The following is a 72,089-nucleotide window of genomic DNA, read 5'->3' on the forward strand; positions in this document are numbered from 1 at the left end:
ATATATATGCCATGTGCAGTTTAATGGTTAAACACCAGCCTACTGAAGCGTGTACGTATAGACTTAGTCTGTGTTCGTACAGTATGCATTCAGTGCCCTTAGCTTTGTCTGCAATTGACGTACAGTATTTATCCGCCAGTGGAAGAATAATTATGGAATTGACCATTTTTTACTACAGCTCTTTGGTTATAAAACAAAATGTCTCAGGGGCTTACTAATAGTGCCTTATTAATGCCAAAAATGAAGCAATATTTTGCAAGAACTAATAGCAGAAAATCAACCAGCACAAGAACAGCCGTACCCAGCACGAGAACAGCCGTACCCAGCACGAGAACAGCTGTACCCAGCAAGAGAACAGCCAAACCAAGCACGAGAACAGCCGTACCCAGCACGAGAACAGCCGTACCCAGCACGAGAACAGCCGTACCCAGCAAGAGAACAGCCGTACCAAGAACGAGAACAGCCGAACCTAGCACGAGAACAGCCGAACCCAGCACGAGAACAGCCGAACCCAGCACGAGAACAGCCGAACCCAGCACGAGAACAGCTGTACCCAGCACGAGAACAGCTGTACCCAGCACGAGAACAGCTGTACCCAGCACGAGAACAGCTGTACCCAGCACGAGAACAGCCGTACCCAGCATGAGAACAGCCGTACCCAGCACAAGAACAGCCGTACCCAGCACGAGAACAGCCGTTCCCAGCACAAGCACAGATGTACCCAGCACTGGTACAACAGCCGTACCCAGCACGAGCATAGTTGTACCCAGCACTGGTACAACAGCAGCCAGCACCAGCTCAGATGCAGCTGAACCCACAGCAGCAGTGAGCATCAGCAAAGCTGATGCAAACATCTAAAAACATTGTGTGTGGCGTGAACAGTTAGAACAAGTGTTAAATTTAAGTGTGTACACAGTGTTAAAATTAAAGTTGCAGTAATTTTAGTGTACAATAGTTTTCATGAACTGTATTGTAGTACTCAACATACAGCAGAACTACTTTTAATCAACACAGTGCTAACGGCATAATGCCCTGCAGTACGTATTTACTGTAGACCATTCACAAAGTCACGAAACTTCTAGATGGACATAACTTCAACAGTAAGGTAAATTTATGAATTACAGTATTTTTTAGTAGAGAAGTAATATATAGGTACAGTATGCAATATGATAATGCATTTTTATTGTGTACAAGAAAAAAAAAAGACACTGACACAAACGCCTCCTGAAGGTCACCTCTTGCAACGAATCCAACGCTCCAACGAACTGGGGTTGGTCCCATATAGTACGTTGAATCGAGGTTGTACTGTATATATATATATATATATATATATATATATATATATATATATATATATATATATATATATATATATATATATATATATATGCACAACTCTCCTAAACACGAGAGTTAAGTATACAACTTTAGAACACTTTCCCACCAGGAGACTCGAACCCTAGCCAGCACAGAAGCCTTCCAGCAACTGGCATAACAGGTACGCCTTAACCCTCTCCACCACCTGCTCAGACCCTTAAAAGAGATGGTAATTTCGGAGTATTTAAATACCCCAAAGATCAACACCTCCCAAGAGCACCAGAGCAAGTGAGGGGTCATTTAGACGTTAATTTCATCAAGTCTCTGTTAATATGGGAAGACACAGTGTCTCTGCTTAATGCACAACTCTCCTAAACACGAGAGTTAAGTATACAACTTTAGAACACTTTCCCACCAGGAGACTCGAACCCTAGCCAGCACAGAAGCCTTCCAGCAACTGGCATAACAGGTACGCCTTAACCCTCTCCACCACCTGCTCAGACCCTTAAAAGAGATGGTAATTTCGGAGTATTTAAATACCCCAAAGATCAACACCTCCCAAGAGCACCAGAGCAAGTGAAGGGTCATTTAGACGTTAATTTCATCAAGTCCCTGTTAATATGGGAAGACACAGTGTCTCTGCTTAATGCACAACTCTCCTAAACACGAGAGTTAAGTATACAACTTTAGAACACTTTCCCACCAGGAGACTCGAACCCTAGCCAGCACAGAAGCCTTCCAGCAACTGGCATAACAGGTACGCCTTAACCCTCTCCACCACCTGCTCAGACCCTTAAAAGAGATGGTAATTTCGGAGTATTTAAATACCCCAAAGATCAACACCTCCCAAGAGCACCAGAGCAAGTGAGGGGTCATTTAGACGTTAATTTCATCAAGACCCTGTTAATATGGGAAGACACAGTGTCTCTGCTTAATGCACAACTCTCCTAAACACGAGAGTTAAGGGTCATCTCTTTTAAGGGTCTGAGCAGGTGGTGGAGAGGGTTAAGGCGTACCTGTTATGCCAGTTGCTGGAAGGCTTCTGTGCTGGCTAGGGTTCAAGTCTCCTGGTGGGAAAGTGTTCTAAAGTTGTATACTTAACTCTCGTGTTTAGGAGAGTTGTGCATTAAGCAGAGACACTGTGTCTTCCCATATTAACAGGGACTTGATGAAATTAACGTCTAAATGACCCCTCACTTGCTCTGGTGCTCTTGGGAGGTGTTGATCTTTGGGGTATTTAAATACTCCGAAATTACCATCTCTTTTAAGGGTCTGAGCAGGTGGTGGAGAGGGTTAAGGCGTACCTGTTATGCCAGTTGCTGGAAGGCTTCTGTGCTGGCTAGGGTTCGAGTCTCCTGGTGGGAAAGTGTTCTAAAGTTGTATACTTAACTCTCGTGTTTAGGAGAGTTGTGCATTAAGCAGAGACACTGTGTCTTCCCATATTAACAGGGACTTGATGAAATTAACGTCTAAATGACCCCTCACTTGCTCTGGTGCTCTTGGGAGGTGTTGATCTTTGGGGTATTTAAATACTCCGAAATTACCATCTCTTTTAAGGGTCTGAGCAGGTGGTGGAGAGGGTTAAGGCGTACCTGTTATGCCAGTTGCTGGAAGGCTTCTGTGCTGGCTAGGGTTCGAGTCTCCTGGTGGGAAAGTGTTCTAAAGTTGTATACTTAACTCTCGTGTTTAGGAGAGTTGTGCATTAAGCATAGACACTGTGTCTTCCCATATTAACAGGGACTTGATGAAATTAACGTCTAAATGACCCCTCACTTGCTCTGGTGCTCTTGGGAGGTGTTGATCTTTGGGGTATTTAAATACTCCGAAATTACCATCTCTTTTAAGGGTCTGAGCAGGTGGTGGAGAGGGTTAAGGCGTACCTGTTATGCCAGTTGCTGGAAGGCTTCTGTGCTGGCTAGGGTTCGAGTCTCCTGGTGGGAAAGTGTTCTAAAGTTGTATACTTAACTCTCGTGTTTAGGAGAGTTGTGCATTAAGCAGAGACACTGTGTCTTCCCATATTAACAGGGACTTGATGAAATTAACGTCTAAATGACCCCTCACTTGCTCTGGTGCTCTTGGGAGGTGTTGATCTTTGGGGTATTTAAATACTCCGAAATTACCATCTCTTTTAAGGGTCTGAGCAGGTGGTGGAGAGGGTTAAGGCGTACCTGTTATGCCAGTTGCTGGAAGGCTTCTGTGCTGGCTAGGGTTCGAGTCTCCTGGTGGGAAAGTGTTCTAAAGTTGTATATATATATATATATATATATATATATATATATATATATATATATATATATTAAATATGACCGAAAAAGTAAGATTATTAATTCTAACACGAATTTTCTCTATCTTTCTTATGTTTCTTTTCACTGTTGATGGTAATTCAAAGATCAATTCTCCAAAATTCATTTTTATTTCTAGTCTGACGCGACACTTGAGCGCGTTTCGTAAAACTTATTACATTTTCAAAGACTTTAGTTTACAAACACACAACTGAAACTGAATAGGGCTTTGCACATCTTCAAGTTTATATCTACATTTGGGTGAGGTGGATGAGGTGAAAACGAACTTTCAACAATGGGTATTAAATTCAAACACAAGACAGAACACGAAAGAATGGGTATTGAATGGAAGTAATTGTAGAAAGCCTATTGGTCCATATATCTTGATGCTGCTATATTGGAGCGGAGTCTTGAAGTGGGTAGAATATAGTTGTGCATTAATTGGCTGTTGATTGCTGGTGTTGACTTCTTGATGTGTAGTGCCTCGCAGACGTCAAGCCGCCTGCTATCGCTGTATCTATCGATGATTTCTGTGTTGTTTGCTAAGATTTCTCTGGTGATGGTTTGTTTGTGGGAAGAGATTATTTGTTCCTTAATGGAGCCCTGTTGCTTATGTATCGTTAAATGCCTGGAAAGAGATGTTGTTGTCTTGCCTATATACTGGGTTTTTTGAGGCTTACTGTCCCCAAGAGGGCATTTGAAGGCATAGACGACGTTGGTCTCTTTTAAAGCGTTCTGCTTTGTGTCTGGAGAGTTTCTCATGAGTAGGCTGGCCATTTTTCTGGTTTTATAGTAAATCGTCAGTTGTATCTTCTGATTTTTGTCTGTAGGGATAACGTTTCTACTGACAATATCTTTCAGGACCCTTTCCTCCGTTTTATGGGCTGTGGAAAAGAAGTTCCTGTAAAATAGTCTAATAGGGGGGTATAGGTGTTGTGTTAGTTGTCTCTTCAGAGGTTGCATGGCGTTTCACTTTCCTTCTTATGATGTCTTCCACGAAACCATTGGCGAAGCCGTTGTTGACTAGGACCTGCCTTACCCTACAGAGTTCTTCGTCGACTTGCTTCCATTCTGAGCTGTGGCTGAGGGCACGGTCGACATAAGCGTTAACAACACTCCTCTTGTACCTGTTCGGGCAGTCACTGTTGGCATTCAGGCACATTCATATGTTTGTTTCCTTAGTGTAGACTGCAGTGTGGAAAACTCCGCTCCTTTCCATGACTGTTACATCTAGAAAGGGCAGCTTCCCATCCTTCTCCATCTCGTAAGTGTAACGCAACACAGAATTCTGCTCAAATGCCTCCTTCAGCTCCTGCAGATGTCTGACATCAGGTACCTGTATAAAAATGTCGTCAACATACCTGCAGTATATGGCCGGTTTTAAGTTCATGTCGACTAAGACTTTTTGCTCGATGGTACCCATGTAGAAGTTTGCAAACAGGACACCTAGGGGAGAACCCATGGCGACCCCATCTACTTGCTTATGCATGTGTCCATCCGGGCTCAAGAAGGTTGCCTCTTTAGTACAAGCTTGGAGTAGTTTCCAAGTAGTTAGTAGTTAGGAGCGGAGTTTTCCACACTGCAGTCTACACTAAGATTTTGTGTTTGAATTTAATACCCATTTAATACCCATTGTTGAAAGTTGGTTTTCACCTCATCCACCTCACCCAAATGTAGATATAAACTCGAAGATGTGCAAAGCCCTATTCAGTTTCAGTTGTGTGTTTGTAAACTAAAGTCTTTGAAAATGTAATAAGTTTTACGAAACGCGCTCAAGTGTCGCGTCAGACTAGAAATAAAAATGAATTTTGGAGAATTGATCTTTGAATTACCATCAACAGTGAAAAGAAACATAAGAAAGATAGAGAAAATTCGTGTTAGAATTATTAATCTTACTTTTTCGGTCATATTTAATAATATATGTCTACAGGAAAGACTGCTACCAAAATATACTAATATATATATTATATATATATATATGCCTGTATATATATATATATATATATATATATATATATATATATATATATATATATATATATATATATATATATATATATATATATATGTGTATATCACGAAAATAAACACGTGATTAAGAATGTGACAATGTCAGACCACGGAGGAAAAATGAAACAGGAAATTTCCTTAAGTACTTTCGTATATTAAATACATCTTCAGAAGGTCCAAAGACCTTCTGAAGATGTATTTAATATACGAAAGTACTTAAGGAAATTTCCTGTTTCATTTTTCCTCCGTGGTCTGACATTGTCATATATATATATATATATATATATATATATATATATATATATATATATATATATATATATATATATAAAGATGGTACATTAAGTTTATTTGAGTACATAGCATTGATGTCTTTAAATTATTGTAAAGCAATTAACACCCATAGGGCTTTGGGCAGGTCCTTAATGAACAGATAATTTTAAGTTGGCCTGGTTGGTCCGTGAGCCTGGTTTGTCCGGCACTTATAATATTAATATTTATTACACGTATAATATTTGACTGGCAGTCTGTCCATGCAATGTTGCAAGTCTCTTGGTTTCTTAGATTTGCCAACAATTACACATGTGATTGCCTGTTCCGTCAGCATTCGCACACATCATGGCCAAGAGCCTGTCCTTGTTGACCTTATGTCCTGGCACACAACCCTCACTCCTCATTGCTAGAGATTTTTTTGGTAAACTCTTCCAATACAACCCAGTTTCATCAGCATTATAAATTTGATACGAATATAAATTATTTGCCACAATGTATGCTCTTAATTTCTGTTTAAATGGTTCTACACTGCTTTCATCTGCACTCAATTTTTCACCAACAATTTTCCTCTTCACAATATTGTGCCTACCCTTGAACCTTGCAACCCACCCTTCACTCGCTTCGAAATTCTTTATTTCAAGGCTTGCAGCATTTTGTATTTCTGGCCGCGAATTGTCAGGCCAGCTGTGCAGTGCTGAGCAAACCACTTGTACACAGCCTCATCCAACTGTACATGCGTCGAAGTTTTCATAGTCTTTCTACCACACCCTCTGCTAGTGCTTGCACCTTCACTTTTACAGGTTGAAATGAATTTTATAAGTTTCTCTTTTTGTTTCCTTATATCAGAAACAGTACTAGTGCCTATATTAAATTCCTTGGCAACACTTGAGGCCGACCGGCCATTTTCACAAAGTTGTATAACACATAGCTTGTCCTTAATTGTTTGGACAACCTTCTTCCTCTTTCCACCTCCAGAACGATTCATGCTGCTACCAGACATAGTCTTGGTCAAAAATGTTCAAAGTTACTATGAAAATAAAAAAAAGTTATTTAAAAAAAATATTTCACTAATGGTGCAGCACTGTGGTGTAACATGAGGGTAGAGAGCACATGGCTTGACCAGGCCTGGACGGGTCCAGTCGGGGCAGGGAGGAGGCACGTTATGTAGGCCACCAGCAGGAAAAAAAATATTTTTGAAGGAAACTTCAGCCTGTGCAAATTGTTTTTAGGAAACTTGCATGGTATTTTTTATTACATAATTACTAGTATTTCTTTTGACTTTGGCTATGATGAGTTGTTCTAAAATCGATGGTAATTCCTGTACTGCAGTGTATAGGCCGCTCCCCCATCCAACCCTTATCCCCCCAGGTGGTCCCTCCCAATGCTCCCCTCTCTCCCAACACCACCCACCCACCCCACCCCCTCCTACACCATGCGCCTCGAGCCACAGGCAGATGGGATTAATACGGTACGGCCTGCCTCATGGTTTTCATATACGGACAATTCCATGATTATCCGGCTGACTGTCCAGATAGTGTAACATCGGCAGCAAATTAACCAGCTCTGATATTTTATCCGGCTAAACCAAATACAAATACAAATATTTATTCAGGTAAAGTACATACATACATGGTAAGATACAAAAGTTGATGGATTTATAGACAGAGTTAGTACATACAATGCCTAAAGCCACTATTACGCAAAGCGTTTCGGGCAGGAAAAACACTAAGACTAAAACTTAATACTAATTAAGATTAAAGTATAAATTATGTTGAGAAAAAATAATGAAAAAAGGGGGGAGGGTAAACATGGAAGAAAAAAGCAAAAATACAATTTGGTCAAAAAACAGCATTGTATAAAATCGTAGATCAGAAATACTGTACTACAGGAACAACCGTGGACATCTTCAAGAGGAAACTAGATTGTTTCCTTCAAGGAGTGCCGGACCAACCGGGCTGTGGTGGGTATGTGGGCCTGCGGGCCGCTCCAAGCAACAGCCTGGTGGACCAAACTCTCACAAGTCAATTCTGGCCTCGGGCCAGGCTTGGGGAGTAGAAGAACTCCCAGAACTCCATCAACCAGGTATCATGGGGTTGACATTTAGGGGTGAGATAGGTTACATTAAGTTAATTGGGTAGCACTTAGTTTTAATCTTAAACTGGTTGGGAGAAGTACATGCAGTCTTTAACATAATTGGGAAGGTCATTCCACATTCTGGGTCCCTTGATTTTTAAAGCATTTCTAGTTTGACTAAGTCGTACTCTTGGAATAACAAATAGGTATTTGTTTCTGGTGTGGTGCTCATGGGATCTGTTACAACCTTCTAGGAAGCTTTTAAGGTCCGGATTGATATTACAGTTCAGCGTTTTATATACAGTGGTACCTCGGAATGCGAGTGTCCCTGTATGCGAGTTTTTCGGAAGACGAGCAGTATTTACTCCAAAAATTTGTCTCGGAAGGCGAGGGTTACCTCGGGACGCGAGTTTGTTGATACGCGTACAGGCCGACCTAGCGCGTGGTGGTTCGGTGATCGTCGCCCCTCTGCCCCGCCGCCCCTCAGTTTACCATTGTCTCGCGCTCAGTGACTACCCCCACATCAATTCTTCTCGCGGATTTTCAGTGTTTTGTTGGATTTTTGGTGATTTGTCTATACAATTTGTTATATATCTCACCATGGGTCCCAAGAAAGCCAGTGGTAAGGATAAAGGCCAGAAAGCTCATGTGAGGATGACAATAGAGGAGAAACAAGAGATCATTCGGAAGCATGAGAACGGTACACGTGTTGTTGAACTTTGTAGGCAGTACAACAAAGCCACATCAACAATATGCACTATACTTAAGAAGAAAAATGAGATTATGGGTGCTAAAGTGGCAAAAGGAGTAAGAACATTAACGACACAAAGACCACAAATACTTGAAGAAGTGGAAAAGTTGTTATTAATTTGGATACACGACAAGGAGTTGAGGGGTGATAGTGTTTCGGAGGCCATTATTTGTGAGAAAGCCAGGGTGTTGCACGAAGACCTTCTAAAGAATACCCCTGCAACGAGTGATGCAGATACGAAAGAGTTTAAGGCAAGCAGGGGCTGGTTTGAAAAATTTAGAAAGAGAAGTGGTATCCATAGTGTTACAAGGCATGGGGAGGCAGCCAGCTCAGACAAACCAGCCGCTGGACGATTTATTGACGAATTTAAAGAGTTTGCAGAGGCTGAGGGATACCTACCGCAACAAGTGTTTAATTGTGACGAAACAGGACTGTTTTGGAAAAGAATGCCTAAGAGGACATACATTACCAAGGAGGAAAAATCCTTGCCTGGACACAAGCCTATGAAAGATAGGTTTACGCTTGTGCTGTGTTCAAATGCGAGTGGCGATTTGAAAATTAAACCCTTGCTAGTGTATCATTCTGAAAATCCAAGGGTTTTCAAACAGTATAAAGTGCAGAAAACCCATTTGTGTGTGATGTGGAAGTCTAATAAAAAAGCATGGGTGACTAGGCTTATTTTTTTGGAGTGGGTGAATGAAGTGCTGTGCCCTGCCATAGAAAAATATCTGCAGGAGAAACATTTGCCACTCAAAGCCGCGCTTCTCCTTGACAATGCTCCTGCTCATCCTCCAGGCTTGGAAGATGATTTGTTGCCTAGATACAATAAATTCCTCACAGTTAAATTTCTTCCTCCTAACACCACTCCTCTAATTCAGCCTATGGACCAGAAAATCATAGCGAATTTTAAGAAACTTTATGAAAGGGCACTTTTCCGGAAATGTTTTGAAGTGACTGAAGCCACAAACCTCACCCTCAAAGAGTTCTGGAAACAGCATTTTAACATTTGTAGTGCTTTAAAACTCGTTGACAAAGCCTGGCAAGAAGTGACTCAAAGAACCCTGATCTCTGGCTGGAGAAAATTGTGGCCTGAATGTGTCAGAGAACTAGACTTTGAGGGGTTTGAGCCTATAAATGATGCGCCTATTGTTGAGGAAATTGTTAGTCTAGGCCAGCAAATGGGCTTGGAATTGGATGGTGATGATGTGGAGGAGTTGGTGGAAGAACACAACGAGGAACTGACTACCGAAGAACTCCTAGCCCTTCAACAGGAACAGCAAGCCAACGCAGCAGCGGATGATTCTGCAGTGGAGGAGGAGGTGGCAGCAGCACCAGCGAATGTCCCTTCTGCAGTAATTAAGAAGGTGTGTCAGATGTGGGAAGAGATTCAAACAACTGTTGAACAGACTCACCCAGAGAAAGCTGTAGTAGGCCGTTGTCTTAATCTTTTCAATGACAATGTGATGCCTTACTACAGAGAGAGCTTGCGAAGAAGGGAAAAGCAAGCTTCCATGGACAGATTTGTGGTGAGGAAATTGAGCAGTGAGCCTCAACCAGGACCTAGTGGCACTCAGATAAAACGTCCCAGGGAGAGCACACCAGAAAGGTCCTCACTGCCTGATGTGATTATGGAAGGGGACTCCCCTTCCAAACAGTAACTCCTCTCCTCCTCCCCCCTCCTCACCATCTTCCATACGCCTACAGCACTCGACAGCAAGGTAAGTAATAACTGGAATATAGTTTTGTAGGTTTATTTAGATAAATTAGGTATAAAAATTTAGTTTGATGTGGGGTTTTTGGGGTAGTCAGGAACGGATTAATTCATTCCCTTTATTTCTTATGGGGAAATTAGCTTCGGAATGCGAGTTTTCGGAATACGAGGCGTCTCCAGGAACCAATTAAACTCGTAAACTGAGGTATGCCTGTACTGTACTGTATATTAAATACACATGAGAGGATGTGCAGTGACTTAATATCTAACATATTCAGAGATTTGAGTAAAGGTCATTAATGTAGATGAGAAAGAGGAGAGGGCCAAGTATGCTGCCCTGGGGAACACCAATGTTGATGGGTAGGGTGGGAGAAATTGAATTATTCACAGAAACATACTGGAGTCTGTCAGCAAGGTAAGACTTAATGTACTGCAGGGAGTGACCTCTGACTCCATAATGTTGTAATTTAAGAAGAAGGTTTTGGTGCTTAACAGTGTCAAAAGCCTTACGCAGGTCTACAAATAACTCATTTTTATCAAGAGCTGTATGTATCAAGTTAATCATACTAATAAGTGCATCGTTAGTGCTTTTTTGGGGTCTGAAGTCATATTGACAAGAGCTAAGTACAGTGGTACCTCGGAATGCGAGTGTACCTGTATGCGAGTTTTTCGGAATACGAGCAGGATTTCCTCAGAAAATATGTCTCGGAACGCAAGGGTTACCTCGGAACGCGAGTTTGTTGATAGGCATACAGGCCGACCCAGCTCGTGGTGGTTCGGCGATCGTCACCCCTCCGCCCCTCCACCCCTCAGTTTACCATTGTTCGCGCCCAGTGACTACCCCACATCAATTCTTCTCACGGATTTTCAGTGTTTTGTTGGATTTTTGGTGATTTGACTATACAATTTGTTATTATATATCTCACCATGGGTGCCAAGAAAGCCAGTGGTAAGGATAAATGCCAGAAAGCCCATGTGAGGATGACAATAGAGGAGAAACAAGAGATCATTCGGAAGCATGAGAACGGTACACGTGTTGTTGAACTTTGTAGGCAGTACAACAAAGCCACATCAACAATATGCACTATACTTAAGAAGAAAAATGAGATTATGAGTGCTAAAGTGGCAAAAGGAATCAGAACAATAACGAAACAAAGACCACAAATACTTGGAGAAGTGGAAAAGTTATTAATTTGGATACACGACAAGGAGTTAAGGGTAATAGTGTTTCGGAGGCCATTATTTGTGAGAAAGCCAGGGTTTGGACAGATTTGTGGTGAGGAAATCGAGCAGTGAGCCTCAACCAGGATCTAGTGGCACTCAGATAAAACGTCCCAGGGAGAGCACACCAGAAAGGTCCTCACTGCCTGATGTGATAATGGAAGGGGACTCCCCTTCCAAACAGTAACTCCTCTCCTCCTCCCCATCTTCCATATGCCTACAGCATTCAACAGCAAGGTAAGTAATAACTTGAACATAGTTTTGTAGGTTTATTTAGATGAATTAGGTATAAAAATTTAGTTTGATGTGGGGTTTTTGGGGTAGTCAGGAACGGATTAATTCATTTCCCTTTATTTCTTATGAGGAAATTAGCTTCGGAATACGAGTTTTCGGAATACGAGGCGTCTCCAGGAACCAATTAAACTCTTAAACTGAGGTATGCTTGTATATTGAGTTTGGCTAGATAAGAATAAAGCTGCATATAGATTAGTTTTTCAAATATTTTTTGACAAGTTTGGCAGAATTGATATAGGTCAGAAGTTGTTAACATCTGTGGGATCACCACATTTGTGGACAGGGGTTACTCTCGCTTTTTTTTAGAATATCTGGAAAGGTTTGGAGTTTAAGTGACTTGTTGAAGAGCAATGCAAATGCAGGAGCTAAAATTCTGGAGGCTTTTTTGTAAATAAGAGTTAGTATCTCCTCAAGGGCACTAGACTTGGTTTAATGGAAAGGATTATGTCAGTAACATCAGTGGAATTAGTAGGCATTAGGTACAGAGACTGTGGATAGTTATGTGTAAGATAGTCCAGAATATTAGTACTGGAAGATGGAATATCATTTGCAAGGGATGACACAATGGAAGAGAAGAACCTTTTGAATTAAAGAGCAGTGTCAGAGGCTGAAAGCAGACCATCATTATTTGACAGGAGTATTGGTTTGTTATTTAAAATCTTCTTTGATCCCAATATTTGAGAAATTGTGCTCCATGTTTTCTTAATATTGCCCTTTGTGTGGGTAAATTTATCTTCATAGTATTTAATTTTGGCTCTCCTAATTATTTTAGATAGCAATGATGAGTAATTCTTTGAAAATTCTTTGGAGACGATTCCTAACCTATACTTCTTTTCAAGGTCATGTTTTTTATTAATGGATTTAAGTATCCCCTTTGTAAGCCAAGGGGTGTTTAGCCTTTTAGTTGTGACTTGTTTCGTTAGCATTGGACAGTGGGTGTTATAAACGCTGAGAGTTTTTTGAAGAAATGATTGCACTGCTAGGTTGATGTCCCCTATGTTACCTAATTCGGATTCCCAGTTGATATTAGCAGCAGCAGCAGCAGCTATAAAATTGCCTATAGCAGTTTCATTGTGCAGCCTAAAGCTTATCTCCCTTGTCTCTAGAGGTGGTTTGTTAATGTTGGTTAGGAGAAATGTGGGATAATGGTCTGTAGTGTTATCAATGATTATCCCTGAAGTGGAGAGGTTATGTTGGGCCAGATGTGATCAAGAGCCGTGGCAGTACTGTCAGTGATTCTAGTAGGTCTAGTGATTAAGGATATGAGGAAGCAGGAATGCATACAGTTGAGGAAACTAGCAGCAGGAGGGTTATTAGGCTCGCAGAGGTCAACGTTAATGTCACTAGAAATAATTAAGTGCTTTTTGTTCAGTCTGTTCTCTACTATAAGATTTCTAAGGTTAGTGTTAAATTCAGTCACATTAGTGTTAGGAACCCTGTAGAATGCTCCCACAGTCAAGACAGCATCATTACCCTTGACTCTGAAACAAGCAAATATATACTCTCCATAAGGGTCTCTAGATTTAATTACTTTTAAGCAAGTCAGTGCATGGTGGTAGTAAAGAGAAGTATCACCACCTCTTTGTATAGGACGACAGTTGTGAATGGCTGAGTAGTTAGGTATGTTGTAGAGTTGATAAGTGTCCTCTTTTTAACCACATTTCAGTAAACACAATAAAAGAGAATTTGTTGTCTACTGTTTGAATCAGGGCATTAACATCATCAAAGTGTTTGCTAAGAGATCTTAAATTCAAGTTAATTACAGAAACATTGTGATTACACGCTAAAACATTGTTTACATCATGTGCTGTGTAATATCTGCAATTTTGATCATTAAGGTGCTGATTATCATAGATACTAGATAAGAGGATAAGGTCTGGATCTATAATAGTTTGCATAAGAGGGCTGTTTTACAGAAAAGCCAAAAAGACAATGATAAAAGAACTTGCTATGAAAAATATATATATATATAAAACTATATACAAAAATGAGGTAGGTTGCTTAAAAGTACTTTCAGGTACACTGTAGGTAATTATTTGCACTAATGATCAAAATTGCACAGGCAAAGCAAAGAGCACAATGGAGCTATTGTGGTTGGGCTAGGCAACCTAGGTTACAAAGAAAAAGTAGAATACAAATTTTAAAGTAATATAAACTTAATGGTAATTTAAGTAATAAAACTTAATGGGAACTTAGGAATGTAAAAAATGAACTAAAACAATTAATAATAATAGATGACCAAAAAAGTAAAAAAGCAATTATGAAATCTATAAAATGAAAAGCTTGCTTACTTTACTATTATAAGTACACTATAGTTGAATACTAAAGTTACACTAAAACAAAATGAGGTAGTTTAAATAGAGATACACTGAGGTACACTGGATAATGAAGTTTGTACTAGAGGACACAGGCAAAGCCGGTGTACTATGGAACATGGGAGTAAAAAGAAAAAAAGACAATAATAAAGATAATTTTTTTTTCTGGGGGGAGCCCCGTCGGCTCCCCGGAGCTATCCAGGCTGAATGGATATGTATAACTTTCTGGCATCAGTCAAAGTGCTAGGAGTTCTTGCCTACTGGGGACCACGAGCCAGAACCTGGCCCCCCTCAGAGAGGCACGAGGAGCAATGGCCTATAGAAACCCCCTTGTGATTGGGAGCATTCTATGTCTGCCATCGACCGAGACAAGCACCCAGAAAGGTAGGCGCCCCAAAACAAACCCCTATTCTTGTGAAATTATTGCTACCGAAAGCCGAATGAGTGGACAGAACTCCCCAAACAAAATTATCAAACTAGCATGACGTGATCACGTCGCAGCACCATTGTCTGCACAACCCCCCCCCCTCCCCGAGAGGGGGGAAGGGGGAGCCCCAGACCCTCCACGCCGGCGATCCAACTGGCAGTTCTTGCCTGATGGTATTACTGGCTGGTCGAGTGTCTCTGACTCCAGTTTTTGTTTCAGTTCTGTGCCTTGTGGTGTGGACTGTCTCTACCAGTGGGGTGTGAGTCAGGAGTAAGATTCCACAGTACTCGGGCTGCATGTGCCTAGGGCTATCTTCCCTAGGTGCCCTGTAAGTACTGCCTTTGGGGCTTAGTCACCTTGGGTTCTACCTCCGCTGTGTCCTTTACTGCTCGGTACTGGGCCGCCCTTGGAGTTGGATGGGGTTTTGTTGCCCTGGTTTGTCTCTGGGTAGGTGGAAGTTTTCGTCACTGGTAGGGGCGCGGGGTACTGCACAGCTAGTTTTCACCATTAACAGCGGCCGGCTCTGTTCCACCTGGGTACGTTGTCCTCTTGCGGGCTTTTTCTTTTGTTTTTGCCTGGTGGGGTCTGCCTTTACTATGGTCTTCTTTCCTGTTGTAGGTGAATTTCTTTCGAATTCTTCTGTTGGTGATACTCCCTGCTTGGCCCCTGTGAGTGGACATGTCCCGGGGGTTCAGCTTTAGCAGTTTGTTGATAGATTTGGGCGCCGGTTCGCGATACCCTGCCTGGGCTTCCCTTAGCGTGTATCAAAGGCTAAGGGCCCTGGGAAACCCCACGGGGGCTCCGTGGTCTTCTAGGTGTGTCCCCAGAGTCCCACCTCGCAGTGTGCACTGCGAGTTGACGGTTGATCTGTCCCCTTGTCTCAGGGTGACACTCACTGGTTGTGCCTCCGCCATGCTGCCTGTTGGGTCCTTGTTCTTGTGACCCGGAGTCGTCCGATGATTGTTGTCGGTACGCGCTCTCCTTCACCCAGGCCACTAGTCTTGATAATCGGGTGCAGGCGGCTGCGGCATTGCTTGCTGGGTGTAGGTTGCTGCAACGCTCTTGGTTGTTTGCAGCCCCGGATGCCCCGAGGCTGCCCCGTTTTGGTGGTTGGGGTCTGGACTTGGGGGTGGGGGTCGCTTCGGCTCTGGCTCCTTCCGCTTCTTGTTCCTCCCCTTCTGTTCTACTCACTTCCTCCCGTGCTTCCTGCTCTGAACCTTAGGCGGGTTTCGGGGTTGGGGCGGGGTCTGGTTGGGTTGAGACTCTGGCGGTCTCGGGGGTTTTCCTCTTCCGGGGTGGCGGCGGAGGCATTCGAGTCGGTTTGTCAAGCCGTGCCGTATGGGTCTGACCAGTGGGCTCCCTTCATTAGTGTTTGCACAGCTGCCCCGGCTTTTCCTTGTTAAGCTGGGTCTTTGGGGGTGCAGCTCGGCCCTGGGCCATGCCGTAGAGGTTCCCGGGGTTAGGGAGGGGTTGCCTGGGGGGCCTCGGCCCTGTTTGCCCCTCTTGGGTCCTTGTACCTTTGGTGTGGGGCTGGCAGTTTCTCAGTGGGGTTGTTCCTTCCCTCTGTGTTCCTGTTGTTTTCGGGTATACCCCTCCCTGGGTTCGGTTCCGTGTTCCTTCGGGTTCGTCGGCCCCATCGTTCCTGGGGGTGTTTTTCACCCCCTTTTCCTTAACCTTTTTGCTCTTATGTCGCGATGCTGTTCAAAAAAAAAAAAAAAAGTGTTCAGGTAAGGTACAGCCATACAAGGTGTGAAACAAACATTGATGGATTTCTGTATTGACCTAGTACATAGTGCCTAAACTGCTTCGTATCGTTGTACCTGCATGTTCCTTGGTCAGGGGTGCTTGTCGTGGTTCTAAATACATAATACAAATAAATGAATGTTTATTTGGGTAAGGTATATACATAAGAGATTTTACACAGAATGATGGATTTATAGATAGGGCTAGTACATACAATGCCTGGGGCCACTACAGTATTACGCAAAGCGTTTCGGGCAAAGCGTTCTCGTTGGTTAGCAAGTCTCTTCGTACCTTCCAATATTATTGGAACGTCTGTTGATTTTCCATGTGGTTTCCATCGGGTCTTTTGTCGGCCTTGTTGGTTCCCTTCCATCATCTGTCTTCTTTTGCTTCGTTTTCGCCTTGTTTTGATTTCGCGTCGTCTCTACTTCCAGTTTCGGCGTTCTTTGTCTTCATTCTGCACGCCTTCCTGGTGTTTGTACGATGTCTGTACGTTGTGTGTACGATTTGTGTGTCCGCCTGGTGTACGAGCCACGCCTCCCGGTGGATGGGTGGTGCGTTTCATACCTCGAGTTCTGGGGCTGCGGTGTGCATTTTGTTTACGGGCGGTATGCTCGTGTGTTCGCGCCATTTCTCGTGGTTTTTATATGGCTTCTTGCTCGTTTCTCCCTCCAGTCGTGGCCCTCTGGATGCTGAGGGTGTTTTGGATTTATATCTGGGGGTGTCACTTTGTTCTCCCTCTGTACTGCTTCGTCTTCTGCAGCGCACGCACCTTTGGCCGTATTTCTCCTTCGACCTCGCATTTTATTCAGGTAACGATACACACTATGCCTACTGCCTCGCGTCTGCATGACTTTCGGGCACACCTTTAGCGCTGCTCCTGGTATGTTACTTGGCTCGCCTGTGTTGTGGCATGGTCGTGTGTCTGCTCTGCAGGTGAGGTTGTCTTGTCTGGCGCTTCTGTCGGCCTAGTTCTGGTTCTCACTTTTGGTGGGGTGCTTGCCTAGTAGTGCTTGCGAGGTTGAGCTCTCGCTCTTGGGCTCCGCTTCTCCTGTCAGTTGACGGTTGTGCAGTTTCCTGAGCCTTCTGGGCTCTGTCTTCACGTTTGCTCCTGTGGGTGGCGTCTCCCTCCTCCACATGGCTTTTTGGTGCTTTTCGCTTCCTCTCCCTCTGCCATTAATCAGGTTCTTTTTAGTGTCTGTGGCTCCTTTGGGTGCTTACTACCTCCTGTGTCCCCTTGTGCGTACCTGCATACGGACATAAATACAGTGGACCTGCAGAGGGCCTCTTGGCCCATGCGAGGCTGCTACTCTTTCTTACCATCCACTCCCACTCACATACATGTCCAACCCGCCCTTGCACCAATCGTGGGGCCCCACCTCCACGTTACGTGGTAATTGGTTCAGCTCATCGCCGGGCCTGTTACCGTGCCGGTCGTTCCGCCGGTCTTTCCCGATTCTGCACTTATCCATTTTATGCCCATTGTTTCGTGCCCACAATGTGCCGCAAGGGTGGCGTGTGCCATTATCCCAGTTTCTATTGTTTCGTGGAGATTGGTCAATAACCACAAACCCTAAGGAACTGCTTATCTTTTGTTGTGTATACAGTAGTTGCGGGTGATAATTGGCGGGTAATGGTGCAGGTTGGGCGCACTGAGTGTCGGTACGGTGTCTCGCATGTCTGTTCTAGACCACACTTGCCGGTAGACTAGTTATTATTCGCTACTCTGCTGGTTATATGCTTGGGCGCCGCCTCAGTTCTCCACTGGTTGGCAGGACTTTTCGTTGGACGTACGGAACGGTTTGAGTTCCATCGTTGGTACTTTGTAGAGCTTTGCTTCTCTAGTTAGGCTCATGCATTTGGAGCGAGTATCTTCTTGGGATACTCTACTCACTCCGCCACCCTTGTTCACTGTTCCATCCTTGTTTACTCTTCCCCGCTTGGCGGGATTGCGTCAATGGCTCCTGACTGGGGTGTTTGGTGTGGTATTTGGTCACCTTGCATGTGTCTTTAGTGCCTTTTGTCCATCTTTTGTTCTTTGTTGTCCTGTGGGGCTCTGCCCCGCATTTCGGTGCTTTTGTTTTCGTTGTAGACCCCTGGGTCTTTTCCCTGTCTGGACACTTCCTTGCCTATCTTCGGTGCCTGACTGCACCCTGCTGTCCGTGAGGTCCCTCAGGTATGTACGCGCTCCTCTACACATTTTGTGGTTGGTCGTGTGCGTTACTTCCCGGCCGCTCCTTGGGCCGTATTCGTGGTTTTCCTTACCTATTTCCGTTTTTCCTCCCCCATGCTACACTTTTTTGTGTATCTGGGTCAGTGCTACTTGATTATCCTGTTTGGTGCTCCGGTGGACCTCTGTCCATGTTCCACGTCCTGCTTTTGGACTTCTCCGGTGTTCCGTTTTGGTATAGAGTTCCTGCGATTTCTGTGTGGTTTTCTGCAGGCTTTGGGTTGCGCTGTCTGTGGGGGATGTGTGGACTTTTCAGTCTGCCGCTCCTGCCTTCCTGGTTCCTTTTCTTGGTACCGGGTTTGCTGGGTTCTGGTCCTGGTTTCGATTTTTCTTTGTTCTTTTTCCGGACCTGGTGTGTTTGCTTTCCTGCGGTTCTCGTCCTCGGTAGTTCTCCTCTTGGATGCCTCGGGGATGCGTGTCTCATTCTTCCCCGCTGGAGCTGGTTCTCTTGCTCCTTTGGGTTGCGCTGTTTTTAGATTCGCGTTTTGCGCTTTTGATCGTGGTGTTCGTTTCTCCTCGTTTGTGTCGGCACAGGTGGGTTCGTTGTTGGTCTCCCACCTGCATCTTTCGTCTCGGGGGTGGTGTGTGGTTTTCCTATCACTGCGAAGGGTCCTTTGGTCTTTGATAGAGTTGGCTTGTCTTCCCTTTGGGGTTGTTCTGGGACCGTTATCTGGGATTGTCCTGCCACCTTATGTTGGGTGGTGCTGGCAGAGCCGCTCCTGCTTGCGTTCAGTGTTGTGGTTCCTTCTGCTCCATTCCACTTGCTGTCCTGGGCGTTGTTCCCCTCTGGCCTGCTCTTGAGTTTTGGGGCCGTCCTGGTCGTTGACCTGGGTGGTCTTTTTCTTCTCGTTTTGGTCTTTGTTTTGTCTCTGGTTTTGATTGGTCAGTTAGGATGTGTGGTATCCGCCTCCCGGTTCCTTCCCAGTTTTACTTACCTTTTGGTAAAGTAGCTCCGGGGAGCCGACGGGGCTCCTCCCAGAAAACCAGCGCTGAATGTAATGAAACGCCATTTTCTGGGTGAGTCCCGGAGGTCCCCCAGCATCCCTCCCTCCTTCCGGTCGGCGGCGTTTTTCGCGTATTTTGACATCCAGCCTAAGAACTGCCAGTTGGATCGCCGGCGTGGAGGGTCTGGGGCTCCCCCTTCCCCCTCTCGGGGAGGGGGGGTTGCGCAGACAGTGACACGGCGACATGATGACGTCATGCTAGTTTGATAATTTTGTTTGGGGAGTTCTGTCCACTCGTTCTGCTTTCGGTAGCAATAATTTCACAAGAATTGGGGTTTGTTTTGGGGCGCCTACCTTTCTGGGTGCCTGTCCTAGTCGATGGCAGACATAGAATGCTCCCAATCACAAGGGGGTTTCTATAGGCCATTGCTCCTCGTGCCTCTCTGAGGGGGCCAGGTTCTGGCTCGTGGTCTCCGGTAGGCAAGAACTCCTAGCACTTTGACTGATGCCAGAAAGTTATACATATCCATTCAGCCTGGATAGCTCCGGGGAGCCTCCGGGACTCGCCCAGAAAATGGCGTTTCATTACATTCAACGCTGGTTTTTTTTAATAAAGTTAAAACCTTTTGAAAGGAAAGGCAGAGCTAAAGTACACAATGGCAGTTAAATGAGATTATAATTTGAATTCTGGCTATACAGCAGCTCTCCCACAGTCACTCAGGAAAGAATTAAGGTGAGCTTTAGTGGTTATTGAATAGGTTTTTCCAGTGTCAGTCCTCCTACGTAACATAACAAAGATAAAGACAATGGGCCACAGATTAGGATTTTTTAAAATAGACAATTTAATACATGAAAATGCGTAATAATCCAATACTATGGACTCACAAAGTTTATTACCAAATAATGCAAAACTCAGGAGCTGGAAAGCCAATGCCTTATAATACTTCAACTCAATATAAAAAATAAAAAATACTGGACTGTGACTGTGATGATATAAATTTACAACAATTTAGTACATAATAAATAACGACAATAAGCCACGGGGAAAAATGCGGATACTATGTAGAATCGAACTGAAACGGTCAAAGTGCAAAGATAGGATTGGATAATAACTAGAGAGCAGGATTACAATTTATAAGCAATAAATAGTACATTGCAAATATAACGTGAAGGTTCCACTAAGAAGAGTGTAAAAGAGAGACATAAGAACATAAGAACAAAGGTAACTACAGAAGGCCGATTGGCCCATACGAGGCAGCTCCTATTTATAACCACCTAATCCCACTCATATACATGTCCAACCCATGCTTGAAACAATCGAGGGACCCCACCTTCACCACTTTACGTGGCAATTGGTTCCACAAATAACAACCCTGTTACTGAACCAGTATTTACCCAAGTCTCCTAAATCTAAACTTAGCCAATTTATACCCATTGTTTCGTGTTCTCTCTTGTGTTGATACCTTTAATACCCTATTAATATCATCTTTGTTATGTCCATTCATCCACTTGTAAACCTCTATCATGTCACCCCTAACTCTTCGCCTTTCCAGTGAATGCAACTTAAGCTTTGTTAATCTTTCTTCATATGAAAGATTTCTAATTTGGGGAATTAACTTAGTCATTCTACGCTTGACACGTTCAAGTGAATTTATATCCATTCTATAGTACGGCAACCAAAACTGAACTGCATAATCTATATAGGGCCTAACCAGAGCTAGATATAGCTGAAGAACCACACCAGGTGTCTTGTTACTAACGCTTCGATTAATAAGTCCCAGTGTCCTATTTGTTTTATTACGAACATTCATGCATTGGTCCTTTTGTTTTAAATTCTTACTAATCATAACTCCCAGATCCCTTTCGCAATCCGACTTCGCAATCTCAACACCATCTAGCTCGTATCTTGTAACTCTTATCATCATTACCGAGCCTCAAAGCTTTACATTTATGAGCATTAAACTGCATCTGCCAATTCTTTGACCATTTCAAAACCCTATTTACACCAACTTGAAGTGATAGTGAGTCGTCTTCCGTATTAATTTCCCTACCGATTTTTGTATCATCGGTAAATTTGCAAATGTTGCTACTCAATCCTGAATCTAAATCATTTATAATAATTATAAACAACAGAGGTCCCAGGACAGAGCCTTGAGGCACTCCACTTACAACATTTTCCCACTCTGACTTGATTCCATTTATACTAACTCTCTGTTTCCTTTGGCATAGCCATATCTTGAGGTTATCTTGAGATGATTTCGGGGCTTTAGTGTCCCCGCGGCCCGGTCCTCGACCAGGCCTCCACCCCCAGGAAGCAGCCCGTGACAGCTGACTAACTCCCAGGTACCTATTTACTGCTAGGTAACAGGGGCATTCAGGGTGAAAGAAACTTTGCCCATTTGTTTCTGCCTCGTGCGGGAATCGAACCCGCGCCACAGAATTACAAGTCCTGCGCGCTATCCACCAGGCTACGAGGCCCCTAAGCCATGCCCTAATCCATTTTAATATAGCACCTCCAATACCATGAACCTTTATCTTTTTAATCAGTCTTTCATGTGGCACTGTATCAAAAGCTTTGCTAAAGTCAAGGTACACATCATCACAATCCTTACCACTATCAACTGCCTCAACTATGCTAGAATAAAAAGGTAATAAATTTGTTAAACATGAACGGCCATTTATAAAACCATGTTGCAACTCCATTATTAATTTATGTTTTTAAAGATGAAGACGAATTTTATTTGCAATTATCGATTCGAGTAACTTTCCCACAATAGACGTTAGGCTAATTGGGCGATAGTTTGACGCAAGCGATCAATCTCCTTTCTTAAAAACTGGTATCATATTAGCAACTTTCCATAACTCTGGCACTCTGCCTGACTTGATTTATTAAATATGGTAGACAGTGGGTCACAAAGCTCCTCTTTGCATTCTTTAAGCACCCTGGCAAACACTTTATCCATCCCTGGGGATTTGTTTGGTTTGAGTTTTACTATTTGTTTAATTACATCCTCCCTGGTAACTGCTAAACTAGTCAACCTGTCCTCGTCACCACCCAGATAGACTTGTTTGGCTGAAGGCATATTGTTAAGTTCCTCTTTAGTAAATACAGATATAAAATATTTATTAAAAATACTACTCATCTCTTTATCACTATCTGTTATTTGACCTGTCTCAGTTTTTAATGTACCTATCCTTTCCTTAATCTTTGTCCGGTATAATTGGAAAACTCTTTAGGATTTGTCTTCGCTTGCTTTGCTATGCGAACTTCGTAGTTTCTTTTTACTTTTCTTATCTCTTTTTTAGTATTTCTAACCAGTTGTACAAATTCCTGTTCTAAACTGACTTCCCCATTCTTAATACTTTTGTACCACGCTCTCTTTTTACCTATTAAGGTTCTTCAGATTCTTTGTTATTCACTTTGGATGATTAGTATTCGATCTATTCAATTTATATGGTATACTACATTCCTGGGCTTTGCTTAGAATATTTTTAAATAGGTTATATTTGGAATCCACATCGAAAACCCCTTTTATGTCACCTATCGCTGGGTTCACGTCTAGCTCCATGAACGGCCCACACCCCATACCCAAGACTTTCCAATCTATTTGACCCCAAAAAATTCTTACGCTAATGACATCAGCTTTTCGAAAATCAGGCACTTTAACAGAATTTTCTCTTAAAGATCTATTCCATTCAATGCTAAATCTGATTTCTTTATGATCACTGTTCCCTAGCTCACTCCCTATTTTGATGTCCTTAATTTGTTTCCCTGTTAGTTAACACTAAATCTAAAATATTATTTTCCCGCGTTGGTTCCTTAATGTGTTGCGTAAGAAAGCAATCGTTAATTAATTCTAGAAAATCTGCTTCATTATTCCCTGTTTTGTTCAACCAGTTTATTCCACTAAAATTAAAATCACCCATGACATAAATACTGTTAGATCTAGATGCTCTAGATATTTCATCCCATAGATGCTTTGCTTCCATTCTGTCTAAATTTGGTGGCCTATATATAACTCCTATTATAATAATATTTGCTTTTTCGTTCAATTCTATCCAAATAGTTTCTGTATGTGGCTCAGTTTTGATTCCCTCTTTGAGACTACATTTCAAATTGTCCTTTATACTAGAAATAAGCACTAGAAGGATAAGGTTAAGTGCAAATACTCCTTCCAAAGTACTAGGTCACAGGACCGTTAGCCGACTAACAGGGCGGGCCCATTCAGCTTAAGGCTCCACTGGGGTTCCAGCTAAGGGGTTAACGGACTGTCCCAGCTAAGGGGCCTAGGACAGGGCCGTCCGAGGGGCATGACTGATGTGCCCAGCTTAGGCCCGTGACTACGGATGCCTTTGACTAAGGAAAAGGCAGGACTGCAAAAAGTGCCTCACAAAAGGGGAGGCAAGTCGGTAAAGAAAGGGAAAGTAATAATATAGTTTGAGAACTAATGCCGCCAGCATAGCACTCATTACCATATAGGCCAAAGACCGTTATGCTAAATAAGCATAAACAATAACAGAGCCGTGATCCAGAGAAAACGATAATAACAAATAAAGCAGAGGGAGGGTAGAAGTAAGGCAATTAAAACCCGGACCGAATAATAAAGAACTTAATTAGTAGTAGTATGATACAATAATAACAACATTCATGGCGTTATGCGAGGCCGGAAGCCAAAAGGGGAATTGACATGAGATCAATAACACCAAAAAGTGAATATAACTAACATCAATAGCAAATAGTAACAAGTTCAAATTCAAAATTCAAATGTTTATTTAGGTAAAGTACATACATACAAGGGGTGATACAGATATTGATGAATTTATAGATAGAGCTAGTACATACAATGCCTAAAGCCACTATTACGCAAAGCGTTTCGGGCAGGAAAAACACTAAAGACTAAAACATTATACTAATTGAGATTAAAGTATAAAATATGTTGAGAAAATATAAAAATAAAAACGGGGGGAACATGGCAGGAAAACAGCAAAATATAATTTGGTCGACAAACAGCATTGTTTAAAAATAACAGACATGGGTTGACATTATAGGGGTAAGGTAGGTTACATGGAGTTAATTAGGTAGTGCTTAGTTTTTATCTTAAACTGGTTGAGAGAGGTACAGTCTTTAACCCTTAAGCTGCGCATCGCATCATATGATGCTTTGACCAACTTGCAGTAAATTGTTCATTGCTTCATATGATGCTTTGGAGTACTACGCAAGATTTAAACGTCCCGCGAACACACGGGGTTCACCACACCTTCATCAGGGCTCCTGTAAACAGATGCCATTTTTTTTTTTAAATCGTGGGCCAAATTCCCGGGTGTTAGAGGCCTCAATATTGAGTGAGCTACCAAGCCTGATGCACGCAGCATGAGCTCACAGCACTGTTGTTCAGCTTGTGACCACAGCATCGCCTAAAAATGCCATTATATACTTGTTCATGCTATTATGTAGCAATGATATTATTACAGAAGACCCCTGACTGTGATAAAACTGACCAGGGTTCTGATAATAGCAGGATTGTGGTGATATTTAGCGCTTTGCTCCACGGAGGGAGGAGTAATGCTGTGGGAGGGGAGGGTTCTGGCGTCGTCTTCTGACTGTGTGTGGCCACCTTTTATTGACTGCACTCACCATACCAGCCTAGTGGTTTGCTATGGTGAACACAAATGTAGATACTTATGTATAACGAGTGTATAGATGTTATAAACAGCAATAGGAATAGGTTGGGAACCGCCATTTTGGTGAGGGAGGTGGCATCGTCTGCACGATTTATCATGTTTACTGGTGACCACTATGGTCTTTGGGCACCATACCAGTTTACTTGTACAAGTATGGTGAATAAAACTGGTAGATACTTATATATAATGTGTGTATATAGCTTAATAACACCACAAACAGTATTGTTGGAGGAGAAATATTAGTGCATCTGGCCTTGAGGGCGGCCGCCATCAGCTAACTGTGTGAGTAGCTACGTCTTTGTGCCTTTACTCACCATACAAGCTTAGATGTACAGTTATGGTGAACAAAACATACTGTCTCCACTCGATCATCCGGACTATATGGGAAGGACCCCCAGCCGGATTAGCACGTTTTTCGGATAATGGTACTTTTTCACCTACGAGTCCAAAACTAACCATTTCCAACTATTTTTATACTACAAATAACATAATTTGAATAGACATGCCACATATAATTATTAAATATTCAACTAGAAACCTCAACTTACCTTTTTGTTGTTCGTCTTCTTGATTGATGACTCATCTTGAAGTTAAAAATTCTTGACAATTTATGTAACTTATAGTAACACAACACTAAAATTAACACTTAAAATTACTGTACAGTTCATTAGGCAAAGTTAGTTCTCAAAGTCTGCTGAGGATGCCTCACTGGTTGAAGGCACTTAGGTTGCGCGTGCAGCCTCACTTGTTGAAGGCGCTTGGGTTGCGCGTGCAGCCTCACTTGTTGAAGGCACTTGGGTTGCGCGTGCCGCCTCACTTGTTGAAAGCGCTTGGTTTGATTTTCGTACCATATATGAATCAAGTGTTGCTTGCCTTCTGTGTTCACTGGCCAGTTGTATGATCAGCTCTTTTGTTCGCCTAAGGTACGGATACATGTTTCCAACCTCAGGATGAGCACAATTTGATGAAAAATTTATTAATCTGTCAACATACGTCATGAGTGTACTGTATTTCGTGGTCATTGGTGTTGGTTCTTCACTGCCTTCTTCATCCTCTTTGTCCACCTCACCAGTAACAGACTGTAGAATCTCGTCTTCACTCATCACACCATATCCTGGATCATTGGCATCTTGTTCAAGCCAATCAACCACATCCTGTCTTTCTAAGTTTTCGCCGGCATTTCTAAACATTCCATGGATTTCATCTGTAAATCCTTCAAAATCCATTTCTTCATCATTTTTGACCGTAGACGTGAGGAGTTTTTTCCAGGAATTTTTCAAAGTCGATTCCTTTAATTCACTCCATACCTTGGCCCAGTTATAGATGGCTTCCTTGATTGTATTGTTCTTCAAATTCTGAAGGGTTTTTTTAGCCCTGTTATCCACACCGAGTTCAATATCTTCCGGAAGAGGCAAAACCACCAAAACTTCGTTTAGCATTTTTTTGGTGTACAACCTCTTCGTAGCACAGATAACTCCCTGATCCATAGGCTGAATGAGAGAGGTTGTGTTAGGAGGAAGTGCCATACACGTTATCTTGCCATCATGTGAGGTTAACGTGTTAATTCTGGGGTGGGCAGGCGCATTATCAAGCAACAGTAAAGCCCGAACTTCGCTTGGCCTTATTTTGAGTTTCTTAATTTGACAGGCACCAACTTCCCTGCAGAACACGTCATGAAACCAGGAAAGAAAGATCTCCTGTGTAAACCATGCATTTTTTGAGTCATAATATTTCACTGGCAGTCTGTCCATGCAATGTTGCAAGGCTCTTGGTTTCTTAGATTTGCCAACAATTGCACACGTGATTCTGTCTGTGCCGTCGGCATTCGCACACATCATGGCTGAGAGCCTGTCCTTGCAAACCTTACGTCCTGGCACACAACCCTCACTCCTCATTGCTAGAGTTTTTTCTGGTAAACTCCTCCAATACAACCCAGTTTCATCTGCATTATAAATTTGATACGAATAAATATTATTTGCCACAATATATTCTCGTAATTTACGTTTAAATGGTTCTACACTGCTTTCATCTGCACTCAGTTTTTCACCGACAATTTTCCTCTTCACAATATTGTGCCTACCCTTGAACCTTGCAACCCACCCTTCACTCGCTTCGAAATTCTTTATTCCAAGGCTTTCAGCAAATCTGCTTGCAGCATTTTGTATTTCTGGGCCGCAAATTGTCACGCCAGCTGTGCGGTGCTGAGCAAACCACTTGTACACAGCCTCATCCAACTGCACATGCGTCGAAGTTTTCATAGTTTTTCTACCACAACCTCTGCTAGTGCTTGCACCTTCACTTTCACAGGTTGAAATGAATTGCATAAGTTTCTCTTTTTGTTTCCTTATATCAGAAACAGTACTAGTGCCTATATTATATTCCTTGGCAACACTTGAGGTCGACCGGCCATGTTCACAAAGTTGTATAACACGTAGCTTGTCCTTAAGTGTTAGGACAACCTTCTTCCTCTTTCCACCTCCAGAACGATTCATGCTGCTACCAGACATAGTCTTGGCCAAAAATGTTCAAAGTTACTATGAAAATAAAAAAGTTATTTAAAAAAATATTTCACTAATGGCGCGGCACTGTGGTGTAACACGAGGCTAGAGAGCACATGGCTTGACCAGGCCTGGATGGGTCCAGTCGGGGCAGGGAGGAGGCACGTTACGTAGGCCGCCAGGAGGAAAAAAAATATATATTTTTGAAGGAAACTTCAGCCTGTGCAAATTGTTTTTAGGAAACTTGTATGGAATTTTTTATTACATAATTACTAGTATTTCTTTTGATTTTGGCTATGATGAATTGTTCTAAAATTGATAGTAATTACTGTACTGTAGTGTATAGGCCACTCCCCATCCCCCCCCTAATCCCCCCAGGTGGTCCCTCCCAACGCTCCCCTCTCTCCCGACACCACCCACCCACCCCACCCCCACCTACACCATGCGCCTCGAGTCTCGGGCAGACGGGATTAATACCATATGGCCCGCCTCATGTTTTCATATACGGACAAAAGCACGATTACCCGGTTCCTGTGGTTATTTTGGCCGGATATTGTGATAACTTTATCCGTTCACGATTTTGGCCGTATAAGGGCGTTTTTCGGATGTTCGAATCCCGGATAATCGCGGGGTTACAGTATAAATACCTATATATAACGTGTGTATATAAAAGCAAAACAGTATGGTGAGAGGAGAATGGTGTCAAGTCAGGTGAGGGAGGGAGGGAGGGAGAGGCAGCCAGTGGCGGGCTGCCACTGATACTGCCACTGCCACTCAACATACCAACTTATTGGTTCGTTATGGTGAACACGAATGTATATATTTATATATAGCGTCTGTTAATAGTGAATAAAAGCAAAAAAAGTATTGTGGGAGGAGAATGTGGGTTAGTCAGGTGACTTGAGGGAGTGAGGAAGTAGCAGCCAGTGGTGGGCTGCCACTGGCACTGCCACTCAGCATGCCAACTTAGTGGTTCGTTATGGTGAAGAAAACATGCAGATACTTATATATAACCTGTGTATATAATGTAATAACCGACAAAGTATTTGTTCACTGCTTGATGAACATAATAATTGAATCAACAATATGCGCACCATATTTTTGAGTACAGCGATGATTTACTAATTTTATTATATAAATATATCACACTACACACTATTGAATAATATTACAGCAAAAAAAACTACGAAAAATCAACCAGAGACATTGAAATAATTAGGTAATTATCTCTTTGTCGCAACTCCGGCTTGACAGCTGGGGAGCAACAGACCATCTGGGACGCACGCTGAGTCAACGCCTGTTTTTTTGCCGAACTTCCCCGCCCTATAGCAGGCAATATATGCCACTTACGATTTTATTATTATTTTTCCCATGATCAGTGAACACAAATTAACAGGTTAGGAAGAAAAAAGTTTTTTCTTTTTGTATGCGCCTGTGGGTGTCAAATGGTATATAGCCATGCGCCATTTAACCCTCAAACCGCGCATATCATATATAAATGATATCAGTGACAAAACCGAAACCACGCACATCATTTATATATGATTTCGTGTCTAGCGCTATAATTTAAACTCCCCGCCTGGGATAGGGGCAGCTATAGTACAGCCACGACCGATAGTTGCCAGATGCCACCTAGAAAAAAAATCCAGGCCAACATTCTTGGGTGTGAGAGCGTCAGTATTGAGCAAGCCACCAAGGCTGGCGCACGCAGCACGAGCTCACAGCACCGCTGTTCAGCTTGTGACCACAGCATCGCCTACAAATACCATAATATATATGATACTGCTATTATTTAGCAGTGAGAGTATTACTGAAGCCCCCTGACTGTGATAAAACTGACCAGGATTCTGATAATAGCAGGATTGTGCTGATATTTAGCGCTGTGCTCCATGGAGGGAGGCGTAAGGCTGTGCAAGGGAGGGTTGTGGCGTCGTCTTCTGACTGTGTGTGGCCACCATTTATTGACTGCACTCACCATACCAGCTTAGTGGTTCGATATGGTGAACACAAATGTAGATACTTATATATAACGTGTGTATATAGGGTATAAACAGCAAGAGGAAGAGGTTGGGAGCCGCCATTTTGGTGAGGGCGGTGGCGTCGTCTGCACGACTTATCATGTTGTTTACTGGTGACCACAATAGTCTTTGGGCACCATACCAGCTTATTTGTTCAGGTATGGTGAATAAAACAGGTAGATACTTATATATAATGTGTATATAGCGTAATAACACCACAAACAGTATTGTTGGAGGACAAATATTAGTGCGTCTGGCCTTGAGGGCGGCCGCCGATCAGCTGACTGTGTGAGTAGCTACGTCTTTGTGGCCTTTACTCACCATACAAGCTTAGATGTATAGTTATGGTGAACAAAACATGTAAATACATATATATAACGTCTGTGTATAGTGAATAAATACAGAAAGAGTATTGTGGGAGGTAAATGAGGGTGAGTGAGGTGGTGTTGAGGGAGTGAGTGGCTCGCTGGTGTTTGGCGGTCACTCCTCGTTGCTTTTTGACTCACAAGACCAACTTAGTAGTTCGTTATGGTGTACAAAACATGTAAATACTTATATATAACCTGTGTATATAGTGTAACAACAGCAAAACTATTTGTTTATTGTTTTATGAACATAATAATTGAATCACTAATATGCACACCATAATTTTGAGTACAGCGATGGTTCACACATTTTATAATATAAATATACCACAATTCACTGTATGGAATAATATTACTGCAAAAAAACTAAGAAAAAATCAGAGACATTGAAATAATTAGGTAATAATATATTTGTGGCAACTGCCGTCTGACAGCTCGGGCGGAGTAGACCTCGTCTGGCGAAGGCTCTGCCAACGCCCTTTTTTTGCCACACTTCCCTACCCTATTGCGGCTAAAATATGCTACCTACGATTTTTTTGTTATTTTTTCCGTGATCAGGGAACAAAAGTGAACACTTCTATAAAATGAAAGAATTTTTTGGAATTTTTTTTTGTTGCGCCTGTGGGTGTGAATTCCATTTGGGCCCCTAGCGGTTTGAGGGTTAAGGGTTAACATGATTGGGAAGGCCATTCCACATTCTGGGTCCCATGATTTGTAGAGCATTTCTAGTTTGATTAAGTCGTACTCTTGGAATATCAAAAAGGTACAGAGTTGGATATTGTTCTAATATTGTCCTTCTCCTAAGTGGAGAATAACTCAAGCCAAATCGGCCAGTGAAACCAAAGACCATCAGCAAAGTAGGCTTAAAACAATAATATAGTAGCAGAAAAAAAACAATAAACTCAATAATTACAAATACCAGCAGAGGGAGGGGATGGTGAAGTGAGGAAACCAAAAACCCGAAGTGAATAGAAAAGAACTTGAATAAATATGTAACATAATGTAATAAATAATATATTGCCACCAGTCAACATGAAAAGCAGCTAGGAGTCGTCTGGGATTCGTCCTGAAGTCGTCCTGACGCCAACTGGAGATCATCTTGTAATCATCCTGGAACAGGAAGGCACCAACAAGAAGGCATCGTGCAGGCATCAAGAAGTCGTCTTTTAGTCAACACTAAGTCACCTTGCTGGTGATCGCAGACATTCACTACTACAGGAAGACCTGGATAAACTGGAGGAAAGGTCTAGAAAAAAGGCTGCTAAAGTTCAACTCAGAAGACATTGATAAACTAAAAACATATTAACAAAGTTTTCGATTGGGCAGCAGAAAATAACATGATGTTTAACGGTGATAAATTCTGGGTACTCAGATACGGCAAAAATGAGGATCTTAAACATAATACAGGGTACAAAACACAATCGAATTTGCCCAAAGTAGGAAAACAGCATGTCATGGATTTGGGAATAATCATGTCCGACGACCTAACGTTTAGGGAGCATAACCAAGCAAGTATTGCGTCAGCCAGAAAAATGATAGGATGGATTTCGAGAACCTTCAAGTCCAGAGATCCCATCACAATGGTTGTACTCTTCAAATCGCTTGTGTTGTCCCGTCTTGAATACCTGTACTGCTCAGTACTCACTTTCCCCTTCAGAGCAGGCGAGATTGCTGAAATTGAGGGAATACAGAGAACATATACGGCACGCATAGACGAGATAAAGCACCTAAATTATTGGGATCGTCTCAAAGCTCTCCAAATGTACTCACTAGAAAGGAGACAAGAGAGATACCAAATAATATACACATGGAAAATACTGGAGTGACAGGTCCCAAATCTGCACAGTAAAATACTGTAACAACGTACTGGAGTGATCGACATGGAAGAAAATGCAGAATAGAACCAGTGAAGAGCAGAGGTGCCATGGGCACAATCAGAGAACACAGTGTGAACATCAGAGGTCCACGGTTGTTCAACGTCCTATCAGCGAGCATCAGAAATATTACGGGAACAACCGTGGACCTCTTCAAGAGAAAACTAGATTGTTTCCTTCAAGGAGTGCCGGACCAACCGGGCTGTGGTGGGTATGTGGGCCTGCGGGCCGCTCCAAGCAACAGCCTGGTGGGCCAAACTGTCACAAGTCAAGCCTGGCCTCGGGCCGGGCTTGGGGAGTAGAAGAACTCCCAGAACCCCATCAACCAGGAAAGTGTAAGGTAAAGAAAATAGGCGAAGGCTGCAAATTCACAAGGCAAGACAAGATATATGAGTTAAAATTAAATATATGAATATAGTAAATAACATCAACGGTGCACTAGGAGAACCGCAGCAGAAGTAGTATGTCCAACTGTAAGCAATTGTGCTCAAAATAAGACTGGAATAAGCTGTCAATTAAGAATAGTCAAAATTAAACAAAAAATTGTGTAATAAACCAATACTACAAAATTGCAAAGTTAGTACAGCACAAAGCTTAGGCTGGAAAGGCCAATGTCGCGGGATAATTGCGCTCATAATAAAGAAACTGGACATTAACCGTAATGATATGACAGTATTAACAATACCACGTAAAATTTAGCAGCACTGGAGACAGTCATTAAATGATAAATCCAAGATGTGAAACATTGAATTTGTTAAATAATAAATTTAAAACATCGCTGAACAGGTCCAAACGGGAAATGACAAGAGTAAGGTCAAGCACAACATAGAAATCACTGTATAAATATAAATAAGGAAACGTCCCACACTGGGGCCGGGAAACCTTAACCTTAACATTAAACCAACATTAACGTAGCATGTATAACACAAACACCAATGGCAAAAATCGGCAAAATGAGGGATTAATATAAACAACCGTTGCCAAATGTAAACTGCAAAATCCTGCCCCGGAACATCAGCAGCTGTACACCGCAGCTGGAACACCTGCAGCTGAACATTGGCAACTGGAGCATCAACATCTACTGAAGATAAATAAATAGCGGCAACAGGCTACCAGGGAAATCTTCAGTGGTAAGTAGAAGTCCAACTGCAAAACTATTAGGGGACATTAGAACCTGGGAGCTAGCATTAAGGGAACGCCGGGAACGAACTGAAGCTAAAGCTGAAGCTTTCCCTTGCCAAAAGGGGCGAGAATATCAGCAGCTAGCACGTCAGCAGCTGGAATCACAACGCTGAAACAGCAACAGCTGTAACATCGATGGCTGGGACAGCGACAGCTAGAACGTCAGCAGCCGGCACCTCAGCAGCTGCTGAAGATACAAAATTAGCGGCAACAGGCCAACGAGGAAACTGCCGTAGTAAGGAAAGGCAACTGCAAAACAATTTATGCTCAAAATAAGGCTGGAATATAACTCGTTAGAGAACAGGATGAATACATGAAGCTGAAAATAAAATGCAATCAAATACAATAAACTGAAAAGGAGTGATAATAATAGGCACGACAGCAGGAACGCTTCAGCTGGAACCCCGCCCGCTGGAACTTCAGGGGCTGGAATGTCAGCAGCTGGAACAGGAGCAGGAACGTCCACGGTAGGAACCTCGATAGCTGGAACGCAGTAGCATGGACGTTAACAGTCGGTACCGCATCAACTGGAACATCAGGAACAACTTCAGCCGGAGCATGGCAGACGAAACGTCTGGATAAACCAGTAGCCTGGGAGGCCGCAGTTTCTTCCGGACACACAGGAAACTGGTGGCCCAGCCAAAGGCGTAGGAACCGAAGTTGGCCTAGGCAAGGGCATAGAACTGAAGGGGCCCCAGCCTGCTGGGGCATAATCGGCAGTGGCCCCGTCCTGGGGCATAACAACTGAAGTGGCCCTACACTGGGGCATAATATACAAAACTGGCCCCGTCCTGGGCATAGAACTGAAGTGGCCTCGACCTGGGCCACGTTAAACTGAAGTGGCCCCACCCTGGACCACAGTAAACTGAAGTGGCCTCAGCCTGGGGCATATAAACTGAAGTGGTCCCAGCCAGTGGCAGAACTGAAGCGTGGGGCATAAAATGGGAGTGGCCCTGCCCTGGGTCATAATAAACTGAAGTGGCCCCTACCTGGGGCATAAGAAACTGGAGTGGCCCCTACCTGGGGCATAAGAAACTGGAGTGTCCCTGTCCTGGGGCATAAGAAACTGAAGTGGCCCCAGCCTGGGGCATAGGAACCGAAGTGTCCCTAGCCTGGGCATAGAAACTGAAGTGGCCTCCACCCTGGGGCATAAGAACTGAAATGGCCCCAGCCTGGGGCATAGGAACTGAAATGGCCCCAGCCTGGGGCATAGGAACTAAAGGGGCCCCAGCCTGGGGCATAGGAACTGAAGGGGCCCCAGCCTGGGGCATAAAAACTGAAGTGGCCCCAGCCTGGGGCATAAGAACTGAAGTGGCCGCAGCCTGGGCATAATAAACTGAAGTGGCCCCGTCCAAAGTAGCGCCAAGGGGGCCCCGAGGGGCACCTTGAAAGGAGTGCCAGCACCCTGAGGCCGCCGAGGGAGAGGCGGGCCAGGGCCCAAAGGGCCCACCCCATAAGACGTGAAAGTCACGAGGGCCCGGGCCACGTGTGTGGCACCACCAGACAGAGCGTTGCCAACCCGCCGGCGGGAGAAAGCCCCACACAGGCGTGCCACAGGGGCGCGCGCCAGGGTGCCACGGAGGGCAAGGAAGGACCTCACGGCTTGGCGCCCAAGTGAGAAGCAGCTAGGCCCTCCGGCCCGGCAAGGGAGGAAGCTAGCTAAAGCGGCACGACGCGTCCCACAAGGGACACGGCACTAAGGACACGCCAGACACTGGGGCAGTGTCTGGCGTGTCCCTACTTGAGATGACATACTCTCCAACACTATATCTGCGATTGCCCTGTTATTATTGACTTCATACCGGTCAATGGGAGCCGATCGGCCGAGCGGACAGCACACTTGGCTTGTGATCCTGTGGTCCTGGGTTCGATCCTGGGCGCCGGCGAGAAACAATGGGCAGAGTTTCTTTCACCCTATGCCCCTGTTACCTAGCAGTAAAATAGGTACCTGGGTGTTAGCTGTCACGGGCTGCTTCCTGGGGGTGGAGGCCTGGTCGAGGACCGGGCCGCAGGGACACTAAAGCCCCGAAATCATCTCAAGATAACCTCAAGATCAAGATACCAAATGGTGTGAGGTACTTTGAGCTCTGTAATTACTACATCCACTCAGGAATATTGGAAGATATTCTTAATGCTGCACCCAGATTTTGCCAGTGGAGGCTAATAGATCAGCCTTAAGTATTTTGTTCTCTCCTGATTCCATGTATGACTGGCCGTCCTGTGAGGTGGGGATGTTGGATGAGCTTGTAGCTGGTTTTTGATCTATATTGTGTGGTCCTTCATACAGAATAGGGAAGCAGCACATTGCTGTATATACCTAAGCATGTTAAAAAAAATACATAGTTTGAGAGGAGTCTTGTAGAAACTGGCAAGAGTAGTTATAATATATTGTTCCCATGATTCAATGCTTACCTCTTGTGAAAATCATGAAATTGTTGTTTAGAGTTGATTTGTTTTCTGGGGGGAGCCCCGTCGGCTCCCCGGAGCTATACCAGGCTGATATGCTAATGTCAGACTTTGGCATTACCCATGTATGCCTATCCATCCTGTGAGATGGGAGTATTAGATGAACATATTGCTAGCTTTTTATCTACACTGTAATCTTCCATATGAATAGGGGAGCAGCACATTGCTGTGTATACCTAAGCTTCGTAATAAAAAAATCAGTAATAAAGATTTTAAATTATAGTTTTTATTATTGCAAGTATTATCCTTATTAAATCATGTTAACCATGGATCATTAAGATCTCATGTTGATATGTAATAGTTATATTTCTTTTGAATCATTCATTAAATTGTGCATTATGTCTCAGTTTTTCACTTCCTTGGGTATACTGTACAGTACAAAAAGATAGGATAAAAATAAACCAGTAACATTTCTTTCATTATATTTTTTATTTAAATAACTGCATCAATATTTTTACAGCTGACAGAATTTGTTTTACCATACAGGTGGATTGTTTATTAAAATAAAATTGGTTTATTGTTACACAAAATGGTGCTACATAGCCTTCCCAGCTTGGTACCTTCTTTTAATACTTACTTATTGATTAATAAATAAATAATAAATAAATTTTATTCAGGAAAAGTACACACACAGTTGATTTACAAACATGATGTTGGATTTATAGACAGAGCAAGTACATACAATATCTAAAGCCACTAATACTCATAGCATTTCGGGCAAGGTGTGGGGGGAAAAAACACTTAAACTAAAACTTAATAGTAATTTAAATTAGGTATAAATTGTGTTGAAAGAAGGAATATAAAAAAAAGAAAAGGGGGGGAACATAGTAGAAATCAGCAATTGTACACGTTGGTGAACAAACAGCATTGTTTAAAAAATAGCAAGACATGGGTTCACATTTAGGGGGTAAGGTAAGTTACATGGAGTTAATTAGGTAGTACTTGGTTTTACTCCTAAATTGGTTGAGAGAGGTACAGCCATTGACATGATTCGGAGGTCATTCCACATTCTGGGTCCCTTGATTTGTAGAGCACTTCTAGTTTGGTTACACACAGCCAAATTGTGTAACAGGAAGAGGTCTTGGACACAAATTTGTTCCATGCTAAATGTAAAGGAATCAGCTGAGTATTCCTCAAATAAAATAAGCTGCCTCAGCTTATAAGGTAAATAAAATAAGCATTCCTCAAATAAGTAGCTGCCTCACCTCACTGCCTTACTGCTACATAGCCTTCCCGGCATGGTACCTTCTTTTGATAATTACTTGTTCCACACCCAAGTTGTGTAACAGGAAGAGGTCTTGGACCCCTACTTCCCTCTCTCTTTTTTAATAGTCCATATAGTCATAATTATAGCTTTAGGTTTCAATGAGAAAAGTTTTGAAGTTTTTACCTTTCTCCTTACCTAACATCATTTGTGCAGCATATTTTTATTTTGTCGCACCGATTTAATTTCAAAATAAAACCAAACAAAATAAATTAAAAATAGGGGGTGTACCTTAGCTGTACATACCCATCTATACTTATTACTAGGTGAACTTGGTGATAGTAAATGCTCCCATCAGGCAGGGTTCATCACCTTTTCTCATATTTCATGTTCATCAGTGTTTATTTAATTAATAACTACTGGTATAATATCTTTCTATTATAAAACTAATTCTATTATCATAATAGACATATTTACTATAAGTTTCAAGCAGAGAATGCATATATAACTAACATGAAGGACTCCACTTCACGAGATTCATCAACTAATAATCTTTTTGTTTACATTACAATCGATCCTCGTGTTGTGTAGTAGAGAAAAATTGACTTGTATCCAGTTTACGTAAAGTTACGAGTGGTCGACTTAGCTGACGGAGCAAACTTACGAAGGTTTTCCTTCTTAGTGTACCTGCCTGAATACCGACATAGCCGCCACGAAGGCGCTAAGAAGGAAAAACATATGTAAGTCCCTTTGTGAGTCTGGCCCCTGGATGGGTTCCCCATCTGACTTGTTGGTTCTCCGGGGGTCCTGGGCGAGTTCCTCCCGGAGGGGTCGTGCTAGGGCCCGTGGTTCTGCTCGTCGAGATGGGCCACAGGTGCCACTTTCAGAGCCGATGCTACCTTTGGTCCCGTCTGCGCCTGGTAGGCGCGGTGCTCACTCTTTGCGCAGGTCGGGTTCTCGTAAGGAGCGTCGGCCCTTTCGTGGTTCGCCCCATTGAAGGGGCGATGGGGTGGGAGGCTTGCTCTGTTCACTCACGCCTGGTCTCTCAATTTGTGGGCTTTTTGGGTTGTTTCTTGCGGCCTTCAGTGGCATTGGGTGGCTCCTCGTCCTTTGGGGGGGGGGAGGTACGGGGCTGGCAAGGCAGGCCTCTTCTGCGCTCTGTCAGACTGTTTCAGACAGACTATCCAGACAATTTCTTTATGCGGGGTATTCAAACCCCTGTAAATATAACTGATATCAACACGAGCGCACTAAATTTTGAAAGAGAAATTGAAAACATGCCCATGCACTCGGCCCCAGGTCCAGACTCATGGAATTCAATATTTATAAAGAAATGCAAAGTGCCGGTAGCACAGGCACTCAGTATAGTGTGGAGGAAGAGCTTGGACACAGGGGAGATACCAGATGCACTTAAAGTAGCAGACATAGCCCCTCTACACAAGGGAGGGAGCAAAGCATTGGCAAAGAATTATAGACCAGTTGCACTAACATCGCACATAATAAAAGTATTTGAGAGAGTGATTAGGAGTCAGGTCACCAATTTCATGGAGACCAATGACCTTCACAACCCAGGCCAACATGGATTTCGAGCGGGAAGATCGTACCTTTTACACCTACTTGAGCACTACGACAAAGTCACTGAGGCATTAGAGGAAAAACAGAATGCTGATGTGATATACACGGACTTGGCAAAGGCTTTCGATAAATGTGACCATGGCGTGATAGCACACAAAATGAAGTCAATGGGAATAACCGGTAAAGTAGGATGCTGGATACTCAGTTTTCTGTCAAACAGGACTCAGCGAGTAACGGTCAACCATATAAAATCTAGTTCAAGTGCAGTTAAAAGCTCTGTACCTCAGGGTACAGTCCTTGCACCACTGCTTTTCCTTATTCTCATATCAGATATAGACAAAAATACAAGTCACAGCTTCGTATCATCCTTTGCAGATGACACAAAAATCAGTATGAAAATTACCTCGGCTGAAGACATTGAAAAACTTCAAGCTGATATTAATAAAGTTTTTGACTGGGCATCAGAAAATAACATGATGTTTAACAGTGATAAATTCCAGGTACTCAGGTACGGTAAAAATGAGGACCTTAAACATAATACAGGGTATAAAACACAATCAAATGTACTCATAGTAGGAAAACAATATGTAAAGGATTTGGGAATAATGATGTCTGACGACCTAATGTTTAGGGAGCATAACCAAGCAAATATTGCTACAGCCAGAAAAATGATAGGATGGATTACGAGAACTTTCAAATCCAGGGATCCCATCACAATGGTTGTACTCTTGAAGTCACTTGTGTTGTCCCATCTTGAGTACTGCTCAGTACTCACTTCCCCATTCAGAGCAGGAGAGATTGCGGAAGTTGAGGGAATACAGAGAACATATACGGCACGCATAGACGTGATAAAGCACCTAAATTATTGGGATCGTCTCAAAGCTCTCCAAATGTATTCACTAGAGAGGAGACGAGAGAGATATCAAATAATATACACCTGGAAGATATTGGAGGGCCAAGTACCAAATCTACACAGTAAAATAACAACGTACTGTAGTGAATGATATGGAAGAAAATGCAGAATAGAACCAGTGAGGAGCAGAGGTGCCATAGGCACAATCAGAGAACACTGTATAAACATCATAGGTCCACGATTATTCAACACCCTCCCAGCGACCATAAGAAATATTGCCGGAACAACCGTGGACATCTTCAGGAGGAAATTAGATTTATTCCTCCAAGGAGTGCCGGACCAACCGGGCTGTGGTGGGTATGTGGGCCTGCGTGCCGCTCCAAGCAACAGCCTGGTGGACCAAACTCTCACAAGTCAAGCCTGGCTTCGGGCCGGGCTTGGGGAGTAGAACTCCCAGAACCCCCATCAACCTAGTATCAACCAGGTAGCTGTGGACCAACGGTTCATTCTGGACTTGTCCTGTCTGAACCCCTGGGTTTTTTGCCCCTCCTTTTGAATGACCACTCTGTCTTCAGGTCTGGCTTCTGTTGGAGCCAGGCGCTTGGTGTACCTGGACCTCAAGAACGCGTATTGGTATGCCCCGATTCATCTGGGGTTCAGGGACTGGCTCGGTTTTGTTTTGGGGCGTCAGGGTTACCACTTTCGTTGTCACCCTTTCGGGTTGAACCTGGCATCTCGCATGTTCACACGCCTTATCTGGGTTGTAGTGGCCTGTCTGTGTCTGTTAGGTCTTCAGGTGTTGATTTACCTCGACGACTGGCTGGTTTGGGCTCCCTTTCGGTCCGTGTGTCTGCGCGCCAGGGGTTTGGGTTCCCAGCTAGCCGAGTTCGGGTTTCTGGTGAACTGGCGAAAGTCCCATCTCATTCCCCTCCTAGGTTCGGACCTGGCTGGGTCTTGTGTGGGACTCTCGGGCCGCTTCCTTGTCTCTTCCTCCGGAGTCTCTCCTTTGGCTGCGGTCCCGCATGCTCTAGTTTCTGGGGGGGCTCCTGGGTTACCAGGTGGTTGCTCGACGGTCTATGCGGGAACCTAAACTTTGCAATGATGGTCTACCCGCCGGGTCGGGTCTGGCTTCGTCAGCTGTTCTGGTTCATTCGGGGACGTCCCTTCTGCCTCTCGCGATCGCTGGGTTTGACCCCCGGGGGGGCCTTGCATCGGCTGCTTCGTCGCTGGCTTCCTCTTCGTTTTTTTCGGGGATCGGTGCCTTGGCACCCACCTGAGCCCCTCGCTCGATGTGTTCACGGACGCATCGTCTCTCGGTTGGAAGATTAGGTGGTGGCCTGGTGAGCACTTTGTGACCAGTGCTCACCAGGCCACCCAGGGGTGGTGGGGTCCGTCCTTCTGTCGGGCCCACAGCATGGTGCGGGAGTTCGCTGCAGTGTAGTTTGTGCTTCAGAGGGTTCGGGTTGCCTGCGGAGCGACGATTCAGCTTCATTTGGACTGCTCCCCGGTGATCCTTTGTCTGAACCGAGGGGCTTCAATGCAGTCTTTGGCTCTTTGGGGTTGGTCACTTTGGGTGACTCATCTGCTGAGTTCTTGGGATTTGGCTCTCCTGGTGGTTCACGTCTGGGGGGTGTTCATCGTCCTGGCGGATGGCCTGTCCATGGAATGAATGGTTAATGCTGGCTCATTCAGTTGGCTCTGCCTGACGTTCAGGCACCTGGAGGTGGACCTCTTCGCGTCGGCGTGGTCGAGGCTTCTTCCGGTATATGTGGTGCCCTTCCCTGACTGTGAGGCTGTTGAAATCGACGCCTTCCGGCAGGACTGGTTGAGGTAGGGGTTCCTGTACCTCTTCCCCCCCCCCCCCATCCCTGGTTCAGCTGTTACTCCAGGTCCTGGCTTGCTTGGAGACTTACCAAGGGTGGGTAGTCCTCTTGGCCCCGTGGTGGCTGCCCCAGCCGTGGTTTCAGGCGCTGCTTGCCCGGTGTTCGAACTCGGAGGTTTTCCGCGGCACCGCCTCTTTCAGAATATCGGCCCGGTTCGTTACGAGACTGGTTCACTCTTCTCTTTGAGTCTTCGCATTTTGAATTTTTGACTCGAGTTTATCACCATCTGTATGGTGATCAGGTAGCTTCATTGATGGTGTCCCACCTGCAGGCTGTGTCTCGGCGGCAGTATGAAGTTTCTTGTCGGTCCTTCCGTTTCCTTTTGACTCTTCGTCGTTTTACTTCGCTTTCGGTTCGGGTGGTGTTGTCCTTTCTCTCGTGGTTATTCCAGGACTATCATCTTATGCCAAATACTGTCGCCTCGTATCGTGTGGTGCTGGTGGAGCTGCTTCAGCTGGCTTTCGGTATAGATATTACTTCTGCACCGTTTTGTGCATTGTTTCACCTCCGGCCTGCTCATGCGCCGCCTGAGTCGTCCTAGTTTTTGGATCGAGTGCTCTCTTATCTCTTTTCTCCTCGGTTTGTTGTGGCTCTTTCGGTTCAGGATTGTTTTTCAAAGATTTTTGCTGTTGGCATTGGCCTCTGGGGGTAAGGTCGGAGAGCATCATGCTCTTCTCTGGCGCAGGGGTTTCTGCTCTTTCGGTCGTGGAAATAGGTTGTTCATCTGCACAACAGTCTCCTTCTTTTCTCCCAGAGCAGTCTCCTTCTTTTCTGGCAAAGAATGAGACTGCTGCTTTCTGGGGGATCCTTGGGTTGTTGATGCTTGGTTGGTCAGGCCGAGGCTGCATCATGTGTTGTGTCCGTTTGCGGGCCACTGCCGTTGTTTGTGCCCCATGGCTTCTGTGTCTGTGGACGCGCTTTGGGTTGATCCGGTTTCCCTTCTTTCCTGTTCGCAGATACAGGTCTCTTAGGTCGTCCGCAGGGTTATTAAGTCTAGCCAGCCTGCAGTCTATTTCCGTGCCCATGACGTTCGTAAATTTGCTGCTCTTGCTGCCGTCTTTGGTAACATGTCCGGGGCTGACATTCGGGCACGGGTTTTTTGGCGGTCGAACAGGGTCCTGACGCTGGGTTCGGCCAACTTCCTATTTGGGTTTTTCAGGGTTCAGTGTCTTGCGGCCTACCAGAGCCCTGTCTCGATGTGTTCACGGATGCGTCATCTCTTTGCTCGGGTTTTGTGACCAGTGCTCACCAGCCCAGCCAGGGGCGGTGGGGTCTATACTTCCGTCGGGCCCACAGCACAGTGTGGGGGTTTGAAGCAGTGTGGATGCTGCTTCAGGGGGTTCGGGTCACTCATGGATCAACGATTTTGCTCTATTCGAACTGCTTCCTGGTGGTTCATTGCCTGAACCGAGCGGGTTCGATGCGGTTCTTGGCTCTTCGGTGCTGGTCTCTTCGGGTGACTTGTCTGCTGAATTCTTGGGGTTTGGCTCTCCTAGCCATTCACTTTCAGGGGGTGTCTAACGTCCTGGCAGATGGCCTGTCTCGGTTTATTCCCCAGTCCATGCCAACTCCTTCGATTGGTTCTGCCGGATGTACGGGCTCCTGGATGTGGACCTCTTTGCGTCGGCTTGGTCGAGGTGTTTCCCTTTGTATGTGGCGCCTTTCCCCCAGATAACGAGGTATCAGCCTGTGTTTTGTGGCAATAGAGAGATAGAACTCTGTCAACATCAGAGGTCAGAGACTGCTCAACACGCTTCTACTACACATAAGGGTGTAGTAGCTGGCTGACCCCTCACAGTGTTAAAGAGAGAACTTTACAAACACCTCCAAAGGATACCTGATCAACCAGGCTGTGACTCATATGTCAGGGTGCGAACAGCCGAGACAGACAGCTGTCTCTGTCTCTCTTGCGTATGGTTGACCCGTCCAACAACAAGGAGGCCTGGTCGACGACTGGGCTGCGGGGTCGCTAAGCTCCGAAATTACCTCAAGGTAACCCCCCTACTGCGAGGCCATCGGGGTCGATGCCTTCAGGCAGGACTGGTCAAGGTGGGGTTACCTGTACTTCTTCCCCCCCAGTTCTGCTGTTGCTCTCAGTCCTTGCTCGCTTGGAGACTTACCAAGGAAGAGATGTCCTTTTGGCCCAATGGTGGCCAGCCCGGCCTTGGTTCAACCACCGTGCTGCGCCGACTTTATTGTGAAATTCCCCTGGTGCGCATGAAATCAAGTGTTCCCAAAAAATTATTTTTTCTTTTTAAAATAATAAATTCCCTTCCCTGAACACGTGTATATAAAAAATAATGTCAAATTCCACTTACTTTGGCTGTGAGGAGGTGGACAAGGTGCACTGTGACGTCATCATGGGCTGGTCGCTGGTGCGTGAGTCGCCCAGACACGGTCGCGCGGGTCATTCAAGACCCGCCAGTTGCCACAATTATATGTACAAATAATATTTCTATGTATTTTCAATGCTTTCTAATGTTTTTCTCATATCGTATCAGATGTATATGTGTGTCCTGACAATGTATATAAAGTATAACGTCCATAATGTTCCATGGAACTGTGATACATGTGTCACTAAAGTGTCCTCAATAAAGGTTTATTGTTGCAATATTTCTGGTTTTACTTTCACTAATAATACATATACAGTTTCACACACTATTTACACAGTAAGACGCACTATTACACTCTTAGTACTTAGCAAGTGAGTGATATTCAAAGAAGCAGTCCATGAGACACAGCGGGACTTTGCACTCGACACATATAGTACACACAGATTTTCGCTTCCTTGGTTTTCGTTCTGAATGCTTGCAAACAATGCACTCACGTATGCCTTTGACCTTAGGTCCTGTAGGTGGTAGGTAGGCAGGCTTGTGAATTGCAAAAGCCTCTTTACCAGCCAGTCGGTTGGAAACTAAATGCGCTCTGGTTGGGGCATGATAAACTGTTCTTGCGCTTTCTTCCTGGCCATACTTGGTGAGTAATTGCGACAGCAGAGCTTGACTAAACTCTCGAATTGAAGGTTTTTTGCCCGTTTTCATCAAAAACATGTTTAAACAGTTGAGCACTGTTACGTCCACAAGATGAAAGAAAAATTTCCTGGTTCATTTTACAGTTCTGCGGACACACTCGACGGCACCAACCATCATGTCACATTTATCTACAAGTCTCATATTTATATTGTAGTCAATGATACAATCCGGCTTGAACAATGATCCATCACCTCAATACCTCACTTTGCCACTTTCAAGCATTTCACCAGTGTGAATAGTTGTCAACATATTGACTTCACATTTGTCTTTCCAACGCACTGCCAATATTTTGTCACATTTTATAAGTTCACAATCACCTACACCAATATTATTTAAAAAAAACGGCATTTTTTCCTATTTGTCTTTACAGTGCCACACACTCCCGTGTTATGTTCAAGCAAGAACTTTGTTAGCAAGGGGGCTCGTATAATAATTCAGTGTACAGAGTGTGCCACTTGCTCAGCAATGGTTCCATTAGCGTCTTCACTACACTGCCAGAAAACCCGAGAGGATCATCTGAGGGTCTACATCTGTACCAGAATATGATATATTATCGATCACCATTCCGGTTTCACAGTCGCACAGTACAAAAAATTTGAGGCCAAAGTGTTGCCGTCTCGATGGGATGTACTGTTTGAAGAGAAGACGTCCCTTGAAAAGAACAAGGGATTCATCAATGACAACATTCTGTCCAGGTACAAAGTAATCATGAAATTTCCCTTTGAGATCATTGAACACTTTTCACACTCTCCAAAGTCGATAATTTCTATCAAAATTTTCAAGGTTTTCAAAATGCAGGCACCATAGTAGTAGCAGGAACCTGTCTCGTGACATGTATTTGTTGAACACAGGTGATGGAACAGCAGCTTCTTTGTTCCAATAATCCTGAATAACTTGCTTCTCCAAATGTTTTTGGAGCATAGAGCAAAGAACACATACAGCTCAGCCACAGTAGTGTCCTTCCAACGTATCATACGTGAAGCCTGTAATATTCCAGCTTCAATAAGTTGCCCTGCATATCTGTTGGTTTCGGCAACAAGATGTTGCATGAACTGCTCATCAAAATATGCACAAAAATAGTCCATTTCCGTCATGTCTTCACCTGTGTACGGGAACATGGATGCAACCCCCACATCCCAATCATCAAATTGAGGTTTGTGTGGTACAAAAAATCACAATCCTCCCACACAAATTCAGCCGTTCTCCTTTTAGCACCTACATGAGCGACTCCTATGGGTGCGTTTTCTGGCACTAAATCTCCTTTGGGTAGGAGTTGCAGGTCTTCTACCTTGTCTACTAGTAGGGCGATCAGGGAAAGTAGATGTAGAGGCAACACTGTCGTCAGTGTCGTCGATAGGGGATACATGCTGAGACAGCAGATCTGCGCCTGGTAACACCGAGACGACGGGAGCTGCTAGCCCTTGCCTCATCTATGCTACTTGAATCAGAAGCAGTGTCACTAAACCCAGAAAATGACTCAATAGTATCACTTTCGTCAAAAATGGGAGATGGAGGTGGTGGTGGTGGGATTAATTCTGGCAAGGGCGATGACCTGTGATGCTTCACTGTGCGTGCCGCTCGCCCTGAACGATACGAGCTCACTGTATCATCTTCATCTGTATCTATTTCACTTCCACTAGACCCTTGAGTTATGTTACTATCAATCCTTGGGTCATCAACATAATATTCCACTTCATCCTCAAACAATAAACTGTTTATCTCCCCTGAAGAAAGCAGTTTTGCAACAGCGCATCCCACGGGTGACTGGGAGCTGGAGGCACGTGCGTCAGCCATGGTAGCTCGATCAAAACTGAGGCTACCCTCGGGCCTGGGGCATTCTGGGATTTTTTTTCAAAATGGCTGCCCCTCACTAACGGCTTCAGGCATCCATCTCGTACACAACCAACCGCGCGCGCATTTCGAATGGGTACCAAAAAATCAAAACGAGTTTTCTCGGTTGGCGCAGTTTCCCGCCGACCGAGAAAACTCGGTTGGCGCAGTTAAGTGGTTAAGGCACTGCTTGCTCGGTGTTCGAACCCAAGGGTCGTGGTTCTCCCTCTTTCAGTCAATCGACCCGGTCTGTTACGTGGCTGGTTCGATCTCCTCAAGTCTTCGTGTCTGGTCTTAATGACACGACTCTATCACCACTTGTAAGGTGAGCAGGTGGCTGCATTGATGGTGTCCCAACTGCGTGCTTTATCACGGCGGCAGTATGAAGTTTCCTGGCGGTCCTGGAGTTTCTCATGAGTAGGCTGGCCGTTTTTCTGGTTTTATAGTAAATCGTCAGTTGTATCCTCTGATTTTTGTCTGTAGGGATAACATTTCTATTAACAATATCTTTCAGGACCCTTTCCTCCGTTTTATGAGCTGTGGAAAAGAAGTTCCTGTAAAATAGTCTAATAGGGGGTATAGGTGTTGTGTTAGTTGTCTCTTCAGAGGTTGCATGGCGTTTCACTTTCCTTATGATGTCTTCGACGAAACCATTGGAGAAGCCATTGTTGACTAGGACCTGCCTTACCCTACAGAGTTCTTCGTCGACTTGCTTCCATTCTGAGCTGTGGCTGAGAGCACGGTCGACATAAGCGTTAACAACACTCCTCTTGTACCTGTCTGGGCAGTCACTGTTGGCATTCAGGCACATTCATATGTTTGTTTCCTTAGTGTAGACTGCAGTGTGGAAAACTCCGCTCCTTTCCATGACTGTTACATCTAGAAAGGGCAGCTTCCCATCCTTTTCCATCTCGTAAGTGAAACGCAGCACGGAACTCTGCTCAAATGCCTCCTTCAGCTCCTGCAGATGTCTGACATCAGGTACCTGTGTAAAAATGTCATCAACATACCTGCAGTATATGGCCGGTTTCAAGTTCATTTCGACTAAGACTTTTTGCTCAATGGTACCCATGTAGAAGTTTTAAACAGGACACCTAGGGGAGGCCGGATGGGCTACCTTGAGGTGCTTCCGGGGCTTAGTGTCCCCGCGGCCCGGTCGTCGACCAGGCCTCCTGGTTGCTGGACTGATCAACCGGGCACATGTATAAGCAAGTAGATGGGGTCGCCATGGGTTCTCCCCTAGGTCTCCTGTTTGCAAACTTCTACATGGGTACCATTGAGCAAAAAGTCTGAAAAATGAGGTCAATTTTTTTTTATTTTAGTTACAATTAACGTAGATATATGACCGAACCTAACCAACCCTACCTAACCTAACCTAACCTATCTCTATAGGTTAGGTTAGGTTAGGTAGCCGAAAAAGTTAGGTTAGGTAGTCGAAAAACAATTAATTCATGAAAACTTGGCTTATTAGGCAAATCGGGCCTTGCATAGTAGGCTGAGAAGTGCGTTCTGGCTACTAGGTACGACATATATATATATATATATATATATATATATATATATATATATATATATATATATATATATATATATATATATATATATATATATATATATGTCGTACCTAGTAGCCAGAACGCACTTCTCAGCCTACTATGCAAGGCCCGATTTGCCTAATAAGCCAAGTTTTCATGAATTAATATATTTTCTCTATTTTTTTCTTATGAAATTATAAAGCTACCCATTTCATTATGTATGAGGTCAATTTTTTTTTATTGGAGTTAAAATTAACGCAGATATATGACCGAACCTAACCAACCCTACCTAACCTAACCTAACCTATCTTTATAGGTTAGGTTAGGTTAGGTAGCCGAAAAAGTTAGGTTAGGTTAGGTTAGGTAGGTTAGGTAGTCGAAAAACAATTAATTCATGAAAACTTGGCTTATTAGGCAAATTGGGTCTTGCATAGTAGGCTGATAAGTGAGTTCTGGCTACTAGGTACGACATATATATATATATATATATATATATATATATATATATATATATACATATATATATATATATATATATTTATTGTGCGGTGTAAGGGGTTAAACTTAAACACTATCACAATCTCACTGTAAATGCCAAAAGCCTTCCAAACCAGCACTGGGTGGTTAGTCATACATAGAATTAGGGGAGAAAAATATCTGCTTCAATAATGAGTTAGTAAGCAGGGCTAGCAAGAGTTAGTAAGCAGGGCCTAGCATGAGTTAGTAAGCAGGGCTGGCAAGAGGTAGTAGAAGGGCTAGCAAAAGTTAGTAAGCGGGGCCAGCATGAGTTAGAAGGGCCAGCAAAAGTTAGTAAGAAAGCTAGCATGAGTTAGTAAGAAGGGCTAGCATGAGTTAGTAAGAAGGCCAGCATGAGTCGGTAAGCAGGGCTAGCATGAGGTAGTAAGCAGGGATAGCATGAGGTAGTAAGCAGGGATAGCATGACTTAGTAAGAAGAGCTAGCAAGAGTTAGCAGGGCTGGCATGAGTTGGTAAGCAGGGCTGGCAAGAGTTGGTAAGCAGGGCTGGCAAGAGTTAGTAAGCAGGGCTAGCATGAGTTAGTAAGAAGGCCAGTATGAGTCAGTAAGCAGGGCTAGCAGAAGTTCGTAAGAAGGGTTAGCAAGAGTTAGTAGGCAGGGCTAACCACTCTAACTAAACAACTAGCTTTAAGTTCATCTAATATTCCCATCACACTGGGATCTTTGTAAAATATGGCTGGGAAAAATCATCAGGGATGAACTCGCGCCCCCAGAACTCTGATCACTCGCCTCTCGCATCCCTACCCCCAAACAAATCCCACAGTCTTCCAGAAGGACCCCCCATCCCCATTTACTCATGCGTAAATTGACATTTTTTTTTTCGCAAAACTGTATTTATCAGATAGAAAGAGTTTCGCAATGGCATTATATTTATCTCCTAACTCGGGATATATAATAATATTCCGAGTTAGGAGTGAGGAACTAATACAGAGATTCAGGACAGCCATTGAATTAGTTAGGAGCAAGGGAGGAATCCCGATCATATGTGGCATTCTTCCAAGAAAGGGAGTGGGAAATGAATGGATGTCGAGGGCACTTGGTGTCAATTGCCGGCTGGAAAGATATTGCAAATCAAATGCAATATCTTTCATAGACAACTTGGAACACTTCTATGGAAGAAATGAAATGTATGCTCATGATGGGGGGCATCTATCGAGTGCTGGGATTGTTGCTGTTGCGAACTCGTTGGAACCAGTGGTTAGAGGTGTTTGTTTGGGTTTAAACTGTTAGTAGATAGTGGTATGGGAATTGATTTGGAGGAAGGAGGTAATAAAAGTATGTGTTCGTGGGAGAAAATAATTGGCAAAATGATCAGGGAAAGAAAAGGGCCTCATAAAAATAACAATTCACTTAGGGTATATTACACTAACAGTAGAAGTCTAAGAAATAAAATAAATGAATTAAATGCTCTTGTCTGCACAGAAAAAAAAGAGATATTATTGCACTTACCGAAACGTGGATGAATGTAGAAAATAGAGAACTATTAGCTGAATATCAAATAAATGGATTTAAACTATTTCACACGAGGAGGGGGAGTAGCCATATATGTTAGGGACAATTTGAAATGTAGTCTCAGAGAGGGAATCAAAACTGAGCCACACACAGAAACTATTTGGATAGAATTAAACGAAAAAGCAAATAATATTATAATAGGAGTTATATATAGGCCACCAAATTTAGACAGAATGGAAGCAAAGCATCTATGGGATGAAATATCTAGAGCATCTAGACCTAACAGTATTTATGTCATGGGTGACTTTAATTTTAGTGGAATAAACTGGGTGAACAAAACAGGGAATAGTGAAGCATAAGATTTTCTAGAATTAATTGACGATTGCTTTCTTACGCAACACATTAAGGAACCAAAGCGGGAAAATAATATTTTAGATTTAGTGTTAACTAACAGGGAAACACAAATTAATGACATCGAAATAGGGAGTGAGCTAGGGAACAGTGATCACAAAGTAATCAGATTTAGCATAGAATGGAATACTGTAGACCTGTAGGAGAAAATTCTGTTAAAGTGCCAGATTTTCGAAAAGCTGATTTTAATAGCCTAAGAAATTTTTTGGGTCAAATAGATTGGAAAGTCTTGGGTATGGGGTGTGGGCTGGTCTTGGAGCAAGACATGAACCCAGCGATAGGTGACGTAAAAGGGGATTTCGATGTGGATTTAATATATATATATGTATAACTTATTTAAGAATATTCTAAACAAAGCACAGGAACGTAGTATACCATACAAATTGAATAGATCAAATACTAATGACCCAAATTGGATAACAAAGAATTTGAAGAACCTTATAGGTAAAAAGAGAGCTTGGTACAAAAGGATTAAAAGTGGGGAAGTCAGTTTAGAACAGGAATTCATAAAACTGGTTAGAAATGTTAAAAAAGAGATTAGGAAAGCAAAAAGAAACTATGAAGTTCGCATAGCAGAGCAAGCAAAGTCAAATCCTAAAGGGTTTTTTCAGTTATATCGAACTAAGACTAGGGAAAGGATAGGTCCATTAAAATCTGAGACAGGTGAAATAACGGATAATGACAAGGAGATGAGTAGTATTTTTAACAAATATTTTATATCTGTATTTACTAAAGAAGAACTTAACAATATGCCTTCAGCCGAACAAGTCTATGTGGGTGGGGATGAGGACAGGTTGACTAATTTAGCAGTTACCAGGGAGGATGTAATTAAACAATTAGAAAAACTAAAACTAAACAAATCCCCAGGGCCGGATGAAGTGTTTGCCAGGGTGCTTAAAGAATGCAAAGAGGAGCTTTCTGAGCCACTATCTACCATATTTAATAAATCAATAGAGTCAGGCAGAGTGCCAGTCATGGAAGGTAGCTAATATGGTACCAATTTTTAAGAAAGGAGATAGATCACTTGCGTCTAACTATCAGCCAATTAGCCTAACGTCTATTGTGGGGAAAGTTACTTGAATCAATAATTGCAAATACCATTCGTCTCCATCTTGAAAAACATAAATTTTATAAATGAGTCACAACATGGTTTTACAAATGGCCGTTCATGTTTAACAAATTTGCTAACTTTTTATTCCAGCATAGTTGAGGCAGTTGATAGTGGTAAGGATTGTGATGTTGTGTACCTTGACTTTAGCAAAGCTTTTGATACAGTGCCACACGAAAGACTAATTAAAAAAATAGAAGCTCATGGTATTGGGGGTGGTATATTAAGTTGGATTAGGGCATGGCTATTCCAAAGGAAACAGAGTATAAATGGGGTTAAGTCAGAGTGGGATAATGTTGTTAGTGGAGTACCTCAGGGCTCTGTCCTGGGACCTCTGTTGTTTATAATATATATAAATGATTTAGATTCAGGTTTGAGTAGCAACATTTGCAAATTTGCCGATGATACGAAAATCGGTAGGGAAATTAATTCGGAGGAGGACTCACTATCACTTCAAGTTGATCTAGATAGGGTTTTGAAATGGTCAAAGGATTGGCAGATGCAGTTTAATGCTTATAAATGTAAAGTTCTGAGGTTAGGTAATGATGATAGTTACAAGATACGAGGTAGATGGTGTTGAGATTGCGAAGTCGGATTGGAAAAGGGATCTGGGAGTTATGATTAGTAAGAATTTAAAACAAAGGGATCAATACATGAATGTTCGTAATAAGGCGAATAGGACACTGGGATTTATTAATCGAAGCGTTAGTAACAAGACAGCTGGTATGGTTCTTAAGCTATATCTTGCTCTGGTTAGGCCCCATTTAGATTATGCAGTTCAGTTTTGGTCGCAATATTATAGAATGGATATAAATTCACTTGAACGTGTCCAATGTAGGATGACTAAGTTAATTCCCCAAATTAGAAATCTTTCATATGAAGAAAGGTTAACAAAGCTTAAGTTGCATTCACTGGAAAGGCGAAGAGTTAGGGGTGACCTGATAGAGGTTTACAAGTGGATGAATGGACATAACAGGGGGGGATATTAATAGGGTATTAAAAATATCAAAACAAGACAGAACACGAAACAATGGGTATAAATTGGATAAATTTAGATTTAAGAAAGACTTGGGTGGATACTGGTTGGGTGGCGGGGTTGTTGATTTGTGGAGCCAATTGCCGTGTAACGTGGTGGAGGTGGGGTCCCTCGATTGTTTCGGGCATGGGTTGGACATGTATATGAGAGGGATTGGGTGGTTATAGATAGGAGCTGCCTCGTATGGCCAATAGGCCTTCTGCAGTTGCTTTTGTTCTTATGTTCTTATGTTCTTACTTGATAAATAATTTGTATGAAAATGAAGTGCCTTTATGTATTATGATAGTTTCATAATAAATATTGCATAAATATTTAGGAAACTTCATAAACAAAAATTATTTTAATGAGCAAGGTTTGGATGGCTTTGGCAATGAAATTACAACTAACTTTTTTATTAATATATATTAACATAGACAAGGATTTACTTCTAAATATATATTATTTTATAAGACTTTCAATTGCTATAAAGTTATTAAGATTTTCAATACTTAGAGCACCAATTGTTAAAGTTTTTTTTTCATCACAAAGAGAGAAAAGCTGTCTCTCTTTCTCCCACATGTTTCCTCATTCAGATGGGATGTTGAGCAACCTTCATGCAGGCCCTCGTTCAGTTCCCCACATCCGAGCTATTTGACATAGCAAATTTCTCTGAATAATGCAGTATCTTAGTTGCTCCTCTAATTATAAAGATTTTATTCTTTTTGACCTTTGAGTACTAGTTCTCAAAAGTTTCTTTACCTCAGAAAGAGAAAGAGTCAGATTCTATTTATGTCCATATTCGTGCGGGATGTTGAGCAACCTTCATGCAGACCTCTTGTTCAGTTCCCAACGTCCAAGCTATTAGACATAGCAAATTTCACTAAATGAGGCAGTGTCTCACCCCCCCCCCCCCCAAAACCAACTATTTTGGGCGGTAACTAAACAATTGCAATCAATCCAGCCGGCAAGTCGCCAGTGAGTGTGGGAAGAATGTTATGTTCTTATGAGCATTATGACCGAGCTTATTTATACCAATTTATGGATATAAAAAAAAAAAATAACTCAACATTTGTACAAGTTTTATTTACATAAATAAGTCTCATTGCCTTTTTGTCATCTTAGGAAATAACACACTAGCATGCACTATGTACAGGTTTTTGCACTATTATTGCACATTTAGAAATCTTGGGAGTGAGTGGTAGTCGTTGAAGCAGTCGATAGCACACAATGCAACTCTACACCCTTCACACCATATTTACACAATTTTACGTTTCGGTTCTCTTCGTTTTGTTGTTTTACATACTAGGCATGCACGTTGGCTTATTGCACGCTTTCCACCTGGTGGCAAATTCTTTAGTCTGTGTTGCTGAAAGGCATGTATGTGAGCAAGCCTGGGTGTTGCAGCATGCTGCAACACTGGGTTCATGAGTGGTCTTCGTATGCCAGGGACTCCTTGACCAAACTTTGCTAATATCTGTGTTGCAAGTGTAAAAGCAAATGAACGGAAATTAGGTTTACGTCCAGTTTTCACCAGATACAAATTATAGCAGTTCAACATGCTCATGTCAACAAGATGGAAAAACACCTTTTTCATCCACATCAGTGTTTTCCGCACACACTCGATAGTGCCAATCATCATGTCAGCCTTAACAATCAAACGCATGTTGAGATTGTAGTCAAGAACACAATCTGGCTTATATACTGGTTCTCTCGTTACATGGTGTACCTTGTCACTGTTCAACATTGTACCCTCATGAATGGTCAGCAGGTTCACTTCTCTCTTGTCTTTCCACTGTACCGAGAATATTTGATCACATTTCCGTACCTGGCACTCACCAACTGCATGTCCACTGCCAAATACTGGCATTTCCCTTCTTCGTGCCTTTACTGTGCCAACCAACCCGGTTCTATTTTCAATCAAAAACCTAACTAGCTGTAATAACCCTGTACTCTCGTAATCGTTCTGAGCGCTATCCCTGTTGTAATTCACTTTCTCTCTTCACTCAATACCCCAGCTTAACACTGTTACAGTCCAGTATGACCCCTCACTAGACAGCCACGAATATAAGAGGAATATTAAGGGGGCATTAGGGTGGTGTTGGAAAAGTTGTTCAATGTCAACCAATATTATTTGACTAGTTGTATATGAAAAGTACTGAAATTGTCCCAAGTTTCTGTACTGCAGCGTAAATAGAAAGGGAGATTTTTTTTTTGTCAACGTTTTTTGCACATTTTCAAGTCGACACTTCAGAACACACGTTTCAGATATAATTATTCTGTGACACTTTTCTGACACATTAGCATATAATAAAGGATTGTGTGTTTTAGAATTTCCAAAACATCTTTAGTTTTCCTAATACAAATGTTCAAAGTTCGCCCCAAAAATTATGCAAATATGGCATGTTTATTGCTATTATAAAATCAATAAATGAACTTAGAGAAAAATTAAAACAAGCAAATGTAGAGACATGCCCTCCACATACAGTATACTGTGTAAGTTTCATGTAAATTGAATAAAAAATGAATCGGTTTTGTAAACGCTTGTGTCAATTGAAAAAAAAGAAAAAATAAAGTCTAAGGTTCTAAAATCTGTGGCTGAGGTTGACATCAACCAATTTTCTCCAAAATTGGCATCCTTACAGATAGGCATACGTACAGTCAGGTGTGTAAGTTTGATGCAAATTGCCCCCAAAAAAAAATTCTAATTAAACTAATTATAATATTTGTTTAATATATGCTATTGTGATAGCAAAGAGTCATAGCTATGATTTCAGTTGACACTTTTGATTGATAATCGATTTTGACCATTTTGGCATAATTTTCACAACTACTACAATATTTTTTTTCTCCCTTTTTATTTATGCTATGATGCTGAAACTTGAACCAGATGAAACACTTTTCATATAGAACTTGCCAAAAAAGTTTGATTGAAATTGAACGAGTTTTCATTTTTGCATTTTTTTGACGAAGATGCTCCCTTAAATGAGGAAGATACATCAAGAACAAGGGTTATTAATTTATAAAAAAAAAAAATCTTATTAAACACTGCCACCACCTTCCCGTCCCACCATATCTGAATGTGTCTATCACCGATCCCTCCCTCCTCCTATCCTTTCCTTCTCCCCTCTCCCCTCCTTCCTTCTCCCTTTCTCCCCTTTTCTCCCCTCCCCTTGCCCGTCATTCGTCTCCTCTTTCCCCCCCCACCTCCTGTCGCCCATTTGTCAGGGCCAAGAGGTTGACCTGAGGGTGGCCCTGATACCTTTGGCTTCCCCCACTCAACTCCTCCCCACTCAGATTTCCCTCTCCATCTCCCTCTCAATTCCCTCTCCCTGGTCCCTTCCCCATACCAGGCGAGTCAAATGTCCCTACTCTTTATCTTGGAGGAGACAGACTTGAACATAATTTATCAGTGTGGTAAACATTGTTCGCAGGTACACTGGTTTCCATAGAGGCGCCTTGTCCCCTTCTATAGCTGGAGAGAGCTGACTCAATCTTCAGGAATTCATGTAGCCTTCCACGGCAGATCATGGAAGGTGATTGGCGGTAGATAAGGGCCAAGTCCTTATTGGCCCTAGAGAGCCAGACCTCAGGCCTAAGTGTTAAATGGTTGGCCATTGCCAAAATAATGGGTGGAGCCCTGGGGCTGTATTAGATGGTGGGAGGAGCAATCCTTTCCAGCAATAAGCTGGTAAAACAAAATTTCGGTATGGTTTCTAGGGAGTGTGTGGAATAAGGGCCGCAAGCCCGCATCCAAGGGGCTGAGGGCAGCCATCAACATCTTGGCCTCAGTGCGATTTTAAGGTATTGTGCACTTGATTCATGTCCTCAGTAGATATCCATTGTGCCTATATGGGAATAGAATAGGGTATATAGGGTTCAAGCCTGTCTCCTCCAAGATAAAGAGTAGGGACATTTGACTCGCCTGGTATGGGGAAGGGACTGGGGAGAGGGAATTGTGAGGGAAATGGAGAGGGAAATCTGAGTGGGGAGGAGTTGAGTGGGGGAAGCCAAAGGTATCAGGGCCACCCTCAGGTCAACCTCTTGGTCCCTAATAAATGGGCGACAGAGGGGGGGGGAAGAGGAGACGAATGATGAGCAAGGGGAGGGGAGAAAGGGAGAAGGAAGGAGGGGAAAGGGGAGAAGGGAGAACCAGATCATTACATAGCAATGGACTTGTATAGTAATTATCTGTGTATAGGATGTGGCCCTTGCTTATCCATGGTGCCATTAGTGACTTCACCACACTACCAGAGAAACCTTGTCCGTCGTTACCGGGAATGTCTACATCGCTAGCTGAATACAGGAATCATGTGTAACACGTATCCAGTTTCACAGTCACACAGTACAAAGAATTTCAATACAAATCTGTTTCGTTTGGAGGGAATATACTGTTAGAATGAAACACGTCCTTTGAAAAGTACTAGGGATTCGTCAATCACCCGCTTCTGTGCTGGTACGTAAAAATCTCTTGAATTTTCCAATCACTTCATTCATACAGTGCCTCACTCACCAAAGTCTATCATCCTCTGTTTGGTCCTCATTACTTGCAAAATCCAGACACCTGAGGAGTTTCTGAAATCTGTCTAGTGACATATTTCCCGAAGAAAGGTGTTGGAATAGTCAGATCTTTGCTCCAGTAATCTGTGAGAGTGTGTTTGATACAGTGTTTCATCAACATACATATCGCTAGAAACACATTTCACCTACATTGGTGGTTTTCCAACGTTGCAATCGTGAAAATTCTGTTCTCTCCCTTCTAATGAGATGAGCCGCATAAAGGTTTGGTGTACAATATATTCCATGAGCGGCTCATCATAGAATGCTGTAAAATAATCACATTCACTCATATCCTCTCCATTATCAGGGAAAAGCTCTGTAATCCCAACGTCTTTATTATCAAAGGCAGGAATTCGGGGAATAAACCCAGCACCATCACTCCACACTAATACACCTGGTGTCCTGCAAGACGCAGGGGACGCAACAGGGGCACTACGGCGAGGAAGCGATGCACCCTGTGGACCAGGAGCTGAAGCCCGTCTACGCACAGTACGGCCGCTACATGCACATGAGGTAGAGGCACGTGAACATGAAGCTCTTGGTGCCTCATGTTGTTCCATGCGGTGGCGCTTGGCTGGGCGAGACGCTGCTGACGCGACAAAATCTCGCCCAGTATCACCACTGGTACTGGCACTGGCACCAGGCTCGGTAACACTATGTTCTGAATCCACTTCACTAAAACCAGAAAAAGTCACCTTCCTCTGACTCGTCACCGAACATATCCTCAGACTGTAAATAAGCACAGGAACTGTGTGGTCGAGGATGAATTGGGGTAGACACTGGGCGAGGTGGCATGGGTGAGCGTATAGGCGTCGCGGTGGGAGGAGGCTGTATCTCATTTTCACTGTCCGTGCTATCATCATCGGCCAATTGTGTGTAGTCTTTACAAATATCAGAGTCATCAAAGTCACTTTCCTCACCAACGGAAAATAATTCACTGGTTATTTGCTCTTGGGTGAGTGATTGTGTGGGGCGTGCCCGGGAAGCGTTCGGCCGTGTGCTCAACATGGTGGCTGCTGGGTAACTGAGGCCTCCCACGCGATAGTAGCGCGAGCTGGATTTTTTTTCAAAATGGCGGCTGTTTACTATAGCCCCTGGGCAGCGTATGGGGACCCCCTATACCCCGCAGGCCTTTCAAATCGTGCATGGTACTCCAAAGCATCATATGATGCGATGCGCAATTTAAGGGTTAAGTAAGTTATGTTAGGCTAGTTAAGTTCAGTTTGGGCAAGTTAGGTTAGGTAGGTTCGGTTAAGTTATGATAGGTTAGGCTAGTTAAGTTAGGTTAGGTTATATTGGGTTAGGTTTGGGTAAGTTAGGATAGGTTAGGTTTAGTTAAGTTAGGTTAGGTTAGTTAAGTTAGGTTTGGGTAAGTTAGGTTAAGTTGGTTAAGCTAGCTTAGGTTAGGTTAGTTAAGTTTAGCATAGGTTAGGTTAGGTAAGTTTAGGTTAAGTTTGGGTAAGCTATGTTAGGTGGGGTTATGCAGGGATGTTCAGAGAACAGTTTTCAGATAAAGTGACTTGGAAAATATATTTAACAGAAGTATAAGTTTTATATGAAAAGCTGAACTAGTTACGTTTGGGAGTGGTATTTAATGCTTGAAGATGTCTCAGAGAGCAATATTGATGTCTTAGAGAACAGCTTTGATGAAGGAAGGTGACTGAGAATAACTTTTGATGACTAAGAATAACTTTAATATCTTATACAACAACTTTGATGACTGAGACTAACTTTTGATGACTCTGAGAATGACTTTTGAGGACATAAGTAGTATTTTGAGGTCTTTAAGATTAACTTTTGTTGGCTCTGAGAATAAACTTTCTATGAACGAAGGCAAGTTAAATAATAACTTTCATGAACGAAGATGTCTTAGAAAAACGACTTTGATGAACGAAGGTGACTTTGAGATTACCTTTAATGACTCTGAGAATAACCTTGATGACTCTGAGAGTAACTTTGATGACTGAGAATAACTTTTGATGTCACTGAGAACAATTTTTGAGGACGAGAGTTATATTTTGACGTCTTTGAGTGCATTATTGATGTCTTTGATTGTGTGTTTTGATGTATCAGAGTAACTTTGGTGTCCCGAAGAGTGTCTTTGATGTCTCGAAGAGTATCTTTGACTATTTTTTTCTTACTTAATGACACAAAATTTTAGTTAAGAACAGTGTTGAAAGATTCCCTTTAACTATTTTTGTACTCTAAGAAGTATACTGGACGACTATTGTCGCTTATGAAATGGATGTGGACGCTTCTGGGCCTGCTGTCGAAACTGACGAAGAGGCCACAGACTTTGATGCGGCATCCCATGTCGAAACCGTGATGAACCCATCTCTGCCAATGTCTCGGGTCGCTGATATTTTGTGTAAGGTGTGCTTTAATACATTGAGTGTCATACTGCTGCCCTGCAGACATATGGTAATGTGTGGTATTTGTCTCGTATCTGTGAGAAAGTGCCCTATTTGCAGATGCGGCATTTCATATGTCCGTCAACCAATTATTTCCTAAGATGACAAAAAGGCATAGAGACTTATTTATTTATGTAAATAAAACTTGTACAAATGTCGAGTTATTTTTTCTTTCTATATCCATAAATTGGTATAAATAAGCCCGTATTTTCTTGAACAGTATTTTTTTTTCGGGGGGGGGGGGGGGGGGCGAACAAATACTCAGAGGTCATAATGCTTGTAAGAACAAAACATTTTTCCAACAGTCACTGGCGAGTCGCTGGCTGGATGGATTGCAATTGCTTAGTTTCTGCCTAAAATAGTTGGTTAGGGGGGGGGGGGCGAGACACTGCCTCATTTAGTCAAATTTGCTATGTCCAATAGCTTGGATGTTGGGAACTGAATGAGGGGTCTGCAAGAAGGTTGCTCAACATCCCGTGCGAATATGGACAAAAATAGAATTTCTCCCTCTCTGAGGTAAAGAACCTTTTGAGAACTAGCACTCGAAGGTTAAAAATATTAAAATAATTTTTATAATTAGAGGGTCAACTAAGATACTGCACTATTTAGAGAAATTTGCTGTGTCCAATAGCTCGGACTTGGGGAACTGAACGAGGGCCTGCATGAAGGTTGCTCTGCACCAGAGTGAATAAGGAAAAATGTGGGATTGGATGGAGAGAGAGATAAATAAACATAGGGAAAGAATAGGATGGGGAAAACGAGAGAGAGAGAACTTTGAGAAAATGTACTAAAACTATTTTTCTCACCTTTGTATCTATACAACATGAGAGCACACAGATATTAAAAGTACACTCCCAGACCTAACTGCCGGACCTCAGTCATTTGTTTATTCCATCTATTCGTTTGAGATCCGACCAGTGACCACCTATGTAGTTCCGTGGCCGGCCACCAATGTAGCTAGTGGCGCCGCTGTTTGTGTTTGTTTACCCACGGCCGACAAAACCCTACCTCTCATTCACTGTTATATATCATTGGATATTTTTTGCATCTTGCTACTATTGCGTTTGGAAATGCAGGAAATATGTTGTTTAGGACTTAACTAGCAGTGAAGACAAGAGAAAATATATTGTGATGATCGATTATCAGAGCATTCAGCTTATAAAGGAAGATGAATCTGGAATGTCTCCTGTGTGGTGGTGGTGAATGTGTGGTGTGATTGACGTGCAGAGGAATGTGTGTATAAATTTGGGTTTGTGATTCTCTCCCCCCTCCCCGCTCAGCTCGTTGCCGTGTGGGGGCTTAGTGGGCGGCTGCCGGAGTGTGATGCTCCTTGGGACAGTCCTCTGTCCTTCTCTAGCCTTGTGCTCCTGCTGCCGTCCTCTCCAATTCTGCTGGGCACCTTTTCCTTTTCCTTCTGTTTCGTTTTTCTCCCCCCTCTTCTCCTATCTGCTTGCCGTTTCCTGCCGACCTTTTGCTTGTTCTGGTTCTTCCCTTGGACTTCTTCTATTCTGACGCCCGGGTGCTTGAGGAGGCATACTCTTGCACCCGTAGAACTCTAGTACCCGACGTCGAGAGCGAGGGGAACCTTTTATTGTCAATCCCCCTTTCGTCACTGAACCCGATCTCGACGGACTGTCGGTTTCTTAAGGTGGCGTTTGTGGGGCGTATACTCACGACGCACCCCTAGGAGACCCCGGCAAGATCGGCGATAGCTTCTTGTTGGGTGTCCTGCCTCTAATTGTGGCTCCATGGTGGGTGTGGGGGCACATTCGTGAATGAATTTTCTTTTTCGTCATGATGATGACCCCTGTTTCGGCTGTTTTTGGTTTACCCTCTCAGGCTCGTGGGGTGGGCGACCAAGCCCCCGAGTCGGTCCGTGTTGGAAGACTGGGCTCTGTAGCCTCCGCTGCATTGGGCCCCGACCTTGCTCCTCCTTTGGCCTCTCTGACTCCTTCCCCTGGCTCCCCTCCCTCCTCTGTGGTTGGGTCGAGCCCCAAGCCCCCAGTGGTGACTACCTCGTCCCCTGGTGCGGCTTCTTCTCTAGTTGTAACTACTGCGCCTTTTAACCCCTCTCTCTCTGGGGGTTCTCACCGCCGTCCTTGTCACGGCCGCCCTCGCTCGTTTCCTTCCAGTTCTGGTACCTATCAAGACTTGTTTGGTCCCGCTTCGTGGGCCAAATATTTTGATCTCCTCCCTCTTGATTCTGCGCCTCCTGATGATTTCTCCCTCCATCGACATCTCGTTGATTCCGTGGATGCCTCCATTACTTTCAACCCCACTCGTCTTGGTACACGTGTCGTTGCTGCTCCTCAGGATGCTGCTTCCCGCTTGGCTGCCTTATCCTGCCTTGGCGAGACCCCTGTTCGGGTTTCGAAGAACGCTCAGTTGAATGCCAGTGTTGGCACTATTCTGCTCCCGCCCCATGTTGCGACCGGTGTTCGGGACCTGCGCAACTGCCACGACGATATTCGACATATCCTTGCTGCCCAGGGCCATTCTATTCTCCAGGTGGACACGTTTACTCGTTCCCCTCGTGGTAGTCGCCGTCAACCCCTCCGGGTTGTGAAGATTACCTTTGATGGTAGGACCCTTCCATCCTCTGTCATTCTTGCTGGTGCTAGGTGCTCTGTCCAGAAGTATATTCCTTCTCCTCGACTTTGTAACAAGTGCTGGAGGTTTGGGCATGGTGCCCTCCGCTGCTCTGCGACTGTCTGTCTCTGTCCTTTGTGTGGTGGCGAAGGTCACTCTTAAGTCGGAGTGCACTTCTGCCCAGGCTCGTTGCCTCAACTGCGGTGAGGCCCATTCTACCTTCTCCCGTGCATGTGTCCATTACCGCCATTACGGCTCCCGCCTCATGCTAATATCTCTTATGCTCGCATGTTGCGCTCTTCCTCTCCTCGTCCTTCCCCCCTTCCTCAGACTCACAACCGTTTCCGGGCCTTGGACCCTGACACGCCCACTGCCCCCTCCTCTGTTCCTTTGGGTTCTCTCCTGAAGGATCCACCTCCTGGTCCTCTGTCTGGGGGTCCCCTTTTTTCTACCCGGTCTGACGTGTCTCCTGTGTCTTCTTCCTCGTCTCCGTTCCTCCTTCCCATCCATCTCTTGACTCTCCCCGCCGCCTGTCGGTGCGGGCTGATGTCCATCGCTCTCCAAACGGCCATCATGTGTGCTCTCAGTCGGCTTCTCCTGCTGAGACGCTAGAATCCGTTGCCCAGTACGTGGTTGCTGGGACACCTGTCTCTTTAAGTCAGAAGCACAAGCCTGGCTCCTCTCCTTCCTCCTCCCCGGCAGGTAAGAAGGTTTCGCTTTCTTCCTCGGCCCCTACTTCTGCCTCTCTCGCTCCTTCCCCTCCCATTTCGGTGGTTGCGCCCCTGTTCCTGCTATGGAGGTTTCTTTAGCCCCCGCTTCCCTCTCGGTTGCTGCCCTTGCTGAGGTTCGCTCTCCTCTTTCTACCCCCCCTCTTCCTGCTGCTGTCCTTGACTGCTCCTCTCCGTTGTCTCCTCCTCCGGACCCCGCCCGCCCACCTCTGATCTGTTCTCCCGTTTCCTTCCCTCCGTCTTTGCTCAGTTTACCCATGCCCCCTAACCCTGACTTTGCTGACCCTGATATTCTTTAACGTGCTCTGTTGCTCTTTCGCCTTTGTTTCTTCCTTGTTCTCTGTTTTTGTCCTTTCCCTTCTCGTCGTTGTCCATTCTTCAATGGAACGTTCGAGGTTATTACGCCAATTTCCTTGAACTCCAACTTCTGATTTCGCGGTTTTCGCCCCTTTGTGTCTGTCTCCAGGAGCCGATGCTTGGTGCTCGTCCTGGTCGTTTTCGTGGCTATTCCTTTCTCTCCCCCCCCCCCAGCCGTTCCTGGGGCTTCTAATTCTTCTGCTCTCTTGATTCGTGCTGATGTTCCCTTTGTTCCTTTACTTTTTCCTTCACCTCTCCATTGTTCTGCTGCTCATATCTTTGTGGGGAAATGGTACACAGTTTGTTCCATTTATCTCCCCCCGAGTGTCCCGCTTTCTCTTCCTGATTTGAAACACCTCCTTGACTCCTTGCCGGAGCCTGTACTCCTGCTGGGTGACTTCAATTGTCGTCATTCTCTTTGGGGTGACGTTCTGACGAATACCCGGGGTCGCCTTCTTGAGCCGTTTCTCCTCTCTTCTTCCCTGTCTCTTCTGAATTCTGGTGAGCCCACTCATTTGGACTCTCGGACTCGCACCCTTTCTTGTCTTGATCTTTCTCTCTGCTCTTCTTCTCTTTACTTAGATTTCACGTGGCAGGTTCTTGATGACCTCCATGGCAGTGTTCATTTCCCCATCCTTGTTTCCTTTTTCTCTTTTCGCCCTTCCCTCTCTTTCCCTAGGTGGCAGTTTGCTAAGGCGGACTGGACCCTATTTACCCTCAGTGCTACTCTCTCTGACCTCTCCCTTCTGCCTCTCTCTCGCGCTCTCCTCCTTTTTCATGACACTGTCTTCAACGCTGCCCTCCGCTCTATCCCTCGCTCTTCCTCTCGGGGTCGACGAAAGTGCGTTCCCTGGTGGAATGCGGACTGTGCTCGGGCTGTCCGCTGTAAGCGTGCAGCCTGGAAGAGGCACCGCCGTAGGCAGACAACCGATTCTTTTCTTTTCTTTCGGAAAGCGAGTGCGGTGGCCCGTAGGGCCATCCGTACAGCTAAACGTGAATGTTGGGCATCTTATGTCTCGACAATTACGTCCGAAACTCCTCTGGCCCAGATCTGGAAGCGTATCCGCAAGATAGCGGGTAAGTTCGTTCCCGATGTTTCACCGGTCCTTCACCTCCATGATACTCTTGTGGCGGACCCGTTGCAGGTCGCTTCCGAACTGGGTTCCCACTTTTCTTATGTTAGCTCTGGTCTTCATCTTCCCCATCTTTTCTTCTTCGTAAACCTGTCCTTGAGTCTCGTCCTTTAGATTTCTGCACTCATCTTCAGCTTCCCTATAATGATCCCTTCTCTCTCTCTGAACTTCGTTCTGCCCTGGCCCTCTGCGGTTCTACGGCGGCGGGCTCCGATGGTATTCATTATGAGATGCTTCGCCATCTCCCTCCGTGCACGTCTCAGTATTTACTGAGTCTGTATAATCGAATCTGGGAGTCGTCGTCAGTCCCTGAGGACTGGCTCGATGCCGTTGTCCTCCCTGTTCGCAAACCGGGGTCTCTGGGTACTTCCCCTAAGGACTTTCGCCCTATTGCTCTCACAAGTTGTGTCTGCAAACTCTTTGAACGTATGGTTAACGTTTTTCTGATGTGGTTCCTGGAACACCATCACCTCCTCTCCCCTTTTCAATTTGGTTTCCGCAATGCCGCAGCACGACAGATGTCCTGGTGAACTTGGAGGTCTAAATTCGTACTGCTTTTGCTGCGAAGACCTCCGTTGTTGCCGTCCTTTTTGACCTGGAAAAGGCTTACGACACCACTTGGCGATATCATATTCTATCTCAACTTCATTCTTTTGGCCTTCGTGGTCATCTCCCTCTCTTTCTCCGCAGCTTCCTCTCCCGTCGTTCCTTTTGGGTGCGCCTTGGTACCGCTCTCTCTGCCTCTTTTCAGCAATACGAAGGTGTGCCCCAGGGTAGTGTTCTGAGCACTACTCTTTTTCTGGTTGCCCTCAATGGTTTTCTTTCCTCTCTTCCTTCTGATGTCTTCTCCGTTCTCTATATCGATGATCTTACCCTTTGCTGTCAGGGTGATGATTCGCCTCTCCTTCAACGCCGGCTTCAACTTGCAATTGATGCCGTGTCATCTTGGGCCACCGATCATGGCTTCAAGTTCTCTACTTCTAAGACTTGTGCCATGACTTTTACGCGGAAACGGGTTGTTCTTCGTTCCTCTTTGTCACTTTATGGTCATCCCCTTGAATACAAAGATTCCGCGAAGCTTTTGGGGTTATTCCTTGACACTCGTTTGTCTTGGTCTTCCCATATCTCTTACCTCCGTGTTGAGTGCTCTAAAGCCCTTACCCTCCTTCGGGTCTTGTCCCATACTTCCTGGGGGTCAGATAGGTGCACTCTCCTTGCTTTACATTCCTCTCTTGTCCTGTCTAAGCTCGATTATGGTTGCCCTGCTTACTCGTCTGCTTCTCCTTCTACTCCTCACCGTCTTGATGCTTTGCATCATACTGGGTTGCGCCTTAGTTCTGGTGCCTTTCGTTCGACTCCCGTCCTTAGCTTGTATGTTGACACTGGCTTCCTGTCTCTCCAGGACCGCCGTGATCGCTACTGTCTTCGCTATCTTGCGAGGTCCTTACAACATCCTTCCTCTCGCCTCTGTCGTCTTTTAACTTTTACCCCTCCTGCGGTTCCTGTTCCTCTTCACCACCTCCCTCTATCTGTCCGGTTATCTCGCTTCCAGGATTCTCTTTCCGTTCGTATTTCTAATGTTTCTTCTCATGTTGTTCCTTCTTTGCCCCCATGGAGAGTCCCTCTTCCGCGGTTTTGTACTTCCTTGACCCGTATCACTAAAGCTTTTACCCTTCCTACGGTTCTAAAACGCCTTTTCCTTGAGCACTTTTCTTCTCACTCCCGCTCCGTTTCTGTCTTCATCGATGGGTCAAAGTCGGTGGACGGTGTTGGCTACTCTGTTGTTTTTCCTGATCGCACTTATATGTGTCGCTTACCTCCGGAGACTAGCATCTTTACAGCGGAACTTTATGCTATTCTCAATGCTCTTCGTCTCCTGCTTTCTCGTTGTCAGTCTTCCTTTGTAGTTGTTGTTGACTCTCGTAGTGCCCTCATGGCTCTCGGGTCCTTTAATCCGGTTCATCCAGTAGTTGTCGAGATCCAGCATTGGCTGTTTCTTGTTCACAGTAAATTTAAGTTGGTTGAGTTTTGTTGGGTTCCCAGCCATATTGGTGTGTCTTTAAATGAGCGTGTGGATGCTGCCGCCAAGGAAGCTGTCCGCTCTTGTCCCGTCTCTCGTAAAGGCATTCCGTATTCCGACTTTTACCCGGTTATCCATTCCTCAGTCCTTACCCGGTGGCAGGCTTCTTGGTTGTCTGTTACTGGTAACAAGCTCCGTACTCTTAAATGTTGTGTTTCCTCGTTGCCGTCCTCCTTCCACCGTAACCGGCGGTGGGAAACAGCTCTGGCGAGGTTGCGTAGTGGCCATACTCGCTTAACCCATAGTCACTTGATGGAGCGCCGCCTGCTCCGTATTGTCCTAGTTGCATTGTCCCTCTTACGGTCGTGCATGTCCTTCTTGAATGTCCTGACTTCCAGGACGAGCGTGTGTCTTGCTTATCGACCGCCCCTCACGTTCACTTGTCCCTCAATAGGACAATAAGGACGTTCACCTTGGTGGCTCGGATACTTTTGATATCGTTCGCCTTATGCGTTTTTGTTCTCGTATTGGCATCCTTGGTGATATTTAGCGCCCTCTGATTATTTTGCGCATTTGATGGTGCTACATAGCCTTCCCGGTTTGGTACCTTCTTTTGATAATTACTTACTTACTTGTGATTCTCTCTCTTCTGACCAAATTTTTAATGCCGATGAAACAAGTTTGTACTGGTATATCTTAACCTAACCAAACCAAACCAAACCAAACATAACCCAGCCAAGCAGAACCAAACATAACCCAGCCAAGCCGAACCAAACATAACCCAGCCAAGCCGAACCAAACATAACCCAGTCAAGCCGAACCAAACATAACCCAGCCAAGCCGAACCAAACATAACCCAGCCAAGCCAAACCAAACATAACCCAGCCAAGCCAAACCAAACATAACCCAGCCATGCCAAACCAAACATAACCCTGCCAAGCCAAACCCAGCCAAGCCAAACCAAACATAACCCAGACAAGCCAAACCAAACCCAGCCAAGCCAAACCAAACCCTAGCCAAGCCAGACCAAACCCAGCCAAACCAAACCTAGCCAAACCCAACCCAACCTTACCTAACCAAACTCAGCCAAACCAATGTTAACTAAACCTAACCAAACCAAAGCTAACCCAAGCAAGAATGACCTTACCTAACCAAAGCAAACCTAACCTAAGCAAACCTAACCAAAGAAAACCTAACCTAACCAAAGCAAACCTAACCAAAGCAAACCTAACCAAAGCAAACCAAACCTAACCTAACCCAAGCAACCCTAACCTAACAAAAGCAAACCTAACCTAACCAAAGCAAACCTAACCTAACCAAAGCAAACCTAACCAAAGCAAACCAAAGCAAACCTAACCAAACCCAACCTAACCTAACCAAACCCAACTTAACCAAAGCAAACCTAACCTAACCAAACCTAACCTAACCTAACCAAACCTAACTTAACCTAACCAAACCTAACCTAACCAAACCAAACCTAACCTAACCTAACCAAAGCAAACCTAACCTAAACCAAAGCAAACCTAACCTAAACCAAAGCAAACCTAACCTAAACCAAAGCAAACCTAAACCAAAGCAAACCTAACCAAAGCAAAGCGAAGCAAAGCAAACCTAACCTAACCTAACCTAACCTAACCTAACCAAACCAAACCTAACCAAACCAAAGCAAACCTTACCTAACCTAACCAAAGCTAACTAAACAACCTAACCTAATCAAACAAAAACCCAAACCTCCCCTCAACATCTGTGCCTCAACCCCCAGTTAACACCACTACTGTATACTCATCAACACATCATTCCACAATCATAATTATTAATTGTTATAATATGTAGAGAAACATGTGGACACTTGGTGAGTACCCATATTCACTGATGCTGTATTACCAGTATTCTGTGGCATTTTGTTTGAAGTATCTAGTGAAACAACAATGTACTGTTACGTACTTTTTTACATAAGGATATTTTTCGTGCTTGGGGGAGAATTCGACTACTTATCCAGACACGACTACATATCCAATCATAGTTGGGCCTGAGGTGTCTGGATGATAGGATGTTGAGTGTATTACTTTATATGGTTATATTATATTTCTTATTTTTTAAAGATAGATAATAGGAATGAGCACGCCAGCCAAACCTGATTGATTAAAATATAATATTATGAATGGGCTAAAGTATGTATGTAATGTTTATTATAAAATCATTATAATACATTCTTTTTCTTCTATTTAAAGACGCACTTTATATAGAAAATATAATGACTATTAATTTTGTTCATAGTTTACTCATTATTTTTAAATATAGTTTTTTTGCAAGATCATTGCTGATATGCGCCCAGGGATTTGGGTATCGGCGTTCCCTTTGGATACATATATAGTTTTGCGAAATCATGTAGATTCATGCGTGAGTGGGGTGGCTTCAGGAAGACTGTAGGACATTTGCTGGGGAAGGGAAGGGGTGTGAGAGGTAGTTGTTCCCGAGTTCAGAGGTGTGAGTGTATTTAAGTTTAAAGGTGTTTTTATTTTTTATTAATTTTTCAGCCTTGTTCCGTAGGCAGGCAGTTCCGCATAAAACATGATTTTTTTTTTTATTAATTTTCGTGACTGGCTGCTAATGCTAGTAGGTAGCTTCAACGAAGGCAGGAAGCCGGTGGCTTGTCCGAGGTGTCTCTATTTTGCCCTGATGATCCTTTCTGCTTGTTTTTTCTAAAAGCTCAGCAGAGTTTATTTGGCTGATTTTTCGACTTCTGCAGGTAGGTGGTTCCGTAAGTTATTATAACCTGCCATAGGACGGTTTTCTTTATGCTGTCCCTTATTCCAATGGCTTAAGAAATACTATTGTTGAGATAACTGTTATAATTGTACTTACAGAATCTTGGGGATAGAATTTCAGAAATATATATGTAGCTTCGGTTATTATATCGATGAGAGAAATGGCAAATATATTGGGACCCTCGACAATAACATATGTGATCTGTTGTGATGCCAAAAAATATAGCTTAATACAGAACATATATATATTTTACAAGAAATTAAACTTTTATTAATTGAACACTAAAGAGTTAATTAATCTTTACAAGTGTTAAGATATTGAGGTTGGGACTCTGCCCCGCACGAAATGGCTGATGCAAGTAGGGAAATCGTGTATAATTCTAAAAATTGCTTAACTCTAACCCAATGTTTTCTAAATTTTTATTTCAAATGTTAACATTTGTTTTGTGGCATATTTCCATATTAAAAATAAATTCAAACCTCTGCAAATATAAATATAAAGCGCTTAGAACTATAGAAAATGCAGCATTGCTATGTTTTGTATTGCAAAAAAATTTGACTGCATGTTCAAATAATGACAGTTTATCGCAGTTGACCCTTAAACATCCCGTTTGTTCATTAAATCCCCTATTGATGATTTTTTTATAATTATACATAAAGTGATGTAAGCTTTGCTATGGTGATGATGTGATTCTAGTTTGGGGAACGATTTCAATATGATAAACATTCTCTGGCTAAATGATTAATGGCTCACACAGACAATTATTAAATTTAAATTATTATTATTGCTTCCACAGAAAATGAAATCTTTACTTTGGCTACAGAAAATGGTGCAAGAGCTCGGGGATGACTTGGGTAAACAGTTTCAACCTAAAACACTAAACATATATAAATGTCTTTCTTGACCTCATTTTTAATTTATATAGAGTACTGAAAGCTCATTTTCCATAGGAAATATACTAAGGAATTTATTTTATGGCTAGAATGTAAACTAGGACCCCCTCATTCAGATTAAAAGCACGACAATTATTGAACATTTACCCACCATCAAACACACACGACTCAGAAGCCATTTAAACCCCAAATATCCAACCCCCACATGCTATCCTGGTTCCTTGGATTGCCTACCATGACCAAGAACCCCACAGTTTCTTGCAAATTCAAGAAAAGGCTTACTACACAATAATATCCAACTTGTTCTTTGTAAGGAACCTTGACCCCTTCTGTATGCTTGACCCCACTCGGTCACTCGTAGGTAGGGGGGGCCCCTATTGATGACGTCAGGTCACGTGATACCCCTGCGACGCTGGATGAATTTTTCTTCTGGAGACCCAATTTGGCCTCTGGCTACCAATGACCGGATGTTTTCTCTGGAACAAAATTGAAAGAAAATGGGACATATCTGGGGAAACTAGCACAAATATAACTCTAGTCTTTGTTCCCATTTATTTTTCCACCTGATTATCCCTTAAACTGCGCAACGCGCCTGCAGGCTCACGTCTGGTTTGCACAACGCGCCTCCGGATTGTATTTTTCACGTTCCATTCAAAACTCCCACGGCTACATGGGGTTCACATCAGCTTCCTCAGGGCTCTTGTAAACAGACACCATCTTTAAAAAAAATCGTGGTCCACATTCCCGGATATGGGAGCCTCAGTAGTGTGTGAGCAACCAAGGCTGGCGCTTGCAGCATGAGCGCACAGCACTGCTGTTCAGTGTGACCACAGCATCGCCTAATAATGTCAAAATATATATGTCACTTGTATTATTTAGCTATGATAGTGTTATAGAAGAGCCTGAGTGTGATAATGACTGGGTACAATGTTCAAATATCAGTGATTCAATGCTGTTCACGATATTCACAGCGCTAGCCACAGCACCACAGCATTATTTCGTCCATCTAGGAATCTTCAAATGATTTCTTAGGTTCCTTTTTAAACTAAACGTGTGATCAATTATTCATTTACAGGAATTAGTGACCAGGATTGTGATAATAGTAGGATTGTGGTTATAATTACCGTTGTGCGTAGTATTGTGGTTATAATTACCGTTGTGCGTAGTATTGTGGAAGGAGGAATTTTGGTGAGGGAGGGAGGGCGAGAATTCAGGTAGCCTCATTGTGTGTGTGTGGCTGCCACTCTTGTTTTGCTCACCATACTAGCTTAGTGGTTCGCTATGGGCAACACATATGTACATGGGTATATATAGTGTGTGTATATAGTGTAAGAACAGCAACAGGAGAATGTTGAGAGGAGCTATTTTGGTGAGGGAGGTGACGTAATCGTAGCATCGTTTGTGTGATTTTTCATGCAGTGTATGGTGGCCACTGTACTGTTTGGACACAATACCGGCTTACTTGCATAGTTCTGATAAATAAAACATGTAGATAGGTATATAGAACATGTGTAATAAGAACTATAACAGTATGGTGGGAGGAGCAATGTTGGCGAGTAAGATGTTGGAGTGAGGGAGACTGGCTGGGTGTGGCTGCTCTCACTCGAGGTGTTCTGAATGTGTTCATGGCTAAATGCTCCTATTGGCCCATACGAGGCAGCTGCTATTGGCCCATACGAGGCAGCTGCTATTGGCCCATACGAGGCAGCTGATATTGGCCCATACGAGGCAGCTGCTATTGGCCCATACGAGGCAGCTGCTATTGGCATATACGAGGCAGCTCCTATTGGTCCACACGAGGCAGCTCCTATTGGCCCATACGAGGCAGCTCCTATTGGCCCATACGAGGCAGCTCCTATTGGCCCATACGAGGCAGCTCCTATTGGCCCATACTATCGGCTCCTATTGGCCCATACTATCGGCTCCTATTGGGTTTTTTCAGTTATATCGTACTAAGACTAGGGAAAGGATAGGTCCATTAAAAACTGAGACAGGTCAAATAACAGATAGTGATGAAGAGATGAGTAGTATTTTTAATAAATATTTTGTATCTGTATTTACTAAAGAGGAACTTAACAATATGCCTTCAGCTGAACAAGGTGCAGTCATGGTGCAGTTAGGTGCAGTCACAGTGAGAGGTTGTGTTAGCTGGAGCTCCGATTCTAATAACATTATTATTGCAATAATGGAAGGATTAGTGTAGCGAGTAGATTATCCCAATAATATTCTCGCTCCAAATGCTTTGTTAATATTCCTGTCAACCTTTGGAGATGAATGAGGTGAGGCGTTGCCCGGGCATATAAGCAGCAGGATAGCAAACATTAACCAGAGTCTACTTTCAAGTGTGGTCTAGAACAGACACTTGCGAGATTCTGTACCGACGCTCAGTCCGCTCAACTCACACCAAAGTATCACCTGTGTACTTCTGTATATTCGACCAAATATATATATAGTATCTTAGTGTCTGTGTTTATTTGTCACCATACTTTACGTAACAATAGAACCGTTACATTAGTAAAAGAT

At 43.7% G+C, this 72,089-nt stretch overlaps 1 protein-coding gene across 1 annotated transcript; it reads right to left on the reverse strand.

The window, feature by feature from the left end:
• Window positions 1–25,724: 25,724 nt before the first annotated feature.
• On the reverse strand, window positions 25,725–40,800 carry LOC138363974 (tigger transposable element-derived protein 7-like). Its single transcript, XM_069323426.1, has 3 exons — window positions 40,582–40,800; window positions 26,147–27,474; window positions 25,725–25,749 (listed from the first exon to the last, which is right to left on the reverse strand). The coding sequence occupies exons 1-3, from the start codon at window positions 40,798–40,800 to the stop codon at window positions 25,725–25,727; spliced, it is 1,572 nt and encodes a 523-aa protein (XP_069179527.1).
• Window positions 40,801–72,089: the final 31,289 nt, after the last annotated feature.

The sequence above is a fragment of the Procambarus clarkii genome, chromosome 12, assembly GCF_040958095.1.
Source record: "Procambarus clarkii isolate CNS0578487 chromosome 12, FALCON_Pclarkii_2.0, whole genome shotgun sequence".
NCBI lineage: Eukaryota > Metazoa > Arthropoda > Malacostraca > Decapoda > Cambaridae > Procambarus > Procambarus clarkii.

What these genes read in the sequence shown, in the direction of transcription:
- LOC138363974 (XM_069323426.1), bottom strand. Translation starts at nt 40,800, where the DNA reads ATGAAGCTGAATCGTCGCTCCGCAGGCAACCCGAACCCTCTGAAGCAC. An exon ending in ACATCGAGCGAGGGGCTCAG is followed by an intron (nt 27,475 to 40,581) that starts GTGGGTGCCAAG and finishes TGGTTTGCTCAG; the next exon opens with CACCGCACAGCTGGCGTGAC. An exon ending in CTGGCCAGTGAACACAGAAG is followed by an intron (nt 25,750 to 26,146) that starts GCAAGCAACACT and finishes TGTTATTTGTAG; the next exon opens with TATAAAAATAGTTGGAAATG.